The sequence below is a fragment of the Lonchura striata genome, chromosome 3, assembly GCF_046129695.1.
Source record: "Lonchura striata isolate bLonStr1 chromosome 3, bLonStr1.mat, whole genome shotgun sequence".
Lineage (NCBI taxonomy): Eukaryota > Metazoa > Chordata > Aves > Passeriformes > Estrildidae > Lonchura > Lonchura striata.
This window is the reverse complement of record NC_134605.1, coordinates 67,640,509-67,712,597: the sequence shown is the minus strand read 5'-3', so window position 1 is coordinate 67,712,597 and position 72,089 is coordinate 67,640,509.

The window sequence follows — 72,089 nt, the reverse complement described above, 5'->3', positions numbered from 1 at the left end:
GGAGATTACACTTTGACTATACTGTATGTTGACCTCTAATGCACCCGTAAAATGTGATGATCTACAGAGAGCACAGACCTTTATAATAAATATGTAGCTTAATTGCAGTATCAACATTCACTCAAATCTAAGGTATTTTTCTCCAGAATATTTCAATGAGATAAAAGCATGGGAATGAATAGTTTTAGGGGTTTTCTATAGCAAAAACCTATAGATTGGTGAAGATGTAGAGGACTAGACGGACAGATAAACCTTTTTAACTGGACAGTAACTTTAACTAAAGGGTACAGTGACAAAAAAGTAGGGTGTCTCACAAAATTAAATTGAAAGAAGTTATTGCAGCTCCATATATTCAAGTTAGATTAAATTCACATAAGATGTCAAAAAAAAATTAGAGAAAAACAAAAATTTCATATTGAATAATTTTAACTGTAATTTTAACTGTTGTTTGACAGTTGTTCATAAAAAATGTTCATATTTCCACACACACCACAGGTATCTTGTGGTGTGTTTTGTATTTTTGCTAGATTTTGTTTATGTGTGGGGGATTTAAAAAAAATTTTTAAGACTTGAAAACATTTTTTGTATGATCATCTTTATTGTAGAGTAAAATGTGCCTTGACAAAACACACAGCCTTTTGTTTTATTGATTTGTTCATGTTTTGACATCTTCAGACTTTATGGAAGTGGAAAAGGTAAGCTTTGACCCCTTCCATTTTCATGAGTCACTGATTAGCTCTCCTTTTTCAACAGCTGGCCCTCAAAATCCCAGGGGCAGCATCCATAAATATAGAGATAGCTGGGGCTTTTATGTGTATGTATATGACAGATATATTATTTAACTAGATACTAAAAAGATCTGAGTAAAATTTAAAAGTCTAAATAGAGATGAGTGACCATGTTTATTAAAAATACACACAATGAATCCATATCAATCATCTTTTTAGAATGTACTTAGAATTCTGAAGCCTTTGCAGGTGCTCCTTCTTCCAGTGCTTTTCACCTTTTGAGTCATCTTTATCTATCTCAGTGTAGATAGTAACTAGTTCATTTATTGCTTTTCTCTACCTCTGTTAAAAAGGCATGTTTCACATGCTTTACCCATGAAGTAACACAATTTCCTATTCTACATTTTTAGCAACATAGACACATGTCTTATTGAAAAGAACAATCATTTTTATTCTCTTGGGGAATGTGATTAGTTTCAAAGGTAAATGCCAAACCCAGATTTTTTTTCCTCTTTTATCTGGAGAACCACTTTTTTCAGCACAAATCTTCCAACCAGCTGTCACCAGTGCACACAAGAACATTGCCACCTTAGAGTTTGTCAGCTCAATTTTGCATTTATCTTCTTCATTTGCTATCTTATGAAAGTCTCATTACTTTTCCCACTCTTGTAAGTCAGGTCCTAGATCAACACCAGAGAGGAAGTAATACAGCTTCCAGAAGGTAAAACACTTAAACTGTTTTAATTTAGAATTCCATCCAGTGGTGACATAATATCACCAGTCTATAGAAAGCTATTGTATAGGCAGCTTTAAACCAGTAGTTTGTTCCATGGTGTTGCTTAGGAGGGAAAAGTGGCTCTTATTAGTGCTCTTACATTAGCAGTAATGAAGGTGTCACTGTTGGAGACAGTTTGTACTGAAGTTTACAACAAATTAAATAAATCTGCAAATTTTAATGTGTGCCCAATGCTGTAAAAAAAGTTAAAACAATTCATCAAGTTGGTAAAACTGTAAAAGGCCTTTCATGAACGCTTACATTGATAATACTTTAAATGATCTATCAGTGACCAAAAGCATCCTTGAGCTGCCCGCATTACAAAATCAGGTTCTACGTCAATAAGAAGCAAACAAATGGAAAATTGATCTCACAAATTGAGCTAGCTAGTTTGACTACTCAGAGGCAGCATAGAAGAATAACCTTTGTCAAATCTGGTCTTGTCCATGCACCCTTCATAACTCACACAGGTAACAGGGAAATCCTGTTGAAAGATGTTAGCAGTATCTCACATCATGATTGTCTGTAAGCCTTGCACAAACAGTTTTATCTTTAAAAGTGTTGTGTCTTAGTAGAAGACTTTCAATAGTACTTTCAACAGCTGCTGTATCAACAATTGCTAAATGCAAATAATGAAGTAAGATAACTAGCTGAAATGCAGGCAGGTGGCTGGCATCTAAGCTTGTTCTGTAACCCAAATCTTTCAATAGCGGAAAATGTAAATGTGAATACTGATGTATTTTGTGTGGGGCTTAACAGCAGTAACATTGATGGGCTGCACCAAAAAAAAAAAAAAATCACACTTTATTCATAATTTCTTTTTTCAGTTTGCATCAGTCTGTCATTACAAAGCAGCTCTAACAACACACAGGATTTTTTCCAGGCCATTTAAAATTTTAATAGGTAAATTGCAAAGATCATATTGAGTAATTTAGTGCTGTGATAGGAAATACAAAAACACGGCTAGAAATTCACAGTCCTTTTTTTCACATTGCTATCAATGTGTGTCTCAATAAATTAGAGTATGAATTGTGTGGATGGAGCCACACAATTCTTTTATGAGAAAGAGCTCATAAAAATGAAAAATATAAACAGGTGGCTCAGGTATATCCTTTTACTGAAGATCCCAGCAGTAATGGGGAGATGATACTGAATTCCTAGCAGTAATGTTCCCACTAGTTGGTGGAGAACTGGCTTTTCTGTTAATTAAGAAAAATTGTAAAATATGACAGAGAAACATAGCTATGACTGACAAAAACGACAGTATAAGCATAAAGAATCTTCCTAATGATCTGAGAGAGAAATAATCCTTCACTGTCACTGCAGATGAGTTTATCTATCAGCTCTATTAAAGATATAGAATAACATAGAAGCAATAATTGACAGAAAAAGCAGCAGATGCTTAATTGCAAAGAGCCATATACAATGTATGAACTAGCTCTGACAACCAATTCTCCTAAGAAAGGCAAAGTAAAATTACTCTTGACCACAGCTGAGTGAAACTTAAAATTTTTTTGACTGATCTTTTTAATTCTGTATTTATCTTTGAAGTATGATGACTTTATTGACAGAAAGTTCTTGATTGCTTGAAAGTGAATCTATTTTTTTCCACTTATCTTAATGAATTCTCTCTTTCTATGAACCCTGACTTGTATCATGTAGATATATCATCTCATTTGGAGATGTCTCATGGCAGCTCTTAATATACTTCTGCCTTAGCACAGTGAGGTCACCCTGAGTGACTAGCGACAGCTGGATTCAAATATTTGAATGTTCTCATTAGTTTCCACTTTAGCCTAAAAGACAGAAGGTTTTTGTATCCATCTTGCTACATGGCAGACAACATTTCAGAAGGGTTCCCCCACAGACAGAATAGATGTGACTGCTAGAATAGGCACTTCAATACCTCTGGCTGGAATTTCTAAAGAGACATGCAACCATGACAGAATTAGCACCTACTAAATAGAATTGGCAGGATCAGGAAGGTATCTGATAATGCCCCTTCATGAAAATCTATAACTAATAGCTCCTTAAAATTAGTATCTGCAGAAAGTTGGTTTTTACTAAGACAGAATTTTGCTTATGCGAGCCCTTGTAACAGAAGCTTCAAAAAAACATAACAGAGATAAGAAGTTCTATTATGAACTTTCTGTTCTTTGACTGTGGGATAAAAAAAAAGGAGAAAAATCAAAATTATGGTAAGAATGAAAGGTTTAGAGACTTCTGAGAAAGCTAAAAACCTAGCCTCCTCCCATGGTGATAAAAATAATATCAGCATGTATAATCTGTAGCATTCATAATGTATAATATGTGGGCACTCATATAAAGAGATCTTTTAATCTTGACTATATCAAGGTCATTATTAGCAGTAGTGTCAGCTACAGATAGGGCCATCTATACCTTGCGTCAATTTTATAGAGCTGAGGGTCTTACAAGAGCTATTCTGCTGTGATAGGCTCCTGATAAATCCATCCAGCAACAGTCTCTGAGAGAAATAACATATTATCGATTATGCTACGACTTTGTTATGAACGTATTCTTTGTGTTCTAGATTTAGAGATTTGTTTTTCTGTTGTTCCTCAGAAACTAATTCCTTATTCAATGTAAAAATATTTTTTTAAGCAATTAAAATTTTTTCTCTGAAAAGAGAACAAAAAGTTGTCAGCATAGGCATACCTGAATTACTTTCCTTGCATTTGGCCTTCTTGATCTCTCAGCATTTCCTGAAGACAAAGTGAGATCATAACATGATTGAAGGATATAATTTTTTTCCAATTTACATAAAGCACAGAAACAGAGGAGCACTGAGCATCTTTGAACAGACACTGTTACTAGGATAACTGCATCCTAAAAGATGTTCTCACTTGTTAGACTTAAAATCCACTGTAAAAGCAGATGTAGAAAGTATAGGACCAGTTAGATCTAGCAGGACCTTGGCTTGCTCTCTAGATCAGGTAGAACAATCTGTTTAGAGTACCACTCAAAAACAAATTTCACCCATGCAACCTGTCAAATTTGGCTGTCAAAACTTTTGAGAAAGAAAATATAAATGTCCCAACAATTTCTGTGTATTAAACACCCAAGTTTTATATGCAGTTTTGGTTTTCTTAGTCAGAGATTTTTGAAACCATTGCATTAGTGGATCTGTAACTTTCCTTTTCATATCTATGGTAGTCCAGCTGGGAAAAGAGGTTGTGATAGTCCCCTCTAAAAAGGAAATATATTTTCCTCATATTAAAGTCTTGTGAAACTCCAAAGGAAATTGTTATCTTGGCCCTAATATTGAAATCCTAATGCAATGCAATATTGAAAGCCATTTGCAATGTCAAGAAGAAAAATAATCCTTTCTTATGAAGAAATCAGGTAAGATGCCTCATTGCCTATTGCGGCTTCTGGGTCTCTGACTACTCTGCTTGTCAGAGAGCCGAGTCCTCGAAAGCCGGATAGCGTAATGAAATCTTCCTCTATGAAGGCGGGACGGCACACAGGCGGCTTTATTTCCAGGAGCGTTTATTGAGGAACAGCAATTCAGGGAGCGAAGGGAAAACAACCACTCCGGGAGGGAGCTCGCTCTGAGAGCGCCGAACAGGGGGCGGAATCGGGATTATAACTGGGACAAGAGAGGGAGGGTCCAGGCATGAAGCGTTCAGTGAAGGAAGGCTTCGGGGGCAGAGTCAGGGTCGAGTGGCAGGGTTATAACCAATGAGGGTAAGGGGAAAGAGCGGCTTCAGGGAAGGAACCAATGGAGGTATAAAGAACAAAGAATTTTCTAGAACCAAGGGATGACAGACATACTGATTGATAACAGGGGAGGCGGGGAACTACACACCTGTCACCTCCCAGGGTAATTCGGGGGGACAGTTTCCCAAGTCCCCTCCCACATCTCCCCCGTTCTTGTTAATTAAATAAATATTTGCCAAAGTCTTGGTAAGCGTCTTTTTGAAGATGGTTAAGGCAACTGAAATGAGAAGGATAATTATGAAAATTCAAAAGAGTCCTTTTAAAATGGAGGCTGCCCACCCGGGAATGCCCCACTGCATCAATAGTTTGTGGACGGGGTCCACAGCCGAAGTTTCCGTTTTGATGTCCTGTACTTCGGTCCGGATCCGCTGGATGTTGGCTTGGATGGAAGTGCTCCGTGATGTTAAATTGAAGCAACACAATCCTTCAAAGTCCTTGCAGCTGTGGCCATGGGCGAGCAGCAGGAAATCAATAGCCGCTCTGTTTTGTAATGTGGCTTGCCTGGTGGTTTGCTGGTCTGCCAGAAGATCGGAGAGGACGGCAGACGAGGCGTTGGCATGCTTACTTATCCAACACTCCAGGTGAGAAAGCTCACCGAGGGCCTTAGCTGCTGCATACCATGGTAAAAAGATGGATACAGCGACCCTCTTTGTTTTTCCCCAATCGTAAATTTCGGAGTCACAATTTTCGTCGAATTGAGCATATGATCTTTTGGTGCGTGCCAATTGTCTTTCTTTTTTCCAATCTAGAATTTGAGTTCTGTTTGGAGTGAGGGTAGCAAGCTTGCCAAGGCTGCATGGGCCTCCCTGGAGCCGAGATGGAATTCCCGACCATACTCTGTCCCCACAGATAAGAAACATCCCCCTGGGCAATGTCTTGGGATGAGTGGATGAAACCGAAATCACCTGGCTAGTATAATTGCACCAGGTTTGGCTGTTATATTTTTTACTGATAGGTGTTACATCTTTCCGGTATGTGTTTTTGGCCAAGTCAATTCCGTGCCAATTTTGACTTGGCCTCCTATAATAGAATTTGACACAATATCTAGCTGTGGAGGACCCCAGTAAGTCCAATTCTTGGGGTTCCTCTTTGCTGTTGGGCAAAATTTTGGTCCACTCATCCCAAGTATCGACCGGGTTAGGCCTCCTACCCGTGGTTCGGAGCAGGTCGGAATTGGATACCGGCCAATCATCAGCTACCAAGGGGACCCCTACCAGGCAAGTGGACAGGGGATTGTCCACGTTGCCCATGGCCAGACATAGGTTATCCTGCTGCAAGGACTTTGCCAGCGTGATCCAGACATTTTCTTTCGGCTGTGGTACCACCCAGCCATCTGCTACATGCAGCCACAGGAGGATGGAAAGCGTGGCTGCAACCAGCTGGGCGCAGTGGGACATCTTCTGTTGTTCCTTTTGGGTGAATGATGTTCTGGCAGCCATCCTAGTACTAAAATTAAACAAAACAATATTACCAACATACATTTGGTTCCCTCCCCTCCCCCAGCTCCCCCTTTTGGGTTAAAATAAAAATAAATTTCAGGACGGAGGGGTAAAGGGATGACGGGTTAGGTATGAGGGTAGAGGGAACGGCACAGGAGGGGATGGGGTGGCGGAAGTTGTTAAGTCTTGCAGAGGTAGGTATGTCCTTGTGATGAGGACCCGGGAGACGATGTTGGGTGGTCTTCCGGTCCTCTTCTTTTTTCTCCGTCGCCACGCCACTGCATTATCTGGTGGTGATTGTGATGGGGTCGCTGGGTTGCTCCTCGCTGGGGGGTCCGTGGTAGTGCTCTCCAGGTACGGTTTGACGTATTTTCCAGGAATCCATTTGGGACCCTGGGCTGTGGAAACACAAGCGTACCCTCTCCCCCACGTTATCAGAGGGTACGGCCCTGAGATGATTTTTGATTCTGGGTCTCTGATGAGGACTGGCGGACGCTCTTTCAAAACTGCCCTGGTGTTATTGCAAAAGTGTCTGAGTGCAGGGGGATTCGGCTCTCGGTCAGAACAATTTAAGAAATTAAGAACATAAAGTGCCTTGCATAATCTTTCAACTGGTGTCATGGCCAGAGCCGAATCGTGTTGTTGTTCTAGCAGCCTTTTTAACTCTTTGTGGGAGCGTTCCACTATTGCCTGTCCTGTGGGGTTATGGGGAATGCCGGTGGAATGGGCAATTCCCCATTGTTGTAGAAATTGTGCGAATTTTGTCGAGGTGAATCCAGGCCCATTGTCCGTTTTGATGGCTTTTGGGACTCCTAATGTGGCAAATGCCATGAATAGATGTTTGATGATATCTTTTGTTTTCTCACCAGTGTGGAGTGACGCGAACACGGCCCCAGAAAATGTGTCTATGGACACATGCAGGTATTTCAGGCGGCCAAAAGGATTATAGTGAGTGATGTCTGTTTGCCACAGCTTCAATGCTGCCAACCCTCGGGGGTTTATCCCCGTTGGCAGCGGTGGAAGGGCGAAGGACTGACAGCTTGGGCATGTGGCTAGTATGGCTTTGGCTTGTTCTTTTGATATTTTAAATTGTCGGGCAAGGGCAGGTGCATTTTGATGGAAAAACGCATGGCTGAGCTTTGCCTGTGCAAAGATGTCTGGTAAGGTTAATGAAAGTGCAGGTGCAGAGTAATGAGATGTCATTGCAAGGAGGTCGGCCATCCGGTTCCCCTCTGCAATAGCTCCTGGCAGGTCTGTGTGAGCCCGGACGTGCATAATATAATAGAGTTGCTCTCGGTGGGAGATCAGCCAGATTAATTCTGTGAGCAAATCGAATAACTGTTTGTTTTGAACTTCTTTGAGCAGGGCGTGTTCTGCCCGTTCTGCTACCCCGGCAACATAAGCCGAATCTGTTACCAGATTGAAAGGTTGCTGAAATTTTTTGAATGCTCTCACGACCGCAGCAAGTTCTGCGATCTGGGGGGAACCCTCAACCAGTTGGATGTCAGACTCCCACTTCTGACTCTCCGGGTCCTTCCAAGTGATCACCGATTTGTGGGATTTTCCCGACCCATCGGTGAACACCGTGAGAGCACCTTTAATAGGTGTTTTATTTTTGAATGACTTTGGGGCCAAATATAACGTGTCTTTGAATATTTTATGTTTAGGGTAATGAATGGAAATCTGTCCAGGGTAACTGTCTAAAGCAATTTGCAAACTTTCGTTTGTCTGAAGCAGGGATTCCAATTGTTCCAAATTAAGAGGTAAGTAAATGCACGCCGGGTCACACCCTGCGAGGGTCCGGAGGCGTTGTCTGGCCTTTATTATTATCCTAGCCATCAACTCTGCAGGAGTTGAAATAGTTTTCGCTGGCTGGTGCGGGAGAAACAGCCACTCAATGATAAGGAGTGGGTCCTTCCGCCCAGCGTCCCATTGAAAAAGCAGACCATGGAAGTTTGGGCACTTACCCAGTATGGCAAGGGTGACGGGAAGGAGCCGATCCACACGGTGGGCCTGACGGGATCGTATGGCCTCAGCGACTCTCTCCAGGGCTCCTTTGGCGGCAGGTGTTAGCTCGCGAGGGGAAGCTAGGTCGCCATCTCCTCGTAGCAGGTTGAAGAGCGGCGCCAGCTCCTCCGTGGTGAGTCCCAGGAGAGGTCGGATCCACGTGATGGTACCGCAGATCTGCTGGAGATCTCGCAGGGTCCGTGGGTCGTCTTTGACGGTGACAGATTGGGGCGCGACAGTCCTTCCCGTAATGTGAAAGCCCAAATACTTCCATGGCGCTGACAGCTGGATCTTTTCTTCAGCAATTTCAAACCCTGCAGCTTTAATGGCTTTAACAGTTTTGGAAAGTGTGATCTGCAGATAAGCTTGTGTTTCAGCGCAGATCAAGACATCATCCATATAATGCAGGATGATCGCTTCAGGGAACAGCTTTCTGATCGGCGAAAGCACCTGGGCCACAAAAGTTTGGCAGAGCACTGGAGAATTTTTTATTCCCTGGGGCAAAGTGGCCCATTGGTATCTCTTATAAGGCTCCGCCTTATTGATGGAAGGGACAGAGAACGCGAATCTGGGGGCATCTCCGGGATACAATGGGATGTTGAAAAAACAGTCCTTGATGTCAATGACTGCGAGCTGCCAATCCCGGGGAAGCATGGAGGGTGAGGGAAGGCCAGGCTGCAGGGGGCCCATGTCCTCGATTACCTCATTGACCCTGCGCAGGTCTTGGAGCAGGCGCCATTTGTCTTTGCCAGGTTTTTTAATAACAAAGACAGGAGTGTTCCAGGGGCTGGTGGAGGGTATTAAATGCCCCAGGCGGACCTGCTCCTCTACTAATTCATGGAGCGCTTTTAATTTCTCCTCCACAAGGGGCCACTGGTCCACCCACACTGGAACATCGGTCTTCCAATTCAGCGGTGGGGAGGTGCGCTCCGCAGTGGCCCATACTAAAAATCCCATGCAGGGCTAGGGATATCGAGGTGGGCACCCCATTGGGACAAAACGTCCCTGCCTAATAACATGATGTTAGATGAAACAACAAAAGGCCGAATGGTGGCAATCTGTCCCTCAGGGCCCTCCACACTTACCAGGTGTTTGCTGCGCATGGAGTTGACAGCTCCTCCCACTCCGGAGATTGTGCCACAAGGAGGCACCAACTCCCAGTCGCGGGGCCACTTTGACCGGGGTATGATGGTGACGTCTGCCCCGGTGTCTGCCATCAGGTCCAGTTTGATGGACTTTCCCTGAAGCGATAAAACAGTCTCAATCATTGGTCTGGATTTGCAAACATTTTGTGTGAGGAAGACAAAATTGTCTTCCCCGGAGTCATGTCCAGCGAAATAGTCCTGTGCTGGTGGATCGGTGAGGTCGGCCACGTCGAGGAGGTACATGGCAGCGAAGGGGAGCCCCTTGGTGATGGTGCAAGGTGGTTGATGGCAGACGACTGAGACGGTGACCTCGGACCCCGGCTGAAAACACACCACTTCAGGAACGACGGTAACACGGTCTGGTGTGAGCCTGCAATCTCCGAGTATTAATACTGTTACCTCACAATTACGGTAAGGGGGTTCCAGGAACCCAGCGGGAACTCTCACCAGGTCCTCATCCTGGAGAGTCACAGTGATGGAGCTTTTGAGGACCCGGTGAGTGTCTGAATCTAGGTTGCGGATTCTACGGAAGAGGCGGAGCCCGTCGTCGTGGCTCCGCCAACCCTCCGGAACTGTCCGCTGGGCCACCGGTCCTCCCGGATGGTGGGGAGGCCTGGGCGCTGTGAGGGGCCACTTGTTGTCCTTGCGCGGCCCCTCCCCGCGCTCCGCGACCCGTTTCCCGCCTGCTGATGGTAGGGCATCGGGTTCCTGGGTATTGGTCTTGGGGAGGGTGTGTACGAGTAGTGTGGTTGCTCCGGGGGCCAGTATGGGCAGTTGGCTTGTATGTGGCCCATCTGGCCACACCCGAAGCACCGGATGGTGTTCATCGTCAACATCGCCTCCCCAATCCCCTTACTTACTGCAAGGGCGACAGTGGTCTCGGTGGAGGCGGCTTTCGTGCAGGCCTCCACCATCTGTGCGATGGTGGGTTCGGGGTCCTGAGGTAAAGTCCTTAATATCTTCTTTGTCTCGGCTGTCGCGTTGGTCATGGCCATCTTTCTCAGGAGCTCTTCCCTCGCTGCAGGATGGTCTATCTGCCGGTCGATGGCCTCCCTCAGCCGGTCCACGAATTTTATGAAAGATTCCTCTGGGCCCTGGGTAATAGCTGAAAAGTTCTGGAGGGGGGTTTTCCCATCGGGGATTTTTAACAGTGCCGCTCGGCCAGCCTCCTTGATGTCATCTAGGACCTCCGTGGGTAACAGTATTTGGTCCTCTGGCTGGCTGAACTCCCCCTCCCCTGCCAGGGCTTCTATGGCTTCCTCTCCCTCTCCAATTGCCTCTGCTAAATTGTGTTTTTTCAGAAGAGGCTTGAGGAGCTTTCTCCATTGAATGTCCCACAATAAAAGCTCGGTGGGAGTGAGCAGGGACTTGGCAATATATTTAACGTCATGCTGGACCAATGTATGGCCCGAGAAAGCGAGGTCTAATACATTCTTAAAGAAAGGAGAGTCTCGACCATAGTCTTTGGCAGCCTTCCTCAGTTCTTTAATCTCCACATATGGGAGTTGCTCCCAGTGTGGCCGCTGCCCCCTGGTCCTCACCACAGGTGCTGCGAACGGCCCCAGATCTTTTGCGAATTCTAAATCCCCATCCTTAATTGCCTCTGCCCTGATCCGGGCCCACCCACCTCCCGGCCTAGGTGTGGGCCGGGGGCTGTCGCTGTCCTCATCCTCATCGGAGGATGAGGCAGGACGAGCAAGGGCTCGGACCTTCCCCTTGGCCGGTGGGCTTCGGTGGCATGAAGCCCGGCAGGCCAAGATGGCCTGCTTCCGGCCAGGCCGACTTCCGGTTCCGGTGGACTGGGAACCAGAAGAGGCCTGAGGGGAGGCGTGGCCAGGCTCACCCACCGGGGCGTGGCCTTCCGGCAGGGGGTTCCCTCCCACAGGGGCGTGCCCTTCCTGCAGGCCGGTCCCTCCCGCCGGGGCGTGGCCTTCCTGCAGGCCGGTCCCTCCCACCGGGGGCCCACCCAGGGGTGTGGCCATGGGGGCTGGAGGGGCGGGTCCCGACGACGTAACAATCGACGCGGTGGTAGGGGCGGGACCCGACGCAGGGGCGGCACTCGACGGAGGTGGAGCCTGAGGGGGACTGGCAGGGGCCCGAAGGGAGTGAGGAGGTGGAGAGGAGGCGCCATTTTGTCCCTCGGTGGCGGGCTGCTCGGCCATGTGGCCGGCGCCATTTTGTGAGGTGTGGTGACAGAGATCAGGAATCGAATAACATGGTTTTAAACTGGGTACAGGGGTTTGAGGGCTTTGGGGAGAGGAAAGACTCGCACTGGGATGGCCAGTCCCAGGACGAGGAGAGGGCAGAGTGGGGCGGGGAGCAGCAGGGAGACGGTAGCAGCCCTGTGCCTGGTTATGGCAGGGTCTGCTGCCCGACCCACCCTTAGGGGAAACCGAGTTAGGAGTGGGGGGGGCGGAATGAGGGTTAGGAGAACCGGGGACCCAACTCTCACCCTTTTGTTTAAATAAAGTGTAAATAGAATGAAAAAGTGGAAAAAAATGCCCCACAGAAAAATTCCCCTTTACTTGTAATGCGTATAACAGTTTCCCAATATTTCCCCAGAAAATAAGAGAAGAAAAATCATCCCTGGAGGTGTCAGGGAAGTTATCGAAAATAAGATTAACAAAAGCCTTAAGGTCCCTCTTTTTAAAAGAAATGTTACCCAAAACAAGGGAGGATTTAACGTGGAGGTAAAAATCCCGCCGGGCAGGAGACAGGCGATTGCCCATTCTCACTGCAGAAAAAAGGAAATCCCCAAAGAGACAAAGCGAGAAACGAAAAGGAAAAGAGACAGGGTCGGGTGCCAGACAGGGCACCAGGAACTCACCACAAAAAGACCGCTGTCAAAACGAAAAAGCCTCTGAGGGGGAGAGGAAGCGCTGCAGGTCTCGTCCCGTTCGGAGTCTGCTCCCAAACTCGAAGTCGAACCAGGACGAGGTGTCTGCAGCCCGCGAGGTAGGCGATCTTCTTCAACGAAGAGCAGCCGCTCGTGGAACTGGCGGCGAACGGCGCTTTTCGTCCTCGGGCAGCCGGATCACAGAGCCGAGGCAGCCGAGGAGACGCTCTGCGGCTGACTCCTGAGAGGGGCCAGTCTGTTCGGGCGCCAGTTGCGGCTTCTGGGTCTCTGACTACTCTGCTTGTCAGAGAGCCGAGTCCTCGAAAGCCGGATAGCGTAATGAAATCTTCCTCTATGAAGGCGGGACGGCACACAGGCGGCTTTATTTCCAGGAGCGTTTATTGAGGAACAGCAATTCAGGGAGCGAAGGGAAAACAACCACTCCGGGAGGGAGCTCGCTCTGAGAGCGCCGAACAGGGGGCGGAATCGGGATTATAACTGGGACAAGAGAGGGAGGGTCCAGGCATGAAGCGTTCAGTGAAGGAAGGCTTCGGGGGCAGAGTCAGGGTCGAGTGGCAGGGTTATAACCAATGAGGGTAAGGGGAAAGAGCGGCTTCAGGGAAGGAACCAATGGAGGTATAAAGAACAAAGAATTTTCTAGAACCAAGGGATGACAGACATACTGATTGATAACAGGGGAGGCGGGGAACTACACACCTGTCACCTCCCAGGGTAATTCGGGGGGACAGTTTCCCAAGTCCCCTCCCACAGCCTATCATAAAGCATACTTTTTCAACCTCAAACACTTTGGTTTAATGACAAAAAGACCCATGTAATTATATCAAACCTGCAGGTGAGGTCTGGTAATGAGAGATACAGTTATAGCACTTCCAGTGAATGTCATAAATAGCCCGAAGTTTCCCCACAGCCCAATGTTTAACCACAGCATACTTCATGAAAAAAACATTATATGTTTTAAAAGGGAGGTTGAAGAGTTTTATAGAAATGTTATACTATTTATTGGAATACTTTAAAGTGAGGTATGTTAATAGCATGAAGGAAAGAAACAGGACGACGGGTTATGGTCTATATTATAGCAGATGCCATAGAAGATAATTCAGATTATTTTTCTGGCCTTAAAAACCTATCAACCTGTGGGTCATTCTCACATCTGTGCTGTACTTTCATTGGCTACATCATAGGAGATTGACCCTAATTTATTGTCAATCTTAATTTTTCATAAAATGCAGATATGTACTGCCATCTTAATCTTGTCATACAAACTGAAAAGACATTATTTTTTCATTTATTTAGTCTGCTTTTCTGGCCAATTTACTGATAAATGTAAGATTTTCTGGAACTTTTTTTTCCAGAACAAGTGCTTTAGAAATTCAATTAATATTGTATTAATCCATATTAAATACTGCAATCATAGATTCTGTGCATCACCAACCAATATTCAAATGTGAATGTGACAAGTTATCTTTTGATTCTAAGAGATTTAGAAATAAATATTTCAGTGATTTGAATATGAATTCCAGTGTTTGAAAAGCTCATCTTGTGTGATTTTCCTTCTCTTAAATTTTGAAATTAAGATTCAAAACCTTAAAAATGTATCTTGTTGAAAGAAAGGTGTCAGAGCCAACACACATTAGCTTTCAGTGCTATCTGAAACAACTCAAGATCTGAATTATACCTTCCATGTTCTTTTGTAATCAGTGTTTATTGTTTAAAAAAGCTATTACTGTTGCTAAAAAGTTTTTTTTATAATTAAGAAGTCATGGACATATTTCCTTGAAGTCATCTCAACAGTTTCTCATGCATGTTTCCTACTACCTGTAGCTGTCTGATATCCGCTAAAACAAGTGTTTTAAAGCGCAACTTGTTTTTTATGATACTGTAAGTTACAATGATATAACACTTAAAGTCCCAAGTGATATTTTCACCTAATTCAGTATGGATGTGACTCACATTGGAAGCTGAGGCTGAAAGAAAAAAGAAACCAGTCATAGCTAATTATTGGTGTAAAGTATGTAGCAGTTCTGACATTATCTTCATTTGAATTCTAACACGGAAGAGCCCAGCTTAAGTGTGAACATGGACACAGAGATGTGCATAAGACCCAAATATTTATCTTTTATCTGCTCAGGACTCACATGGTTTCACCTTTCAAAAATTACCTCTTATGTTGTTTTGGTTTTTTTTTTTAAGATGTCCAGCTGGAGGTTTTGCTTCTAATAGAAATGCCTCTGATTTCAGTCCCAAAGACTGATAAGGCTAATGCTGACTCTTTAAGATCTCTTTTACCCAACAATTTGGAATTTGATTGTTAAACCAAGAGTGCTGTATTTGAGCTCTGTTCTTGCCTTGTTGGTTCATTTGATGCTGACATTTCAGATTGGTGTGATCCGACTGTGCCTGTTTCCCGATTGTTGTTTTTTTGTTGGAGTGGGTGTTTGGAGCACACCAAACTTTGAGAAGATATCTGGAGATATCTTGTGTTTTGTAAGGTAACACAAAGCTGGCATTCTCTGCTGAGACAACTAGCTATTGTATACTGCAGCAAATGATAAAACATCAAGGTGCCTTACCTTGTACTAACAAAGCAACAGGGCGACTGACTGGATGAAAGCACAAATTAAAAGACAGATAATAGAATCAAATAGGAAAGCTGAGAATTATTGTGCTCTAGCAAATAGGTAGTGCTTCCCTAAGATTCCCTTTCCATGAGGCAAAGATCTATTACTGCCCTTCAGAAAAATAGGTATAGGTCATGGGAAAGTGAGACAGGTCTAAATGAAACCAATGGAGGTGTTGGTCCATGGGGCAATGAGATCAAGAATAGAATTGCATGGGCTTGGGGTGAGAAAATTTTTACTCCCATACCCATGGGACTGAACAGATAAACTCAGAAAAGGTGTTTGCAGCTTTGCCCAGGTGCCATCAAAAATAGTAAGCATGGGGAAATAGCAAACAATAGTAAATGGAGAAAAATGCCAAGAGGTCAAGAAGCTCCAGGAGACATGAGTGAGGCCATACCTCCTCTTGCATTCCTGGAACCCCCTCATCTTTTCCTCAGGAGTAAAATGTCCACATTCCCATCTCAGTTCCTGTTTCCCACTCTTGTTTCTTCTCTTTGGTGTGATAGCCCCCACTAAACACCAGTGTTTCACACTCAAGTGTCCCTATTCTCTTCTTAGGTCCCTAAGAATTGGCAGGTATCTGGAAGACTCCAACTCCCAGTGTGGGGGAATCTCAGGCCCAGGCCAGGGAAAACAGCCAGAAGAGAGTTTCAGAGGAAGAGCTACTGTTGTCAGGAAATAAACATCCTTCATGTTTTTTCCAGTCCTCCCTCTTGTCTTTGGCAGCAGCAACAAAAACCCAGTTGCAAAGATGAGGTGGGGATTTGCTGGATATTCTATGATTCTTTATTTTATGTTTATTTATTTCTGAAATCATGCCTTGTCAGTGGTCTTGAACCCTCAGAGATTTTTGTGTGCCCTGTTATCCATATTATTAGAATGCCTGTGTAGCTTCCATAAATTAAAAAAAGAAAGCAGGATGCCAGGAAACTTTAATTTCCTATAAGCCAGCAGGAAAACACATACACAGAGGAAGAGTGACAAGCCTGCAAGAATTACCTGTGCATACATTTTGTGGACTTATTGACAGATTGACATTTGTTTTTGAAGGTGAAGGATAGAATGGGACTGGAAAGGCAAGATTTTGTTTACTGTAACTAATAAATTTTCAGTGATTCACAACCCTCTGGAAAGCCATGACCTCCTCACTGAAGAGATCCTGGCTTCAAACATGACTTTAGAGACTCAAGGAAATACTCTTACTGGCTTTTAATCGCACAGGGATTTTACTACGAACTAGCTGTGAGTTTTCTATTTTTGATTGATCATCTCTGACTGATCCCGACTTTCTTAATGATAGCATGCTGCTGGAACTATGGTGAAATCCAGACTAAGAATCAATCCCTTGATTACCCTTTCAGACCTTTTCCTTTACTTCTTCATCCTGTCTGCTCAGAATTAGTGTGATTTAATTAAATTTGCTCACATGACAACACCAAAGTGAAAAAAGTATTGTTTTAAAGAGGGTTGTTTAAAATCTGTGACTAAGGTATGAGAATGGCATGGATCAAGAGAATGAGTTTGACTTGATCTTCTTTGAGGGCCTGGACCCCCAGCTGTACTGAAGGTGGAGATAGTGTGTACTTCGACTAAGCTGTGGATATTTCCATGATGACTGAGATTGGAAGCTGGTGACTTATACTGGGGGAGGATGGCTCCTGCACATCCTGCAGGTTGTCTGAAGTAACCATGGTTTGTCATACACAAAATTTGATTCATTAAACACATTTTAATTTGATCAAAATCATCAGGTCGATCATTATCTCCACAACTGAGCCCAAAGGCTAATTCAGAGGTAATCTGAAATGATCACAAGGATACCCCTAGAAGAGAAATTCAGAGAGAGAACAATGACATATTTAAGATTTGGATGAGGATATGATATGAAAATGCTTCTTGCTGTTCTAGTTCGTGATTTCTACATTGGAACATGAACATGACATTTTCCTCATGTCTACTCATTTATTCCCATTTACTGTTTAAGATTCTGCTTTCAGCTTTCTGCACTCAATGCCTCTCTCTTTTCTTTTTTCTTAAAAAATGTACATTTCTGAATAAATTTTTTCATCTTCTCTGACTCAAAGGTCAGACTGTCTTTGACTTCTGCATTTTCTGCTCTCAGTTATTTTTCCCTTGCAAAGATTGCAAAGTTGTTACTTCAAACCCCTCTTTTCTTGAAATGAATTTTAGGCTGACTTGTTTTCAGCTGCTGTCCTTCTTGCTAAATTATACGAAAAAAACCACAGTATAATAATGTATATATATAACTAGGTATGAACATACCATTATATTTATTAGATCAAATGGCTTTCATTATTTACATCTTAAAAATGAGATTACTTATGTAGGCAAGGATTATACAGCTTTCTAGAGCTTACCATTTATGATATAAACCATTTGCTATTACAATCTCTTCACTTTCTAACCAGTTATCCAAAATTTTCACCTTTGCCACTAAAAGTTTCAACATCTATACCTTTTGAAGAGTAAATTATTTTTTTAGGAAAATTTAAGCACAATCTCCTTGGTTATTTTTAAGTTTTGTCATATGGCTTTACCCTTCTTTTAGTTTAACATGGATTTTCAGGACCAACTATGTTTTGTTTTGATGGCAGATGTGGGGCAGAGGAACAAAGTAAATAAACATGTAGGACCTGCATCATTTACTGAGACAGTGTGGATTGTGTTTGTGACCATGCTTGTAAGTTACCTTAGCATAACCATAGTAGGGTTTGGTGGAATCCTGTCACTTTTTTACTGCTCACTGACAGTCACCAAGCCTGGACAAAGCAGGTATTCCTAAAAAGTCTCCTCAAAACTTTTCTGGGATTTTGAACATCTAATTAAATATATATATGTCCTTGAAATATTCTGAATATATCCACTCTGCAAAGAGTGGATAAAAAGTACCTATAAGTACTGAAATGCACAAGGCCCCTGGACCTCTAAATTTCTATCACTGAGAGTCACCGAGGAGCCTGGCAGATCTTTGTACAGATGTTGTTGATACAGACACAGGCTGATGTTGTGATTGACGAACAACAACAATTGCTATTTCTATGTGATATCACATATATGACTGCTAGTCCTGTGCTGGTTCAAGAAAGCATTAAAAAAAATGTAAGAAAAATGAATAATAATAAAAAGAAAGTATAGATCCTGGTTTTAGATATTCAACAAATTTAGTTGAAATGGTGTTACAAAAATTAAAAATCTAATGAAGAAAAATAAATTATATTTCTAATGTCTTCTATTAAATAATTGTCTGAAGATTTTCCAGCACTTCTTTTAAATCCTAGGAAATTTAATCTGATTTTATTTGTTTGTATTCAAAGAAAAAGTGAAGGCTTCTGAAGACAAAAAAAAGGTCATAATTCACATATCCATTCTTGCAGTAAGCTGACTTGGAAATTTAGGCTTCTACAACAAGGATCAAGGGTTTTTTTAATTGTCACTTTGTCTCTGTTTTACAAGTGTCTGCAGCCCTGAAATTTTGTTTTGTCTTGGCATCAGATTTCCTGATGACGTATAGTTCCATATCTAAGAATCATAGAACTGGCCAGAGTACTAAAGATGTTTTAAAGGCATTTTCTCATCCATCTTCTTTAGACATGTTTGAAAATCTTAGTTACCCCTAATGACTGAAATGAAGTCCAGCATAATTTAAGTTTCTGACAGTAATTTTTTAAAAAGAGATTTATCCTTTCTTACAAATAACTTACTGCAACATCTGGGAAACACAACAAAACAAAAAAAAAAAATATAAAACAAACTAAAAGTAAAACAAGAAAGAAGAAGCTGTAATTATTTTCTTGTTAGAAAACAAGTCAAAATTGATTTTGGAATTATTCTACAAAATAACAATGAGGAATATTTAAAGTGTATTTTTCAGAAGGTGTAGCCCTTTGTTTTTCTTTTTTCCTTAACAAATTTATTTGTTAATAAGAAGCTTTTAAGCAAACTTTTGAAATGCATTTTATTTATTCTTTTTAATAACTGAGTTCTAAGAGGTCTCCCTTCATCTTTTCCTTTTCCCACCTTCTTTTCCAGGTGGGTTGATTGTTGCTGTGGCACGGCAACAGAGAACTGATACCACCTTTCTTGTGCCTGAAGCCTGTCAAAGCAGCAGTGAGAAGTTCAGCCACAGCCTCACACCAGGCAGTCCCACCAGCAGCAGGGATTCTGACACTGCCAAGCAAACTCAGTGCTCAGGAGATGTGACTGGCATTTTGAGGGGACACATTTTCAAAAATACTGAAAAGTACTTTCAAAAATGTGCTAATCACTTCTAAGCTTAAGTCTCATCTAAGCAATTTTTGCCACTTTTTGAAAAGAAAAATTGGTTATATTTCTATCTTAGTAAGATTTCTTAAAAGGTCCCACTCTAGCACACACATATGTATGTTTAACTTCCTGAATACTTGGTTCAGCTCAATTCAGATGGACACTGACTCTGGCATGCCTTAGGCCCTAATATTTGCAGGGGGCAGAGCTCCTTTTTGAATTTGTAGAATAAGCATGAATGAAAGAGTAAAGAGAAGGATAAAAGTTAAGGGAATTTCTTGCTTAAAGGTTTAGTCCAACACAAATATTTTTATCCTGCCACAATTTCCAATATTTTTTTATTTATATATTCAATCAAAGTTTAAATCAAAATACCTGACTGCAGTATTTATTATCTGTACAGATTTGTTTTGAAATGTTTCACTAAGATATTTCCCATTAAAAATGAAAATTATGAAATGAAAAAAATGCATTTCTCATACAGAAAGATATTTCTTTGAATTAGACTTCATTCGACATCGCAGTAGTAAGTGGTTTGGTGTTGCAGCTTTTATAAGTCATATCTTATTTACTCATCTAACCAGAGAAGTAAAAGTTATGTATACAAGATAAAGAAATGAGATAGAGAATAGCCATGGGCATGGCAGAGGAGAAAGAAAACACCTTCAAATAAATTGTTATCATTTTTCAGACAATTGGATGGTTGGACCAATGAATCAGAACAAAGACTCCTACTGCCTCTGGTGTACTACTTTTCTACTCATTTTTTACTGGCCCCACAATCCAAACTTTTACTAAGGACACATCTGAGGCCCTGACTTATGTTCAAATAAAGAGGGAAAGGTCTATCTTGTCAAAGCAATTGAAAGAATTTTCTTCTATCTGAGAAGCATTGCAGCTGTGTATCTGTAGAACATTCAGTTAATTTAAAACACAGAACATGGTTGTTACATTGAGTCTTAAAGGACAAGAATATTGGCAAGCTGCTCTTGGTGTTGCAGTTGTTATAAAACTATTACCCATGGGTCAGGCAGACTTCAAAGGGAAATCACCTCATTAAGGTGATTGCTGGAAACACATCTCTCTCTAGGTGCTAGTAGTGTTTCATTCTTTCCAGTTGTTAACTCAACTGGTTTATTTGCTGAAACAGTTCATACTGTCTCTGCAAAGGAAAGGAATTAATCTTTAAAAGAAATATCAAAAAGATAAAGGCAAAACATTACAAAATATCTGAAAATGTGAGTGTTTACACATATTATTGACTTGTGCCAGCAGATTGAGAGTAAGAAAAATATCTTATTGTATAGTTATTTTTGTTAAAGAGATTGCACAAACAAGATTAAAAAAAAATATTTAACTTTCTTCCCAGTTAATCATGTCATAATTCCATTAAAATAGCTATTTTATAACTTGTTACAAATTTTCTTTTTACAACATATCTGTGACATAGTTTCTGCTATGACTTTTTTAATTCTGAGCACTACAGAGATCCACAAGCTACAGTACAAAGTACTTGCAACCAGCCACTTAGGCAGAAGTGATTAATACCATCCAACCTGTAAGTCTGCCATGGACAGAGCACACTTCACTATCACCTATCACAGCCAAAAAACTCCAACAAGATGTCTGGTTCTCATTGCTGTGGTTTATGATACATCAGAAAGCCCTGATGTATCTGTTCTTAACAGCATATTCCTTGGATCCTTTCCTAGGAGTCGGTGGGTCAGACGCAGACCAGCTCCCAACCTCTAAGCCTTCCCAAAGCCGTAGTTCGGGCTGTCAGAGGAAGCCATCAATCACCCAGGCTGAAACTGAGAGGATAGATCTTCACAGCTGTGCAATCTTCCTACCTCTTCACATGGAAATAGTTGCAGACTAAGTATCCAAATGATTCTTACTTCAACATTTTCCTATCTAAGGATAATTCCAGCTCTTTGTTTCCTCTGTAAAGATGATCAGGACTTGGCTGGTACTCTGTGCTCAACCATATCTCAAAGCAAATATTAATCTTTTAACAATATTGTATGAAGCCTCTTATGAAGCTAGTATTTCCTTTATAAATTATGACATTAAGGCTTTTTGCACACTTTTGTCTTTTTTTGAGATAATTTTAGTTATCTGGTGAAATCTCACTATGAACACATGCATGATAAGAATTAAAAAAAAATGTTACAGATGCTTCCTTGGACTTAGATGGTTCAGTGAGAAGTTTCTTGATTCCTTCAAACAGTTAGCTTCGGAAAATAACAAAATCAGTCAGCTAATATCACAAAATTTGCTTGTCCCATAGAATTCTAGAATTTTACTTTTTCTGATTGGTTTTTTTTTCCTGATTTCTTATCCTAGAGAATATCACTGAGAAGATATTAATGGATCTCCAATTTTTTAAGACTTAGCTTTGCTTAAGTTGCATGCTGCACTAAAACAACTTCTTTTTTTTCATGGAAGCAATTTTATTTTAATCTTAAATCTCTTTGTTATATAACAGATTAGCCAAGCAGGAAAAAACATGAAGGACCTTGTTCTGAGTTGAAGTTCTATTTATGACTGTAATTTGTGGGCAAAAGAGTCAACATAAGCTAAATCTAACTGTTCCAAAATTTTGAAAGGGGGCATTTTCTGCATGGATTTCAATGTCAAATCTGACCTTACAATGGCAATACTAAATATTCCAATCCAGAGTGTAGTTATCTGGCTGTTTTGTGAAAATCCTACATATCCATTCTCATTATTTAGTTAACAAACTCTTATCACTCTGGAAGAGAACTCCAGCATTATTTCCCATGTTTCCTGGAAAGACTCATGGCATAAGACAATACTGATTTTAAAATGTCTAAATAATATGAATTGTTTCAAGTTTGAGATGTCAATATTCAAGGCCTGTGTTCCAGAAATACAAATCCTGAGAATAAAACTTCAAGGATCTGAGACATGAGCAGAATGAAATGTGAGAGTGACATAAAAAGGTAGAGCTGCACTTTCCTTAATTCAAAAAAAGTATTACTTCCTTCCCCCCTTCATGGCTGTGCTAGTCCCTGTCATTATAGGGTGGTTTCTGCCAAACAGGGAGTTCCCCAACAAGTACTAATTCCATCAAAACTACTCTCAAATGAAGACAACTGGGAAGGTTATCAAAGGTAATTTCACTGCAGCATTTCCCTTTTCAGATAATATTGGTGTTTCTACATTATAGAAAGGCAAATAGAAAAGAACAAGCCTTCAAAGACACCAAGTGAATTAGGGCTCCTCCCACACGGCAGCACAGGCAGCTGATGCTGTGAAATCAGTCTCTTTCCTGTATGGACAAATTGCTTTTATTTTACTGCATATATGTAGATGTGTTTCTGTGATTATTTGATATGTTTTTGGTACATCAGGGACTTAATACTGCATTAAGTATTAATAGAATAGTATAATATGGTATAACACAATTAATACATTAAAATGCACCATGGGAGTGATGGTGAAAAAAAATTATTTCATATAAATGAGCAAGAATTCATTCCTGAATATGCAGGAAACAAGAAAACAAAGCTAGGAAAATTAATAAGGAAGTGTATTTGAAGGATATTGGAAGAGCAGTTTCTAGAACTGATTTTCCAAAGATAAGAGTCTCACCTCTTCTTTGTCATCTTGGTCATTCACTCTGAAGTAATAGCATGAAAGAAATAAGAGACTGGGGGCTTTTGTTACTATTATTTGTAAGCATTTGGTTCTTGTACAGGTGCACAGAGACTGCAGTATTAAACTAAATATAATTGTTTAGAAAACTGAATTTTGCAAAGGCACTGATATCTAATCTACCTGTACCTGCAGGTAACACTTCACTAGAGCAGAAATTTGGCTACTTTGCAATCAGCTAGAAAAACAATATGTGACACTGTGTCTGTAAACAGGGAGATAAATCTCGTCCACCTTATATGACAATGGAAACATCCATACTGGTGTCTTAGTTAGAACAAATCTCCCAGTTGTCCAGAATTTTCTGAACATCCATTCATATCACAGAGCAGCCCCAGAACACACAAATGGACTTCCTCAACTAAAGTAAAACATTATTCCAAGAATGCACCTGATGTACTACACCTGCTAATGATAGACATGCCAATGTACATTCCTGACAATGAAACTAGGACCAAGGATGTAAAATCCCCCAGACACAGATGACATATCAATTCCTCAGCATCAAGTCTTTACTCCACAAATCTTCTCCTACTGTTCCATATTACTTTCTAACATACTGCAGTATACATATACTACATATCCCTGCATCTGTGGAAATTATCTCAGATTTTCTCTATAGGCAGTGGAAAGAGAAAGAAACACAATTCTGGGGCATAATTGAAATTTCTAGTCAATCAGCTTATTTTCTTTTTATTTTGAGCCTTTTCTGGAAATGATGACTAGCGTGATCTCTACTTTACCTGGGCTAATTATTATAGAAGTAAATTATATGTTGGCATAATGAGTTTCTCTAATCTCCACAACCCCTGTTGGCTGAGATCTTGGGGTCTGGATCAGTTCTACTTTTACATTTCTCAGTAATGACATCTCAACCTCTCCAAATCAGATGCATCATGCTGCAGATTGCTGTGATTTTGTGTCTGTAAACAGCAAGAGTGGGTACTCCTGGAGCAGGGCAGGGACAGTGATTACTCTGGGGCACTGTGTCCAAGAAAGATCAAGGTGCTGAATCCACCAGGTGCCCAGGTTTGAGCCTAAATGCTGCCCTTGTGGGAGTCCAGACAAGATGGATTGAGCAGGTCCACTTACTCCAATCAACAATTTTTATATTTGCAGGATAATTTCTTTTTGCAGCTGTTGTAAAATTAGTCACAGTGGAATATGCTGGAGGAATAGGAAAACTCAAAACTGTCACAGCTCTTAATACACCAGTATGTGCTGGCCTCAGCCTGAAGATCCCTATTGGGTTCTGCACATTGATCTGTGGTCTCTGTTTTGGTTCAGGCTGGGCACCTCTGCCTTGCCCAAGATATGTTTCAGCGTACTTGTGCTTGATCCTGCGTCTGCTGGCTGGACTCACTGGCTGCTCTGCTGGAGCTGGTCCTAGACCTGATGTGGGAACCCTTGACTCCAATCCTACTTTCAGGAATCTCCTTTAATTCTTTCCTGAGATTCCTGTCTGGGACCAGGCTTGTCTATCATCCTTCTTGGGATTCCCAGCTATGCCTATGGTTTCCCTGGCCTTGCTCCAGTGGAGAGAACACAGCCTTCCTCGGGGCCACAAATGTCTCCCTCTCACCTCAGCAGCATGACAACAGGGACTGAATACATGCATGAGCCTGTAGTTAGGCAGAGATTAGCAATACCTTATTCATGCAAATATGACCTATTTATACAGATACAAATTTGGCAAGGAAGTTCTAGAGCAACTCAAAAGACTCAAATCTAAATTGGAAGAATTTGTTTGGTTCTACTTTATGTAGGGACATCAGATACACAAATCAAGCATTTTTGAATTTGACATTTTTCAGTTTTGATACAATTTTCTCTTTCCTTGTTTGGATTAGTTGCTGCCATTGCTTCTGTATGTATACTCATCCACAAATACCCATTTTAATCAGAAATATCATTCCTAGATGGTCTGTGTCTAGAGAGAACATGGCTCCAGGGCTCAGATCATGCTTTGGCTTATATATTATGTTAACAGAACATGGCTAGTTATCACATTGTTTTTCTAGCAATGGCCAATCATTTATTAGCAACCACAATTTTATTCAGTAATCTGAAGTGTTCCAGTGATCCACAGTGAGTTTGTGGATATTGTTTAACTTTCTTTCTTATGCAGGTGATATTTCTAAGAGCTTCTGGTTTTTTGTTAGCCATTGACTCTTTGAAATTTGCCTTTGAAACAAAGCTTAAGCAAAACTTCTGCTGGTTGATGGATGGGATTTTGCTGCCTAAAACCAGATGCTTTTCAGATTACCTGGTTTTATGGTTTTAAGTTTGCAGCCACTCCTTGTTCATAATTTATTTTCTATAGGACCCTCTTCTGCAGCTTGACACAATAGTATAGACCACTCCAAGGTCTGAGGAGAATTTCCACGTGATCTACCACAAGTCTGTTATCTGTAAAGTGCATTTATTTTACCTTGGCACGTGTGACAGTCTTATCTGCTCTGTTTCTTGCTGGCATGGTGTATCAGCCACATAACCTACAATGCTCTATCAAGGGTCTTGAAAATTCATGATGGAGTGCTAGATCTGTCATTGATAAGGTCTTTGATAAATGTATTTAAGACAGTGAGCTGTTCAGATACTCCTACAACTGGGACTACATGGAAGATGGTTATTTGTTTCATATTTCCTATTATCTTTACTCAAGCATACCACTATGAACCAAGACAGACCTATGAGTCTCAAAGCAGAGCAAACAGGATCAAAGCAGTGTCTTCCAAAGCCATATACAAATCTAATGAGTGTACAAATAAATGTTTCAAAATAAATCAACTCGTGTTAGAAAATACCAAATGTTAATATTGGTGGAAAATCTAATTACTTCTTAGCAGCATTTTTATCTGTTTACTTTCACTGCATGCCATACCTGGTTCAAGATTTGAGTCCTCTATTTTGAGGATGAGCTCCTCCAGCTGATGTACTATAACACGTTCCTCTCACCTTATTCCCTCTCAACATAACACCCGGGCTCCCAGATGCTCTCCATGAGCAATTTCCTACACTCTTTGTGTTTCACAGGAGTCTGGTCGCATCTAAAAAGATAGGCATCTCCTCATGTCAAATAATTGAAACTCTTGCTGTAGGAAAATTAAGCAGTTTTGTTTCACTTATTAAATTATAGTAATGCTACAGCAGAAGCAGTATTGCTCATTTACTGTGATATTTTCTCTTCTGATTAGTGATTTGTTTTCATCTTTCCTTTGTAAAATGACCTAATGCTCCATACCCTTCTCTGAGTGCAAAGCAGAACTTATCTGCTTCAGCTGATTGATTTTGTTTGTTTGCACTGAACACTTTGCTCCTTTTTTAATTGCATAAGTATGTTTATTTTAGAAAGAATTGGATGAGAGAAGTGATGTGGTGTTACTACTTTGTGAGATAGCACAGAATGGCTTTGGATTTTAATTTTATTTGTTTATTTTTCTGAACCATTACTAAAATGACAAACATATTTAGGACAGCAAATCCAAGGAGCAGTTACCATGATTCAGTTGCTGACTTTTAAAACTCTAAGTAAATGTTTGTCTCCAGAGAACCTCAGAAAGCAGTAATGAAAGTAGGGTATCTCCAGCTATGGATTAATTTTCATACCCTTCAAACTACATATGCTCAAACACATAAGCATCCCACATAAAACACTAGAACAATTATGGCTTCCCACACATTTTCAGTCAGGATGTCTTGAAAACCACTCCATTTTCCAGAGATAGTAATATGAGATACAATAGCATTTGCCTTTGAGGACTAATATTTATCCAGCCATTCCCAGCTGAATTTGGTCCTGGAATAAAAGACTTGAGGCCCTAATATGGAAAGGTGCTCAACGTGCTGGTGAGAACAGACCTTTGAACAGCCTCCTGAAGATGCCTGCATATAAAGGCACTGCAATGGAGCCTTTAGGAGAATGTGAAAATCACTGGTTATGATTGCCATCTTTGAATGGCAGCTAAGTAACAGCTGGGAGTGCTTGCTTACAAAAAGCCAATAGGGACTAAAAGTCATGTGGAAGTGAACCTCTAACCTCCAGGGTTATTTGGAGCTGGAAGGAATAAAGGGAGGAAGGAGAGTTTACAAAAAAATATTTTGTGAGGGGGAAAGATAAATCCAAAGATCTATCCTTCCCTGTAAAATGGTTAAGAGACCACAGCTCCCAAGCAGTAACTGTTGCTGTCAGATGCCACATGGACATTCTTAAGGAAGTATATTAAATATGAGCAGTGGGGCAATAAAGAAATACCAACTGTGTCTTTTAAAAGAATAAAGTTTGAAGAGGTTTTTGAAGTAAGAGCTTCACTACAGACTGCCTAGCACCAGGACTGCAATAGGTCAGCTAGTGTAGTAGAGGTGCCCTTGAAAAATTCAGTTTTAGGAGCTCAGAACTCCTGGGCAACAACTGGGATTTTTTTCTCATCTTGAATGACCACAGTGAAACACAGGAAGTTCCAGCTGAACATGAGGAAGAATTTTACTGTGAGAACGAGAGAGAAGTGACAGAAGAGTGGATCATCTCACCCAGAGTAGTTGTAAAGTTCTCCTTCTCTGGAGATATTCAAAAGCCATAAATCCTCACCAGCATGCTCTAGGGTACCCTGCCTTAGCAGAGAGGATGAGACCAGATCAGAATTATTCTTTCAGACCTTTCCTTGCCTATATGTGTGTGTGAGTGCATGCTAACTTGTTGTGAAAGTTCATACCTTCCTCACAGAAATTGGAACTAATCTAAACTAATCCACACGGACATGTGTGGCTTTATTTAATATCTGTATTGTAGATTAAAGAGCAACAGGGATATTTAGGTTCAGATTTAAGTAAAAACTCTTTTTAGTATAATTTTGTAGAGTCCACAATCTTAGGTGCACTAAATACTATTCCTGATTTATTTTGGGTATTCTAAGCAATGAAATTTCAATGTAGATGGCCCCTTGTTTATAACATGGCTCATTGGTTTTGTTGTTCCAACATTTTAGAATTCCAAAATTGTTTCCAAAGTAAAGAGTAAATCTCTATTCACTCCTTGACATGGTTGCTTGTTTCCCAGTCTGTGGCTCAGACAATAGTATTTATAAGACAGAATTAAAAAAAAAAATAAAAGTGAGTACTAAGAAGTCCTATTCTTGTAATTGCATCTACATTCTTCTAAATTAAGATTTTAACCCTCCTAGCAATGTTATAAGGAGGACATATACAGATAATCTGAACATTAATAGATGGACAATCCAGGCAGCAACTTGGCTTTTCATGTCTGGCTGGGGTTAGATTTTGTTCTTTGCATCCCAAAGGTTGTCTTTTCTCACAAATACCTGCATTCAACATGAGAAGTCACTAACAACTGCTAAATATTTTTAATTATAAAGTAACCATTATCTGTGAAATATTTTATAACCTAAATATTCCACTTATAAATACTTGTGTTATGAATTGTTTTGCAATTAATTTGTTAAACAAAATGTTATTAATTATTCTGCATTTTGCCACAAAACACACAAGAGAAATTGTTCCCATTTGGAAGTTAGAGGAAAGCCATATTTATGACAGCTGAGTTAGCACACTGATTCTGTTTTCAAGAATGAGCTATTGGTTTTTTGAAAAACTCATCAAACTTATAAGATGCCATATACAGGGCAAAGTCATTTCTAACAAGGGCTTACCAAGGTGAGAAACAAACCCTGGGAAAATATAAATTTTGGTCAGTGTTGTATGTGTTTCTTGATCCAGTTTGCAAGAGGCATTATTACTCCGTAAACTTTGAAAGATTTTAGAAAAACTTCAGGTTTTGCCCCCACAGGAAACCTGAATTATTTCAAGATTTTTAGCAGAAGTATAAACTATATATGTGAGATATGTTTTGTATGTTGTACATATATTTCAATGGAAGCTGGTTTTAGGCCCAGCTATTCTATGGAGGTGATATTTTCCTTTCCTTTCCAAGGAAGCAAGGAGGTCTCATGAGTTTTCCTATAGCCTTTGGAATGCAAAGAGCAATAAAATGCCAAGTCAGAGCCCAGAAGTGAGGAACTTAAAACCACATTTCTTCCTTAGGATCTTTTTCCAGAAACTGTCTTGCTTTTAATTTATTCATGAGTTTACTGATTGCTTGGCTTAGAACCATGTGAAGTCGCCTCATTACATTTATTACAGGACACAGGTAATGTCTACCGAATTTGCACTGCTGCCTAGTGAACTGCAGTTCCACTAAAAAAAACACATTTCTTATGAGGCTAAGTTCAAACAAAGTATCATACTTCAAACACAGTGGTGAAATTAGTTATATAACATAAAAAATAGGTACTCATACAATCTAATAAGAACTCATTCATCACACTTAGTGAACTTTAGAAGATTTGTTTTATTTGGATACCCACCTGTAGACCTCTTTCATCTGGAAATTGAAATTTCCATAGGGTGCAAAGCTTCTTGATTATTTTTTATTATTATTTGATATTTTGCTTCTCAGAACAGAAATGCCACAGTCACAGTCTATTTCAGAATACATTTTGATCTTTATTTATTTTCCCTCCTTCTTTTCATAATATTTGAGTGTTTTTCCTAAAGACAGCAGAAAATGCAAAGCCTTACAAAGTGAAAAGCAATCAAAGAACATTTTATGAGATTTCAAGTCTTTACTGCCTGCTCAGAACACAGTAAGCCAAGATTTCTTTGCTTTATAAGAACATAACCTACCCCATGGCTGTTAGTTACCTTGTTGTTGCTCTGCCTCTCTATGTTGACAGTAAACATTATAAGACAATAAACACACAACTGAAAAATTTTCCATGCCATTTATGAATTATCTTTTTGTTACAGGATTTTCCTATGGTGCCTCATGGTCCATCTTCTACAGGCAGATCTATTCTCTAGTAGTGAGGCCCTGAAGCATGACTTTGCCTTGACTGACATTAAACAATCTAAAATTTTTGCCATCAAATTCATTTCAATACTTATCACCAAACTGAATAATTAAAATTATTTCAAATAATCTTCAGAATGGAAAGAGAATACAAGTTTTGTATAAGTTTAAGATCTACAAAGTCAATTGAGGTATTAGTGTAATTCACCATCTTTATAAGTCTATCACACCTTCTCTTTTTCTGAAACCTTGGCTAATATTTTTCTACTGGACATTTGTGATAACAAAGTACTTGCATAAAAGCAATATTTTCTATTGGCTAAGGTAATTTACATTCTGTTTTCTTCAACTGATCCTTACACACGTTTGCAAAGTACATATAGTTTAAAGCAAGACAGTGCAAAGCTCAGCCAGTTTAAAAATCTTGTGCAACAAACAAAAAATTTTATCTGGATTCACCATTAGACATCATTAGACAATGAAGTTAGGTTTTTTCAGGCTGAAAATTGCCATTGTGTATAAGAAACTGTACCAGTGGAATGTGGCATGAAAAAAACAAACCCAGCAATCACTTTTACTTTTTTGAAATCAGTAGAACACAAATATCAAAGTGAGCTTTGTAGCAAGAAATGCATTTTACCTAAAGGAATCTTTTTATGAACCATTCTGATTTAACACAGGAGTGTTTAAGCAACTTCTTTAATAGCAATAAGAGTTTGACTTCTAAGGCAAAAAAATCCCAACACACCCACCTCTAGAAAATTTAAAGTCCTCTTTACTACTGTACCCCATCCCAATATTACAATTCCAGGCCCTGTTCAATTTAATTTCCTCTAACAAATTTATAAGTCCTCCTACTGTCCACCCTCTTTAAATGCTGATGGGTCTTTGCTGAAACATATATATTGCAGAGTCTTTTGCATTGTCTGCTTACACATTCTATCAAAGAGTAATCCACATCTCTCAAAGAACTTTTAGAACATTATGTTCCTAAAAATGGGAACATGTGTGTGACACACAGTGGTGTGGGTAATTTTGTTTGGATGGCATGTACTTCTGTAAGCATGGGTTGGGTGTATAGAGCTCTGGGGGTTAATTGCAGAAAGGTTTTTAGAAATGTGTAGCTGTTTATTAACATTTTCTGAGCATCTAATACTGGGGTTTTCTTGTGTTACTGCTATTGAATTTTGAATGTATAGTTTACTGGTTGGTAGAATATATGTAATTAATAAACTAAAAGCCTCTTCACTCTTGATTTGGTAAAATGTGAGAATTGAATATTTGTTCTTTCATTGTGATTAACCTCTGTACCTGGAAAAAAATGTTTAGGAAACTATGACAGTACTGTTTAGGGCTCATTTCATTCATGATAGGAGAAAAAGTTTAAAAGTTGTTCAAATCTGCTCAGATTATGATGGTCTGAGTATCTTGAAGTCACTAAAGCATTGCAGGATTACCTAGCTTCATTGGAGTTTCTTTGACAATTCCTTTTTCACTTCAGATTGTTTTGTGCTGAAGCAACAGGGTGCTAGGACTGAGATTCATAAATTAAGTGAAAAGCATAAAACTGGGACAGAAGGTAAGTAGGCATTAATACCTGACACCACTGAAGCAAGAATGAATATTGTCTCTGGGTATTTACACCTCAGAGTAGTTTTGTGGCTAGCACCCTGTTACAAGCTTTGCCACTGATTAGGACCTGATGTTGTGCTTGGCTTGGTTCCCTGTTTGGGGCTTGCTGTTAGAAGTGCTCATGAAGAAGGCAGAGAAAGTCACTTTCAGGTGAGGCAGATGTCACAGGGTTCCAAATTCCTGTCTGTTGTCCCTTAGCCATAAAGTGTTTCTATGCCATGTTCCACTACTGGTACCACTTTCATTTATATTTCTGCACAGTTATGATCATACTAGGATATTGCAAAGGAAGATCTCCTGCAAGCTTGATGACTTAAGTATTATTGTGAATCATATTAACACAATCTTTTTCTGCTTTTAGTCACAAAGTTTTACACAACAGACTTGCAAAGGTACCATGTACTGAAACAGTCTCCTTAACATATGTTGTACTTGGTTCCCTTTAACTTGCACACATGAGAAATAATTTTCAAAATGTTACAACTTCATATGTTTTCATTCTTTTTCCTTTTCTGTATCACCATGTCTGCACCTCATCACCAAAATTTCTCAAAACTTGCAGCATTAAGCAAAGGCTTTTTGTTTAAAAAAACATACTTATTTCAAAAATTCAGAGTGTAAAATATGGCAATATGATGAATGGAGAGCTGTTTAGTTGGCTTAATGCAGGTGTTTGAGGTAGAGCTCAGTGGATTTACTGGCTTCCCCCACTAGACTGAGTAGATCTCTATGACCAGGCAAGGACCTTTGATGCTCAGTAACACAGGTAGACCTGCATTTTATACACTTAATGTAAAATGTACATATCTATGAATCTGGAGCAGAATCCCCATCCCACACTCTCAGTAAGCACTTCCTAGGAAGGACACAGTTTATTCCCACAAATGAAGTGCAGGGACTCCCATCCAGCATTTCTTTAATTGCATTGATAGTGAACATTATGTACATGAATGCAGTGTTTGGTGAACTGAAGCAAGCAGAGCCTACAAGAAACTTTTGTTTCCCAGAATCTATTTTGCACAAAGGAGCTGATGTGTCCTCTAGACTTTCATCGTTATCTAATTAGGATTTTTGTTTGTTTTTTTCTTTTTTCCAAGAGGCCACGTGGCCCCTTTTTGGGGTAAATAAAACAGCATTGACAGGATTGCTTTGCTGCTGTTTTCTAAAGCAGTTAAAAGGCAAGTGATCACCAGTCAAACACACTCAGCAGAAGATCTGAGAGCAGTGCCTGCCCCTCAGTGACACTGCTACTTCAGAGAATCTGCCAGGAGAGAAAACTGATGCAAATTGGAGCTTGTGTTAATGTGTTTTCCTCCTTGTGAAGCTTATTGTTCAGAAGTGTCCCAGAAAGTTAAAGACAGTATTTTGGGCTGCTTGATCTTTTGGGGAATGTAGGTCAGCCTAAAGCAGCAGCAGGATTTGTGATTTTCCACACTGGCCTGCAGGAATTTTTGGATCACAGCAGATAAACAGAGCCCAAGAAAAATGACAGAGTCAGGAGTGACAGAAAGATTTCAGACATTTATCTGCTTGACAGAAAAATATGTATGATTTCTGGCACATGCTGACTCATATTTTCTTTTTTGAGGATGACTGAGATATACATGCTTGCCATGAAGCTAACTTGTAAGATTTTTACAGCAACTTGTAAATTATTGTTCTTCAAACACTCAGGAGAATTTTGAAATTATGAGAGAGGTACTTTGCAAAGACCAAGAACCGGAGAATAATCTCACATGAATGCTGACCGAATTTTCAGGCTTGCCGGACATGTTTTTTGATGGCCTCCTGTTATTTCTGATAATCTGTGGAAGTGCAACAATAGCTGAAAGTGTTTAGAAAAAAAAAAAGCCTTTTATTGTGAAGCAATTCCAGAGAGCTACGGCTGCATGCTCATGAGTGACATCCCCAGAAATGCTGTCTAGTGATACTGATCCATCCCACTCAAACCTGACTTGGTGTGAAAGCAGAGGAAGGGGATAGAGAAGAGAGGAGGATTTATCTATTCAGATTATGAAGAGACATGATGGACATCTATTAAGCAGAAATACTATAAAGAAAGTCTGCCCTGTAAGAGGATTTTTGCTTGCAAATTATTCCAATAAATAGCAGAACTAGGAGGATGTGTAAACAATGCTACTAGTTGATACTTGCAATGTTCCTCAGAAGGATCATGATATTCAAGCCTTTTGCTTTCACTACTTTATCAGATGACTCCAGAGGCTGAGGATAAACAGTTTCTGCTCTTCTGACTCATGGTTTAAGATTCTTATGAATTTTAAAAACACTGTGGGAACTGTCAGAACTACCTTATCTGCACTGACAATTTCTAGCTGCTCTCAGTGTTGTGTACTCACACAAATGATGGAGTCAGAAGTGCTAGAAGGAAAGAAGCTTCCTGTTAGAGATGAACTCCTTAAAATTTTATCTTTTTCACAGCACCTCGATTAAAATATTTTTGCTGTCTTAATGGTGTTTGGGCAAATAGAGTATGGCATGAAGTGTACATGCTCTCCTGACTTTCTGGGGGGAAGCTAAGCATGCATCAGGGTCTACAGTGATTAATGACATGGACTAAAATTACCCAGGTATATTATTAATTTATATGTTAATCACAGTAGTCTACATGAAAGAGGCAAAAAAAAAAAGGTTTGCTCTATCTCACATTCTTGTCAGCTTTTCCAAGCATTATTTTGATGACTCATAATTTTAGTAAGTACTCAGTACTACTCAGAACAGTAACCCATTTAACTAATTAATGTTTGTCCTTGTGTGGCCAATAATTGGTCTCTTTGAATTTGCTGTCCTCACATATGAAAATGCTACTACCACTTCACAGCATCTTATCTGATTATTACATATTTATATGTTCATCCCTAGAACTGAATTTTAATGAGTATGTGAGTTATTCCTTTCTGACAACTACAAGCAATGGGTCAGTACATGGTGAGTTTTATTTGGGTATGTTTTTCATCTTGGTTTGTGTTTATAAATTAGAAAAATAAACATATATTATAGTTGATTTTATGATTCTTTTGACAGTTAATTGAAAGAGATGAGCTTCAATTGGTCCTTCATTTCACAGTATCTTCTTTTTAAATAACTATGTGCCACTGCTGAAAGGATGCTGGTCCATTCTGGTAATAGGATGAATGCATCTGACTACTGAAATACATTAAAGCTCTTCTCTCTTTTTTTTTTTTTTTTTTTTTTTTTGACCTAAGTAGCTCTTATTTGGCTAAATAGCAATTTTTTTCTCATGTATATAAATCTAAACACACACACACACACACACACACACACACACACACACACACACACAAATATCTATACACCCTGCCATATCAAAACATATCCCTTTTTCTGTGAGAGATTTCAGTCTATAACAAATTGTTGACCTAATTTTCATTTTACTTTAAATTAATTTTATTAGCTGATCCTATATTTATTCAGTGTAAATGTATCCAAGTATCTTAGACTGTGCAGAAATTGTTGAATTAATCCCAATATTTCAACTAGCTAGCATCAGAGAATCTTGCAAATTCAACACCCTTTGGAGTTCAAGAGAAAGTTGGAAAAACTATAGTTTTACACAGCTTACTTGCAAAGTTACCTAGAGACAATAAAATAAATGTTTGAACACAGAGGGAAATTTGTCTTTTCAATTTGCCTCACACCTAATTATTCTGCAAGACAAAATAAAACTATTTACAGTTCTGTGAACTAAGTTAATTTTTTAATGTATAAATGTGTTAAGCTACCAGAGTCAGGCTAAAACAGCATGATAAAAATAGTAGCATTGTGTTTTGGTGAATTAAAATAACTTATTAGCAAAGGCTGAATTGAGTCTCATTGAGTTTCAGGTATCTGAAGGCATCCGAGTGAGACTCCCAAGTAAGATTTCCTCTTCTCTTCCCTTTGGCTATTTCCAGGGAAGCAACCTGGCTATGCCAGCCTCTCTGTAAAGTCACTGCTGAGATAGACACTTCTAGATGGCCATTTAGTATATTAAAGACAGATAAAGATAGACGTTTGAGATACATAAAAAAATAAATATCCTTTGGAGGTATTCCTCTCGTTTCACTATTAAAGACGAAGCCTGGATGATTTTAATTGTTAGTTCAACCTTTTCCCAGGAAATTGCTCTAATTGTCTTCTTGCAGTGGAATAGCTTATTCAGTTCCATCCAGAAAAAAAAAAACCAAACAAACCAACAAAAAAAAAACAAAACAAACAAACAAAAAAAACCAACCCAAAAAAACCCCACAACACTGTAGTTACAAAACACAGTGATAAAATGATTCATTTTCCCACTAATTTAAATTTAGGCACTAATTCCTTAACATTTTACACTGACTATTTCCAAGACTTGCATCTGAAGCTCCTGGAATACAAGTCTACTATGACTTAAAATGGGAGTATTAGACTATGCAACCTGAAATGATTAGGGATTTCAAGAGTCTTGCTGCATCCTTTAGGTCGCTATTAAAATTTTTTTTACATATTACTTGACTCTCAGATTTCATGTTTATTATTACCATAGGCATTACCTTATATTCCAAGGCAAATCTTTATTAATGTTACTATAATTGCTATTGTTCATTCATTATTTGCATATATATATAAAGACAAAATTTAAATACCTTATTTCTTTTACATTTCTAAATATATTGCTATTAATAACAGTATCAGCAAATTAGGGCTTTGTGGTCAAAGCTTCTGTTGTTTTAATTATATGGTTTGAAAAGCATAAATTTCTCCAGAGAAAAAAAAATCATCACCTGTGAATGATGTAGATAATAAATTATTCAGTCTTGCTTATTAAGGTAATTGTAGGTATATTCCCCTCTGTAAAAATTGTAGGTAATCCTACCTTAAAATTGCCCCAAGATGCATTTTTTTTTCCTTCCTATCTTAGTCTCCAACATTGCTTTTTCTTCAAGTTCATTATCAGAGTTAGCCCTTTGAACCCACTTTTAGTAGTACCATATGTTGATGGTATGTTTGGATATTTTGCGAAAAAGCAAATTCCACTGTGATAAATCATGTATCTTGTTTTGTACTTCCAAAGGCAAAAAGAAAGAGATAAAAGAAAAAGAAAAGAAAATAGAATTAATTTAGATTGCTGAATTTAAAGAGAGTGTGATAATATATTAGAATACCAAACTATGCTAATCCCACTTCTAATGTTATAGATATAAATTGATTCAGCCTCTCAGAGCAAAGCAAGCTGACATATTCAAGTAATGGGTGGATGCACTGATGGGATGTTCAGGAGCACTAATACTTTTCATCTGTGCATTACAATCTCTTGTTTCAGATGCACATTTACTTAGAGCTATCTGCTACTCTATCCAAATGTAGATAATTTTATAGTGGTTTCAGTCCATTTTGTGTAGGAATGATGCATTTCTTTATTAAATATAATCTTGACTGACTACTAGTAATGGCTGAGGTATTAATTTTAATAAAAAATCCCTATATAGATTGAAGTCTGCAAATATTTCCTCCAATGTTGAAACAGATGCTAATTTTTTTTTCAGTGACACTTTGCATGATCAGCTTTAGAGCAGTTTTATAGGAAGGTCTTGAACTTTGAGATTAATTTTTAACTCTTATCTGACAAGGCCTTAATATATATGCTCTTGATGTTGTCTGAGATATCACACTGCTGGAAGCTAGGCACAGGACCTAGAGGAGTGGTATCTCCTTCTGAAATGGCAGCTAGAGCCCAGGCAGGCTTTCCTAAATTGCCTAAAATTCCACTGGACATCTGTGTGTACTACCCCAGATGTCTCCCTGTCATAGCTCTCTATCTCTTCAGTCTAAAGGGTTATTCCCATAAAGCTGGTTTGAATTTTGTGATGGGGCAAAAGGAGGAAAAGGGGTTATAACTTGAGAAGCTGCAAAGGTAACTAGTTTTCATAAGATGGTTTAAGTATTTCAGCACATGCTTCCAACTTGTAGCACACATCCTTTTTTTAAGTTAGATGTAAAAGCACAAAAAAGAAATAGTGAAAAAAATACACCTGAATAAAAAAATTAATTTTTTTTATAATCAATGGCTTTAGAGGGACTGCACAGATTGGTTATAAAAAGTCTAAACCCAAAATAGGCTGTTTACCTACGCACATGTGTTTTTTCATGTGTATTTATTTTTTGCTTGATTTACTGTAAATCTCATTTTTCCTTAATAAGCACTTTCCACAAAAAAGTTTCCAGATGATTTGCTATTTTTTTCTTATTGATTCCCAGATGTGCATAAAGCAATGAGTAGTGTTATGGGCCTGAATTTGTAGAATTAGTTAGTTATGAATTATAATTTTGTAGTTTTATTGTATATTTTTCCTGGACCAAATTCTCAGCCAATGTCAGTCATGTAGCTTCCTTATTTCACTGATGCCATTTGACAGACTAGACCATTTGAAGAGGTTTCAATTTGATGATCTAATTTTCTGTAAATGTCATCAACTACAAATTGCTATAGAAAGTAGTTATGTATATTCCAAACTGAATTAAGGTGCTGATGCAACAAGACAGTTATAGACATATTCAAATTTTATGAGGCTTTAAATGTGGTCGTGTAGGTAATGCTACTTAGCATTGAATAGGTGCTTTAGTGTTCTGCAGAGCATGAACTAAATGCATTTGTTTAGAAGCTTGTAAACTCTCCTAGTACCCTTTAACTGGGCAGTAAATACAAATAGTATGTAAAGTACAAGTACTACCATAAACAGAGAAGGTACTATTAAAAATAAAGGTCTGCTTTAAAGAAGGAATTGAAAGTATGCTTTCCTGTCCAGAAAATTCCCTGCTACAAATGAAATAGTTGAGTGCTGAGTGACTAGAATAACATCTAAACCCCAAGGGAATATCTTACTTAAACAGCTTGTGGAAAATCCCAACACAATAGTGAGGTTTGTAATGAATCTTTTGGAAGTGAAATAACTCAAAAAGTGACATAGGGAAGGTCAGTGGTTCTCCAGACTTTCATATCATCCTTAAAAGTGAAGTTGATACATAATTATCAATGTTTTGATAATTTTGTTTTGCTCTTCCACTGATCTAATAATTGTAGAACATGTAGGTTTTGAAAAAAGAGGCCTAAAATCCAAAAAAGAGAACACTGGGCATATACTGGAATCTGAATGAAATATGCAAGACCTTGCAGTAACACCAAGCAGAAATATCACCTGGATAGCAAGTTCTTAATGTTCTCTTTGTTCCCTGTATTCCCAAAATTTTGTTTAAGGCTCTGAACTCCATTAAAATACAAAACTTACAAAGGGAAGGAAAAAGAGCTGTTATCTAAAAGTATCCCATGAAAAAAAGTAATCAGTATTTCTGAGTAACTCCTGAGGTGATTTTGTTTAATCATTTGGTCATTGCAAGCATTTTGAATTCTAATTACTCCAGCAGTTGTTACATGAGGCCAAATAAAGATTTTATTGTATTTATAAAAACATTCTCTTCAAAACAGATAAATCAGAAGTAGTGAAATAAGGATTAATCTGGGTCCCATCTAGTACTTGTGGCTCCTAATTATAGAGTGATATTCATTCAAGTTTTACTGCTCACCTTGCAAATATTCGTCTGTAACAGAGGCTGTTTACTTTTATCATTTCTCATAAAGTTTATAAGGTCTTTAAATTTTTAAAAGAGATAATTCTTGCAGAATTTTTTTTCAGCAAATGTTCAGGAATAATAAATTAGGTTTAAAAGAAGGATCAGTGATATGGAAGGTGTGACACTTTCTATGTTACTTAGCCATGAACTGTACCCCTACCCACTTTCATATATTTGTTCCCATTTGTGAAAGTTCATTAACTACAGTCATATTTATTAAAATTGAACTTGTTTGTTTCCTGGGACAATTTTATTACTCAACCCCATTTTAGCAGATATGACTAAATATTTACATTTGTTATCTATATACATTAATTTATTGTTAAGAAGATTTTCTAGAACACGAACAGAACTAGACCAGCAAACAAGCTGTCTCTCATCAATATGTTAAATTATAGATAACATGTTTCATGTGAAATGGACACAAATAGCACATAATTTTAATGACATTATCATCAGTGTACTAAGATGAAAAATTCAGACTAAAAATATACAATTTTGAGCCTTGAGACTAGGTTTTAAAGTTGAAGAAAAAACCTTAGACAAGCTGGATTCAAGCTGGATAAATGCTTCCAAAAAGTTGTAAAATGCCCACATTGACTAAAAAAACCCAACCAATGAACCAACAAAAACACCCAGCCAAGAGAAAGCATGAAATCAACATTTTTCTTTTCTTTTCTTTTCTTTTCTTTTCTTTTCTTTTCTTTTCTTTTCTTTTCTTTTCTTTTCTTTTCTTTTCTTTTCTTTTCTTTTCTTTTCTTTTCTTTTCTTTTCTTTTCTTTTCTTTTCTTTTCTTTTCTCTTCTTTTCTCTTCTTTTCTCTTCTTTTCTTTTCTTTTCTTTTCTTTTCTTTTCTTTTCTTTTCTTTTCTTTTCTTTTCTTTTCTTTTCTTTTCTTTTCTTTTCTTTTCTTTTCTTTTCTTTTCTTTTCTTTTCTTTTCTTTTCTTTTCTTTTCTTTTCTTTTCTTTTCTTTTCTTTTCTTTTCTTTTCTTTTCTTTTCTTTTCTTTTCTTTTCTTTTCTTTTCTTTTCTTTTCTTTTCTTTTCTTTTCTTTTCTTTTCTTTTCTTTTCTTTTCTTTTCTTTTCTTTTCTTTTCTTTTCTTTTCTTTTCTTTTCTTTTCTTTTCTTTTCTTTTCTTTTCTTTTCTTTTCTTTTCTTTTCTTTTCTTTTCTTTTCTTTTCTTTTCTTTTCTTTTCTTTTCTTTTCTTTTCTTTTCTTTTCTTTTCTTTTCTTTTCTTTTCTTTTCTTTTCTTTTCTTTTCTTTTCTTTTCTTTTCTTTTCTTTTCTTTTCTTTTCTTTTCTTTTCTTTTCTTTTCTTTTCTTTTCTTTTCTTTTCTTTTTTTTAAGTATAGGCTGGTCTATTTAGCAGAACATTGCATCTTTTTACCTGGAAACAGGATACAGCAAATAAAGCAAAAGACAAAAAGGGCCTACTTTCCACAATATGAAAGATTTTATATTTGTTCTATGACAGAACCTATTCCTAGAAATTGTTTTCATATCTTCAGGAGGAAGTGTTATTTTATCTGTGATTTACTTTTGTCTCACTAGAATGCAGTGTGAAGTAAAATGACATCTCTTTCAACAATTATTTTTATACCAGGTGGTTTAGTTTTTTACTTATCATAAACATGCATTTCTCCATAGAGAGAAAGTATACCAACAGGGTATATGTTTGAGAGGAAGATAAGTGGAAGATGGAAAAGACTGAGCTAGTTAACATTTGTATAAATTTTAGCATCAAAATTGTTCAACAACTCATCTTATTTGATAACCTATCTCCCAGGAAGTGTTCACTGACTCCTGAAATGCAGCTTTCAGCTTTATTATGCACACAACATAGAATGAGAGAATTCTCATCCTTACAGTGGTAACTGGTGAGGTTGAAGTTGTGGAGTCTAATGAAGATTTTGTCTGTGCCAGAGTACCCCTATATTCAGGAACTGAACACACCTAAAGCATTTGACAGATCTATCCACAGGTCAACTTTTCTCTTTACCTTGACATGATCTGGTTTTGAATGTCTTACAATAGTAGCAATTCATATTCCATTAAGAACTTGCATTTTTGTATTTATATCTTTTAAGGATAATATATATGATACTTTTACCACCTCAGACAAGACGAAAAGATTTCTATAGGGATACAAACACTGTGTAAATGTCCCGTAGGGCTGTCCTAAAGAGATCATGATTAATGCTTTCTGGATAGCTTCAGACATGAGACTTATGGTGCCATGGTCCGAGAGGAACAAACCCTCAATTTAATTTTTTTTTCCTAATTAAAAAGCCAAAATTGGGTCAGATTTTGGTTTTAAACCATTGACTGATAGGACTGAATCCCTTTTTATTCTGAATTATACATTTTTTTTCAACTAACTTTAACAGACAAGTTAAATCAATGTTATTTTAAAAGAGAGATAACCTGACTTTGACGTCTCATCTGACATCTTGGTTAAAGTTACTAACTTTTTCACTGAAAAGTACTTTCTTCTGCTAAGTTCATGGAATATTTTATCAAGTTAACATTGTATTGCACAAGGGATGAAAATATTTTTGATAAACACATAAATAATTTTTTCTCACCCTGACAAAAATGCAGAACAGACAGGTCAAGAAATTACATGAAATTAAAACTCTTTCTTGTGTGTTACATTTACACATCCTCCTGAAAACTTTAGTTTCCAGGATTAAGACAGTAAGAACAAATCTTGCAGCTTTTAAGTCTGAGAGTGTCAGAGAAGAGAAATATGAAGTGGCTTGGCTATGGGATAACCTCATCAAACTGAAAGAATATCCCAACACTTGTGTAATGAAGTTTTATTGCTTATCAGATGTCAGCCACCAGCAGGGCAGCATACCCTTGACTAAATCACAGTCCCCTTAACAGACTATTATTTCATTCTCTGTTGAACTTCAAAGCGAATGTTTCACAGATGATTCTATGAAGGCTGCCATTTGACAGCTTAGGTTGCTTCTTTTTAAATGAATTTGTTTTGATTTTGTTTTCTTAGATTCTAATTATTTTTTATATCTAGCATCCTCTCTAAAAATAGAAATTTCTTTGACAGTCATAGCCTAAAATCCCTTTAGTGATCTTATATGAACACACACAAAAGGATAAAATAAAAATAAAGCAGCAAGAAGCTAAAATGATGCACAAAATTCTCTCCTTTGTGTTTCACATATGCACAACTCACATCTCCAGTTATCAACACTGCCTTAGAAATACAAGTAGCTGAAGAAAAGCAGTGGATGGCCTGCCTTATCACCTAACCTCTCCAGCCAGAGATTGGGAATGGGGGGGCTGAGAGGTTGTCAAAAGATGTGAAAATATCATGAGCAAGGAGACTCCACAATAAGGTAACTTTTCTTCTTGTATTACCTGAACTGTACTGCTCAGTTACATGTCTCCCTACATATAAATTCATGCTTCATATACAATTCCTATAGATAATACATAAGGCCCATAATACACTACACCTATAGATGCAAAAAAAAACCCCAAAAAACCCCATATATATATTTATATATATATATATATATAAAATACGTATTTACTAATAATTATAGGCTTAATATATATTCAAAAATATATTTTTCATGCTGCTATTCAGGTCATTAATTTACATTTTGTCTAAGAAATAGTGTTCAATATAAAAATGTCTGTCCATTTTATTTAGTCACAAAAGTTTGCTGGGTAGACATTTCATCTAATTTTATAAGACTTGAAACAAAGAGGAAAAAAAATATTTTCAATTTTATTTCTTAAGATAATTAAAGGATTGTCTAGAGTGATCTCATCTAAGAAAACATCCCTGTTCAGCAATTTGTGCAGTTACATTTTAAAACTGGTTATCATATTCTCTTACTGCTGTCTTTGTAAAGCCATTATTAGAGCTTTACCCTCTAATGCTTATGAGAATTTCACCAATTTCCCACTTTAGTTATTCACAGACAACTTAAGATTCTTTGATTCCCTATTGATTTTCTCCCACTTTGTTCTCATGTTGTATATTTGAAGAATGAAATGATACATGCAATGAATTGGTAGAAATGCTGTGACAGCCAAGACTCCTCAAGAGCATGATATCTTTGGCTCTAGAAGATGGAAAACCCAGAATCTCTTTACTGAGTTATGCCCAAACAATACCAAAATATTGGCATCAGTTTACACCTTATGAAGTATTAAATCCATATTCAAATAAAAAGGGTCAGTTGACCTTTTCTGTGTTTGTTTAGGCAATGCTTCTAAAATTTTTTTATCAATCGCACTAATTGTAAATTCATTAATGCATTTTTCCCAGCCTTCACCTCTGACTATTATTTCTTTATCTTTACACAATAGATAATGTACTTGTTGATTGCTCTTTGGAAGTATTGCCTTATCTAAGCTTGGACTCTTTTTTTCAGTGATGTCAGATTTTTAGATTAAGATAAGCTTGTCAGAGCCACATATGGTCTCAGGAAGGCCTGAAGAATGGTCTGATATTGCAAAGAGAGGGAGTGACAGCTCTGCCTTCTTAGCCAATATAACCTTTTAATTCTCAGCACACTAAAATCTCTGAAACAAGCCCTTGATCAGGGATCTTTACTATGTCAGACATTTTCATCTCAAAAACTTTGCCTCTGTGTAACAGATTGGGGCATGAGAGCTGTGTGAGTGTGATGTTTGAATAAAAATAATTAAATAGGTTTCCACCAGAGTACAGACTTTTCTTTAGAAGTATTGCTTCTGTGCTTCATGGATGTTACAGATTTGTTGGACTTCAGGATGGAAGATAGTCCTGAACATTCCCAGCACTGTATTCCAGAGAGAAAAGCCAAAATTCTTTCTCTAGGGGAAAATAGAAACACAGAGAAATGACACAGCTGAATCATATTTTTTAAGACTTGTAGCTATTTGTATTTATAGAGATACTTCTCTATATAATATTTCAGCTGTAATCAATTATATTGCCACTTTCAAAATAATATCTGGTTTTACTATTATTTTAGGCATTTTTTATTTTGATAACAGCAGCATAGCAGCTGCAGAAGGAAAGCCAGTTTGGGTAAGGGGAAAGAAAAATACAATTATATTAAAAAGCAAATTTTGTGTCAAAGTGTTCTTCTGAATACATTTAAACAATCTAGGTGAGATGATGACACAACCAGGTGCCTTTTTCTTGTTTGGAATCTCTGTTCTTGACTAAAATTCACTAAAAACCTCTATTTCTGTTCTACTCTGTACTTGACCCTGACCCAAAAATAAGAGGAAAGCTCTTGACTGATATTATTTAAAACTCTCCTCCACATATCTTTTCATGACAATCAATAAACTTCTATAACAAAAGTATACAAATTCTTTTGATACCAACATATCCTCTTGAAGGTCTAAAAAGGTGGTTCACAAGGACTTACACTACAGTATCTGAACAGGTAAACAACATAATTCTTAGTTATCATTTTTACAGAGAAATGCAGAGTTTAGATTGTTGTTATTAGTAGAAATAATTGCATGTGCTATTAAAATGAATTAGCATTTACCTAACTTCAGAAACATTTGTAAATCCTCAGTTCCATGTAGTTCACACAGTTTATTAGTAATTTATATAGAAGTAAAAGCTTATAGAAACTCAGAAATCTATAAAAATGGCATCTGGAAAAATGACACAAAAAGAATGACCATAAAATATTAGAGTCAATAAAGGCTGGGAGCCCTTGTTTGTAAGATCTCACTAACAGGAAAATATCTGCAATCCAGAAGACTCAGCATCTAATTAGAGCCACACACATCACCTATTAAAGGTGCTGCTGTATCTGTTTTTTTAATTACAGATTTTTAAATACAGATCACTGCTGTATCTGTTTTTTGATTCTTCCCTCATGTAATTAGGAATTGAGAAAGAACACGATGAACTTTGTTTATCCAGCATTGTGATTCTGTCATGTTAAATCCAACACTGAAAAAAGAATGCTTAGCCTGAATATTGTCCATAAAGATATTGAATGAGAACAATAGAACTGGTGCATGAATAGTCTGACACCTAAAATAATGACAGTATTTCTGAGTAGATATTTGCAAAAAATGAATCAGTAAATTACAGTGTCTTTATTTCTGAATAATAACCAAGTGCCACAAAAAGATGTTTTGAGAGCTGATCTGCAATGCTGATCAATACATGTCTGAAATCTGTATGGTTATGGAATAAAAGTTCTTGAAAGGATTCTTCTAGTTTGAGCTAATATTGTGCATAACTTATAAGAGAGGGGTAGGGCCAAAAAGATATTTTAGTCTTTCTTTGATATTTCTGCCATGTCTCATAGAAGATTCAAGGGTCCATCTCATTCCACCAGAAAAAAAACAACCCCCCACGGCTGGTAGATAATTTCCCTGCTTCCCATTTTAGTTACCTAATATCAAATCTTTTGATTGTAACTGTTGTCCACCATGTAAAAGATACAATTTCTTTTTGTAAAGCACACCCTTGGAAACAGGCATTTTTGTGAAATAATCAGGACATAATGGTGCAAACAATAATCTGTGGAAGTCACACACATAGAATTTCCCATGGGCTTGTTTGTTGTCTTACATAAAAAAAAAAATAAAAATACTTACTGTCAAAATGACAGTCCATGACTGGGTAGTGAAACACTTACAAGTATTAGGAGATAAAATCTGTGGAATCTGCTCTTAAAAATTTATTTTTCAGAACAAGACATTGCTACAGAGTAAATATTTTGTGATGTATGACATTATAATCTGTTTCAGAACTGGTGTATATCAATAGCATAATTATATTTAAGATAGATTTCATTTCAGCATTGCCAATTTGCTCTTCATTTTTCATTCCATCTGCAAAAGCCATGTATGTACCTCATACAGCTCAGCAGAGAGGCAGAATCCTTTTACTTGAATCAACATTTTTACTGTCTGGTGAGGGTTTGATAAATTGATTTTAGACTTTTGTAGTCATATATTTTACTAAGTCTGTTCCAAATTTTTTTGTTTTCTATATTTGGATGCTCATTAATAAGCTTAAATGTAGTGTTGCAGTAAACAAATTGATCTGATTTTTGCCCGGTAGCACTTCAAAAATAATGCTACCCTTAAATTCCTTACTGTCTTCTCTGAAATTCATTTCAATTAAAATTGTAAAGAATTTTTAAGACTTTAAACCATATGATTTCCACTGTAGAACAACATAAGTAAGTAGGATGTTTTTTCCCCTACTTCTGTATCAACACAAGTATATATATGAATATATATGAATACCACATTTTCTGTTTTACTGTGCATTACCAGTCTATAATCCAAGCATTGCTTACTCACATTCTTTTTGTAGCATCTTACAAAGTCCCTTTCTTACACCAGTACAAGCTTCCCAGACAATTGATGAACAATCAAACTGACAGGGTGGAAAAGCAAATGCCCAGTAGTTTTTTTCACACAGACACTGCTACAAGTTTTTTTAACTGATAATTTCCCTTCTGCCTTGACTTTCTGCAAAATTAATGATTTTATGTCTTAAAATATTAAAATCTCCCACCAGCCTTGTGCATTTGAAATGCCCTTGCCATAATCTGCCATCATGTCAGGACAAAGGGTAAGCTAAGAATACGACATTCTTAAATTATAGTTGTCTTCATGTTGTTATTCAATTTACACAGATTGCATTTTTTAATTTTTTTTTAAATAGCTGAAAGGAAAAAATACATTTACTGTGCTTCTGAAAAGTGAGCCTGATCTGACCTTATGCATGGGAAGACATTTTGGGCAAGAGATTTCCTGATCAGATACAGTTTGCTCTTCTTTATAGAACTTTGTAATAGCCTTATCCAGAAAATGTAATTTTGAGTTTAATTAGTTCTGGCGTGGTGATTACATCAACAGACAACATGGCTCTGTACAAGCTGTGCAAGGCACTGCTTTGTCATGTCCGACAGAGTTCATAAACTGTGCCTTACTATTATTTGGCAAACAGAAGGACAAAACCACTGTTAGTTGATATCTTTTTTTAGTTTCATTAATGTAGCATTAAATTTCATTGTAAAGTGATGGCATTATTGCTACCTCATCAGACAGTTGGCCTAGTTGTAAAGATGGAGCTACAGCACAAGTGCAGCATGGACAGACCAGGCTTGTGCACTACTGAATCTACTTTGCTGGCCACAAAACAATCCCAGAGCCAGAAAGAAAATGTCTAAGGGAGAAATAGAAAATGAGCTCCAGAACATGAAATTGTACTAAAATGTGCTATCAGATCTTACACCCATTATGCAAGAGTAAAAATAAATTTGCTTTTGAGCAATAGTGTCCAAAAGAGGATGAGCCACTCTTTCTTCAAGACACCTAGTCTCATTTTTCTTCTTTATAGTCCATTTATTCTTAGTGTAAATTGACACACATTGTCGGTATCAAGCATGATTAATCATGAAAGAGCAGGCTTGAACAATTGTTTTTTGTTTGGATTGTTTTTTTTGGTTTTTTTTGTTTTTTTTTTGTTTTATTGGTTTTTTTTCCTGGGCCCAAAGATAAAACATAGTCCCCTTAAAGGAAAATGTCAGTGTTTGTTATTTATATTCTTAGGACTTCCATCCTGGAATCTCAACACATTTAAGTGTTTCCCCAGCCTCACAGTGAAAAAAAAGTTCAAAAAAAAATCAGGAAATGGGAAAGGAAATCGAGAATAGGAAAAATAATAAGAAATTATGAAGCACATAATTTTGTCCTTTTTAGAAAGTAGTATTTAAGTTTTTCTTCTCAAAAATATTTTTTTGTGTATTTAGCCTGCTTACTCATTCTGGTCCACACTAGAGCTCATGGGCACAGCCACAACAGTAGGCTAATTTCTTCACTGCTACAGTGTATTCTCACACATTTCTGATGTGAGTGATGCAGAAATCTTAACTCTGTTTCTAGCTCCATGTGGAGAAAGGTCTGTGAGAAAATCACAAAAATGAAAATAAAAAGCAAACCCCTACAAAACAGTTTTAAATATATGGATAGTGGCCAATACTGTCTTCTAGTGCATATCATCCCATCATATTGGTAGAAATACATAGAAATCTGATCAATTAAATGAGCTATATGCTAACTCCCAAAGATGTAATGAAAGGTTTACCAGAGATCTTAGTGAAATGAGGAAAATGATGAATGTTTATTGATAATATAATAATTAGTGTGGAACTGGACTAAATTACAACATTGGAAACAGGTAAAAAAATTGATATAGGGAACTAAACCAGGACTTACACATGTTTTGAGACAAGTACTAAAACTGTTGTCTCCAAGACCTCAATGTATATCCAGTCTCAATAGATTAGGCATTTATTTTCTCCAATCTAACAGTGTGCTCCATTCTGTCTACATGGATAAGAAGTCTTGAACTCAGGCGAATAGATACCTGAAGTTTGGTCACTGTCTGAGCTTTGTCAGGATGCTTCAAAACCACTACAGTTGTGTCTGAGGAGGTCAAAAGGGAGATGTGCTACCCATGGATCCCACATGCATGGTATGATGATGAATTCTAGGTGGTTCTTAACATTTGGGCATTTAAATAGCATCATGCAGTTTTTTCCATTGTATTTTATCAAGTGACTGATTTATTGCCTAGAAAAAGATGGATTAATGTAGGTATATGAATACATGGCAAAAATGATACTACTTTATTTAACGCAGTTATAACTGTTCACTTTGCATACGTCTGCCTGACTTGTATATAAATGATGCATGATCAGTACTGCCCTTTTTGACTTGGAGAGCAAGTTTCATACAAACAAAGGAGTCCCAAAAGGTTTGCACACCTTTCTGTTCAGGTAAAGAGAAAAATGAATTCATTAAAAAGGAACCAGGAAAACAATAACATAAGTGTATGTCAATGAGGAATTCAATCCACACAAGGTGAGCTGGAAATATTTACAATGTTGGTGACACATTTTATAGGCATTTAAAATTGATCTAAAAGATTAAAAATGGCTGACAATATTTTTTCCTCAAAAAATAATTTTTACAAAATAGTTTTCATCATAGACCAGTTCTAAGTGAACTAAGTGTGGATTTTGAACCAAATGGATTTTTTAACTTGGGATCTGATTCAATACTGAAATACATAAACAATAGTAGTAAAGTCAGCACAACTGCCTCCATAAATTTGTCATCTGCTAAACTCCTTGAAAGGAGGAAGACAGAACAGTTGTTCTGAAAATACTTAATATCTCAGTCCTGCAATATGAAAATAGTTAAATACACAGTACAATGATTTTTCTGCTTGGCTAAAACAATGGCTGTAAAGCTGAGACATTGTATGAAATGCAATCAGGTTGAAAACTCCTGGAGGGTTAGGTCTGTATATAGAACACCAGCATGAGCACTAATAAAGATGAGGATTTTTTTTGATATTTCATATATGAGATACATATAAAATCTGAGTACCATTCTTAATATTATCGTAAGTGAAATTTTTTTTACTATGAACTGATTCTTTACTCCCCTCTGTCAGTGTTTGTGTCATCAATGCCTCTTGCAGACAGAAGGAGTATGTAATAGCTTCTCAATCCTTGCACCCACTCAGTTTCCATGACAGGATTGGGTTCTCAGAATTTTAAGAGTTCATATGACTGTCATCCAGCATTCCAGAAATCTGTCAAAGCTCAAAGGCAGGAGAGTTTAATAGCAGATAGTTATGAATTGCTGTTGCAGCAGAGTTTAAATTTCAGATTGATTAAAAAAATCCTCTCCTCTCCTCTCCTCTCCTCTCCTCTCCTCTCCTCTCCTCTCCTCTCCTCTCCTCTCCTCTCCTCTCCTCTCCTCTCCTCTCCTCTCCTCTCCTCTCCTCTCCTCTCCTCTCCTCTCCTCTCCTCTCCTCTCCTCTCCTCTCCTCTCCTCTCCTCTCCTCTCCTCTCCTCTCCTCTCCTCTCCTCTCCTCTCCTCTCCTCTCCTCTCCTCTCCTCTCCTCTCCTCTCCTCTCCTCTCCTCTCCTCTCCTCTCCTCTCCTCTCCTCTCCCTCCCTCTTTTTTTTTATAATAGCAGTGAGAGAATTAGCTTCTACACTCAATCTTCATATAGGAAACTGTGCTCCTATAAGATGATTAGGATCAAATGTTCATATCTGAAAGCTTAATAAATAACATGATGTTGCATCCCTGAAATGCTTTAATGATTTAATTATTTATAAGCATAAGAATAGTAACAAATCTACTGGATTTAGGCAATCAGATCAAGGCTTTAGACCTTGATCATCAAGTCTTTAGGTAGCTATCATACTTACTCTCTATTCATATTTGAATAAAGTATTTATTAATTGCCTCCTAATAGCAAATCAATTAATAAAAATGCCCTTCTTATACTGAAACGCTACCAAAATATAAAGGAATATAATTACTTACTGCTATAAATAACTAGGTTCTTTCTTGTTTTGTTTATTAAATGGTTAGGAAATATTAGTAAGAGGCAGAGAACTTCATGTCCTAAGTCCCATTCTTCAGTTGCAATTATTGGAATATTATCATTAAATATACACCATACCTTAGCTGCTGTTGCAAGATCTGAATATTTATAATGTAGAATCTGAAGACTTTTTTTATGAAAAGAGCAGGAAGTTGGATTTAGTGCTGCAATACTTTGAAATATAACAGTAGGCCTCCCTTTCTTACTGTTCTTCATCATTCTTTTCCAAGTTATTCAGCTAATCACAATAAATTGTTCTATTACACCTCCCTAGGCTGCAAAAAGACATGTAAAAATCTGTTTCAATAAACCCTGGCTCTGTCTTTTTAGTGTTTTCCAAGGTCACTGCCTTCCTCATTCCATCCCCCACAGAACATAGCCATTAAGGAATCAGCACAGCAGAGAAAACAGTCACAAGCAATGAGCACTAACTTGCTCTTGCACTGATTTCAGCCCAAGAAGTGGCTGGTAACAAGATCATAAGTTAATGCAAACAGGCCTTGAGAGCTAAGAGCTCTGGGGAATATCTCCCTGCATCTGTGGTTCCATCAAAAGAAATCAGGTTGTGCTCTAGGAGTAAGTGCAAGATCAAAAAAAATGCCAGACTAGGGACTAAGAAATGATGGTGCCAAGGAAAAAATGTATATATATGCAAAGAGATCCACATAATACAATTTTTTAAAAATCAAAACCTCTCAGTAGCATCTATCTATTTTGAATCACAGATAATGATGTCAGCAAGAAGTGTGAATGGTTAAAATAATGACTAACTAAACCATTGAGACTAATCTGAGATATAGCTCAAGTTTAAATGGATATTGGTCACCAACAATACAAAAAAAAAAAAAATAAAGTACTAATAAAGTACTAATGCCAGAGAGCAAGAAGAAAATTCCAGCCTATTAAGGAAAATGCATGAGGTAAGCACACTAAATAACACAAAAACATCCAGAGTGTGCTGTATTGTTTCCATGAATCCTTATCTAAGTATCTTAAAAGTGGTACTGCACTTTGGTGTTGGAATACATGAGAATGCAATGGAAAGCCTAACAAGAGCATGATGCCTTGATTTTGCTGCTGTGGCATTATCAGTGAAACTGAGGTGTGTGATCTGAACTTTTTCTTCCTGTTCTCAAGAAAAAAGTTTAATTAGTTTTTAGAAGTTGGTAGACCAGTCATCCAAAAATGTAGGAGAGCAGCTGAGTCCTCATGGTCTAGTCTAGACAGGGATTATTTCTCAACCTTTTGTTTTGCAGAACAAAATTTGATGCTAATTGGGTTATCAGTAGAAAAACATAAGTAAGCCTTGCTCTGTAGTCTGAGGGGTATTAATAAAAGGTTCAGTTTCCTTTACTCACACTGGCTTTACATTTTGTGTTAAAGACTCATCAGATAAGGTAATGAATTCAACGGCCCTTTCTGCATTTACAAATTCATTTCAGAAGTCCCAGTTACTGGAATAATCAAGAACTTTTAGCTGCTTTAAAAGTAGGTGTTGCTGCAAAGTTGTATGTTTTCCTTCTGCTTTTTGTTTTATTGGCATCAACACTTTTTATGTTTGCATTTGACTAAATTTATGGAGATATGGGGATTTTCCTTTTGGTGTAATATGCAAGAACACAAGACAGGAGAAAAGGGAGGAAGATAAAAAGCCCAGTATAAACAAGGTAATTTCTAAATAAGTTCCACAAATATCTATGCAGGAAAGCATTAATTGTGGAATCCAATTGTATTGAGAAGTGCATAAATGGGCAGTAATATTTTTTAAAAACTCGTCATTCATTGGTCAAAATGTATGCTTGTTACTACACTTGTTTTAAGATGATTTCAAGGAAAACACTTTGTTTTTTAAAGAGCATTTTACAGAAAGATTAGCAATTACCATAAATAAACATATTTTTACTATTTAATTTTATTTTAATATTTTTTAGATAAATTTAAAATATTAACTGCTATTTTACTGGAGATATTGATTTAGTAACAGATCTGAATTTTTGTTAGTTCTGATTTTCATTTGTCTTTTCAGCTTGTCACTTTACGCTGCTGTTCAATAAATTGTGAACAGAAGTAACATTCTAATAAATTACTAATTGTGAATTTAAAGTTCAAAATGAGCAGTTAAAATTTGTTAGGATACAAAATGGATACAACTTGCAAATAAATTCTGGTAGGGAATACTTAAGAGAACCTTGTAATCTGCTTTTGAATATTTCATGCAGAAAAAAAAAAAAAAGAAAAAAAAAAAAAGGCAGCAAAATCCAGTACATAAATTATTAATTTTGAATTATTCACTCATCTGTATCCTGGTAAAAGCTTAAATATAGTCTCACCATGTTGGACCATGATGTGATGACATCTAGTGTTGCAATATTGAAATAATCTATTCTATCAGAATATGAAAAAAAAAAAACAGCAATTTGGTGTTTGGGATGAAGTCTCCCTTCTGACTCATTTAATATCTAAGTCTGACACCAATTTGGTATGTTTTTTAACTCTTCTTAATGTTACAAAATACAAAAGTATAGATGAATTCTTCCAGAGGTTAAAAACAAAGAATAAAAAAAAAAAGGAGAAAAAAAAAAAAGAAAAGAAAAAAAAAAAAAAAGAAACATGATTAAATCTGGTGGAAATGTTTCGTAGTCTGCTCAATTCAGTTTTCAGAAATATTTTATATAGAAGAAATAAAACTGCACCAAGTTTTCTGAAAGGATAAAAGCAGCACTATGTGTTAGCAAAAATTATGTGGTACTATACGAGTCCAGAGCAGGTCACAAAGATAATCAGAAAGCTGGAGCACCTCTCTCATGAATATTGGGCTGAAAATTGGGGTTGTTCAGCCTGGACATGAAAAGGCTCCTGGGAGACCCTACAGCACCTTCCAGTACCTAAAGGTGGGGTGCAAGAAATCTGAAGAGGGACTTTTTACAAGGGTCTGTAATGATAGGATAAAACAGACTCCCTTTCTTTAAACTGAAAGTGAGTGGATTTAGATGAGATGTTGGGAAGAAATTCTTTACTGTGAGGGTGGTGAGGCGCTGGAACAAGCTGCCCAGAGAAGTTGTCTACGCTCCATCACTGGAAGTGCTCAAGGCCAGACTGGATTCATCATTTGGACAATTCTCTCAGGCACAAGGCATAATTCTGGGAGTGTCCTGTGCAGGGGCAGGAGTTGAACTCAATGATCTTGATGGGTCCCTTCAAACTCAGAATATTCTATGAGTATACGATTCTGTGATTTGAGCTCTCTGGTCTAGGAGAAGGTGTTTTTCCCAATGCCAGGGAAGAAGGAGATAGATGACCCTTAAGGTCCCCTCCAACCAAAAAATTCCATGATTCTATAGAATCATAGACTGTCTTGAGCAGTCAATGACACAGATCTATAGAAATAAAACTGGTTGTACAAGAGGTGACAAAAAATTTAAATATTTTTAAATGAATGTTCATCCTCTTAACTGGCAGCAGGGAAACTTTCCACTGATATGGCTGGATTCTAACATATTCCAAGTATATTGATTTTAAAAATGCTGAGAATTCATGATTCCTTGTCAGTAAATAGATTTTCTGTTCTCAGTAATGCTTCAACAGATTTTGTTTCTGACATCTGTGTTGCATAAACTCAATGTACAACTCCAATGTTAAAATCTGAAAATATTTTGTGCTTTTCCCTAAGGCTGGTCAGTATAATGGAGATTTAAACCAGTCCAGAATGCAAATAAAGAAGTCCATAATATTTTAAGAAAATAATTTCTAAAAACTACTTTCAGATGTACCAGTGAAACCTAGTTTTACAATGACCAAATTCTTCTATGATTCTGCTGAATTGAAGCTTGATCATGGAAAATTTGGAACCATTCAGCAAAGATAAGCAGAAAACAATTTAAGTTTTAAAGATTCATACACTACTTTTAATACCATGAATGGCTCTACCCCAGTGCTTACTGCTAAGTGAACACTTAGGTCCTTTGTTAAATTGAGCTTTAGCTAGCAAAGAAATTAACACCTACTCACACAGTCAAACAATCAGAAATGTGTAAAAATAAATACTGAAACTTAGGTAAAATCAGTACAACTATAGAAACACCTATCCATGTATTCAGAAAGAGTCAAATGACTTCCAGATCCTTAAATATACCTGACAATATATTGTCTTTTTCTTTCAACCAGCTTTAGTTTTGTTTTGCTTTGTAATGGCTCTCTTGAACTCCTGGTCACTTGTCCATGTTTTAAAAATAGAAATTAAAAAAAAAAAGAATAAATGAAAACCGATTTTGCCTCAGAAAGCCTTGAGTTGTAGAGGATGGAAAAACATTAAACACAAAGAAAAAAAACCACTGTAAATATGAGGTTGCATTTGAAATAAATATGCTTTTCCAAAGCAGACTAGGTCTCACATGATATGGCTTGACATGACAGACAGCACCGTTTGTCACCATTTGCAAGTATAACAGGTTCTTAGTGCAGATAGCAAGTGGTGCTCTGGTTGTTGACACCTTGCATAATACAGACCTACTGAGTCAGGCTCATCATCCTTATCATCTCTAAAAATCTCTCACAATGTTTTTCAAAACCTAGTCCTACTTGCCCACAGACCTTTGGCTTAGACCGAAAGTTCTTTAAATGTTTGGAGACAAAAAAATATATGTATATATCCCCCTTGTAACTTAGATTTTGTGCTTGGTCCTGTAGAATTCACAAAGGGATGCATTTGTCCAGATCCTCAAAATGTCAGTCAGTACAATGAGACACCTCAGACTGTCTCTGTAATTCACAGAGCAGAGCAAGGCTATGTGAATAGAACTTCTCCATGGGCCACTTAATGCCCAGCATATGAAAAGAGGTAAGCCAAAGCTGGCCAAGAAGCACGTTTTGGATTGCTTCCTCAGACTAAAGCACCAGCTTGTGGCTTTGTCACTCCTAAGAGCTGGAATTGATAGACAGAAATTCCTTTATGTGTTTAAGAGCTTGGAGAAAAGCCACATGATTGTCATCACAGCCTGATGATAGAAAGTGTTGACTGCGGTCTTTGGTCCTAGTTTTCTGGGCAATAATACCTCCCAGAAGTAGATGCACAGTGAGTTGCATCACTGAGTTGCATTTTCTTTCTATTCCTCCTTCTAAAGAATAGACAGATTTTAGGGCAAAAAGTCTTGCATTTGGGTTCTGGAAATGAGTATACTCCTGGAATGACAAGTCCTGGATTCAGTTCCTCCTGTCAATGCAGTCTTTGCCAAAGACTTTTTAATTCCAAAAATATAAACATCTCCCAGAGTAAAGAGCATGGAGCATGACTCTGGTACAATCCAATTGTTTTGTCCTTACCACTCTGTGGAGACTGTGCAAAGATTTTTCTTGGTATTTTCTATTTTGGCTGCATAGTGAAATAGTTGGAAAAAAAATCTCGGTCTAGTTAGAACTTCTTGTTTTTTTCATGGTGATAGAAAAAACATTCATTTCTTACCTTTGTAACATTTCCCCTAATGCTATTAGGAAAGAACATAAATCAGAGCATTTTTTATGTCAAAACTGATCAAGATGCTTTTGTTTTTAATTCCATATTAATTTCAGCTTCTCTTCCTAAAGTCAGCATTTACAACATGAATCAATCATATATGCAGACAAGCCCTGATTGAAAAATTGGTCCAGGAATTTAAGTTAAGGTCTTTAAGTTCAGGGCGCAAAGTTCACAGCTTCTTTTCTATAAATGTCTTCAGTGAAAATGCTACAATTATCAGCAATAAAAAAGAGTAAGTTTTGAGAACTTATGTACAATCTCAAGGACAAGACTTTTATGATTATAAAAGCTAAGCAAAGCACTTAAGATTTTATTTTGCCAAGTTATGATATATATCAGCACATAAGTAACATCTTAATTTTTTAAAAATAAAATACCAAAACACTTACTTATACACACCATTCAAAGTATTAGGCTTATATTTGTATGGCTTCAGTAGTTTGAGATATAACATGATAATTAATGTTGTGTAAAATTAAATAAATCATTAACACTTCAAATGTATTGCATAAATTTACTTTTATCATAACAGTTCACTCACAAACTGATATAGAAATTGTGTTTTGCATTATCTGGAGAAGCACAATAGCATTTGAAAGGACTTGCTTGTGCTGTACATGTGCAAGAAGATGTGGTAATGCTGAGGATACTACTGCTCAAATAGTATCCTACTTTGAGCAGAAAGTGTCTTTTGGACACACTTTGTGCTCTAAGTTGCTGGTGATACTTGTTCAATAAAGCAAGCTTTTTTGGTTTGTTGAGGTTTTGTGTTTTTTTGGGGGGGCTTGTATTTTATTTTTGCTATTTAATTTTTATTTTGGTGTGCTTTGTTTCTTGAAGATCTACCCCAGGTATCTGAGTCTGGCAATCACTTCAAAAGCTCAGTTTGCCAAAAAAGTTTAATACTGATTAGCTAGTACCTGCCTCCTTCAAGGAATCATTTGCTATGCAAGTGATGAAACATTATCTTACTGACTGAGTCAAGCCCAGCTCATTTCACTCTGATTTTTGTCTTGATAATAGTGTATAGAAATGTAAGTTAAACCCTTCAGGGGGTTAACCAGCTTGATAGTCCAGACAGTAACACTCTGACAGTTATTTCCTTATTCTCTTATTTCTATATTTTTTTCTGCTTTTAATGACAGGCAGATCTCTTGACCTTGAAAAATAGGAATGAAGGATGAACAGTCATACATGATGAAACTGAATATGCTTAAACTTGCTTAAACAGCAAGATGCTTTTAAAAAATCTTTCAAATTTTGCAAATGTGCATACTTTTGGATATATTTTCTTTAGTGTTTCTATGGCATTAACATTCATGTGATGAGGATGGGAAAGGAACACTATCATTTGCAGCATTTATTTTCTATATAATCTTTATTTTTACCAGCAAAAGAAATTCTCAAAAAGGTAAAAAAAAAAAAAAAAAGCGGCAAAAAAATAAAGCAATGAAACAGGGCTATCCCCTCCCCTCTAGTGCACTACAAAGCGGGTACTGGTTCATTCTCAGAGTCTTACTTGGCAAGGATTGAAATTTCAAACTGTATAACTGTAGTCTAAGAGTTTGAAAGTAGATATGAGAAAAGCTTTTCATGACCTGGTTTGCTATACAGACGCTTTCACTACAAGTTAGATCAAATTATGTCAAATTTTCCTAAAGCTGGAATTACACAACTGCCATCAAATGGTGGAAGTTGCAGGATTCCTAAGAGTGTCATACCAGGGGAATTTTTGGAGAAAAAGTCCAACATTTTTCTCATGTGATGTGTTGACCCTGGCCAGTAACTCAGCAGTTGAGTTACCTGAGCACCAATCAGTCAGTTGCTCATCCCCATAGCAGGATGCAGGAGAGAACTGGAATAGGAAAAGTGAGAAAAACGCATTGGTCAAGATAAGGACACTTGAATACATGAAAGAAAAACTAAGTAAAAAAATCCAAGTGATTCAAAGGCAAGCATTCAACGCCTCCCACTAGCAGACTGATGCCCAGCCAGTCTCCGAGCAACTGCTTGTTTGGAAGGACTAGAGAGAGATAAAATCTGCACCTACAGTCTTAAGTGAAAAATAAGGTTTCAGTGAAGATGCAGATAGAACCTTCTGAAAGGAAGACAAGCAGATTGGGTTTGATAAGGAAGAAGGGTTAGCAACAGAGGAATATACAGAGATATGTTACATGATCATTGCAGAAAATTTCTTTTATTGCAGTATTCAGAATAGATCTGACATCATAATATGCAGCAGGGAGAAGAAAAGATGCAAGATGGTTTGAATTTTAAGGAGTTTCATTCTTTAGTCGCACGCTTTGGTTTAATTTAGTTTAAATGGGAATGTTCTTAAGCATATTTTTCTTACAGAGACTAACATTTGGGCAAAGCCTAAGCAGAGAGATCTACAGGAGATTCTGAGTTAGCATGGACTAGCAAGATACGGATCAGAAAAAATAAGCAGTGGAAATATTGCCAAACAAAGTTGTGGGGAGGGAGACGATGAAACTACTTTAGCTTTCTCCTTGAGTGACTCTTGGTCTAGAGAGAAGCAGATCAGTCTAGAATGCACGTCTGGGAGTCAGTAAGAAAAGAATTGTATTCGGTTTTGTGATGAGGTTGCAGAGAAATTAATCACAAGGGAGGATAAACAGAGAAGCTGGTCAAAGATTCAGCAGTACTGGTTCTGAGATTGGCCAACAGCCATTAATGGCTGCAATAAGAGCAGCTTTATTTTGTGTAAAAGATAAAAGCAGATTTGGGAGGGATGTAGAGCATGTCTAACAGAAAGACTGTCAGCAATTATAAACAACATGTTGAGTTGACTTAGAGAGGCAAATAATAAAAGAAGAAAGAGAAATAGCTGAAGTATTAGCAGATGATGAGATCTGGAAATGTGTATCAAGTACAAAAGTTTCACAATAAACTGTTAATCAGATAATGACAATTTCTAGTTTTCTCAAACTTATTTAAGCCTTGTAGTACTCTGAAAAATTCTTCAGGCTGTATATCCTTCACAACCTATGTCCCTCTGCATCTTTCAACTCTTCAAGCTCTTGAGTGCTTTCAGATCTTGCCAACACTTTTTACAATGAACCTGTGCAAAAGTAAAATTTTTAGTATATCCATTGAACATATTCATGCATGGAGCTTTTTCATTATTATTTCACTATGTCTCACAGCTCTAATACCACTCTTTTAATTATGAAAACATTAATTTCATAGTTAGAAAATTGAGTTACTCATGGAGAAGGTTTCTGCTCTCACAGTGAAATCTGAACTTTGTGAAAGATGTTTGTCACTAAAAATGAATAAAAGGTCTTTTTTTTTACAAATTAAGAAAAAAATAAATTATTAGTAAGTATCCCCTGTAATCACTTAATCAACCACTAATATGCCCATTCATTTTGTACTGGTTTCCAGAATAATATGGAAAATGGTGATATTTCAAAATTTGTAATTACTTTAGACTTTTGGGATTTCTTTTTAAAATACTTCTATTGTTCCTCATAGATAAAGTATTTAGACACAATTTTTTTTTTTTTGTTGTTAAACATTTAAAGCATTATTATTCCTAGCTATAGTTTTAGTCATAAAAAGATATCACAAAACTGCTGCTGTGAAGATATATAGTTGTTACTGGCCTGGTATGAGAGAGGTTTAAACAACAGTTCTTCACAACCTTTCCCTATTTTTTCTTTTTACATTTGATAGTGATCAAGTCGCAGGAATGATTTTTCCTGTGGATTTCTTTATTGTGGTGCCAGTACATACGCCTCTGAATTTGAGCCAAATGGAACAACTCTGCAGCACATCCTCTGTGCTGGGTGAATCTGGGACAATCATTGTCAGTGGTTTTTCTATACCACAGTCCTCCTGAAATAATCTGGAGAAGGAGATGAATGACAAACAAGCCTTAGAAACCTCAAAACCATTCACAAAAATTAAGTTACCACCGCCAAAAAACAAGTTCACATTGAGCCAGTCAACAAAACTTCTTGTATGCTTTTTTGAGAAAAAAAAAATTACATCTATCAGCACATCCTTGGCTCTGTCTTTTGTGGTACCTTCTTTAGATATAGGAAGTTATCAGGCCACAACCATTCATCTTATGAACACAGAAGTTTGAGGATATGCTACTCTAATTCTGGCCAAAAGCATATGTATCTCCATGCCTGTCCCCTTTCTAGTAAGCAAGGAACAATAAATTAGGTGTGGTTTGATTTGTTTTCCAACAAACAGATTTATGCTAACCAGCTGCAGTCCCTACTTCTCCTGGGGCAGACGTGGAAGGTGTCAATGAAGCTTTGCTTAAGTTAGCATTCTGGAGTTATCTGGATTGAGAGCCTCCTAGAAAACCATCTGCATAAAGAATACATTTTTATTTAAAAAAGAATATGAAATTGTTATGAACCTAAAAATAGGATTAGGTCACCACCCGAGTAATTCCAAATCTGAAGGGGAAACAGTTGAAAATTAGAGGGTGGGTGAATAAAATCATAGTTCTGCAGAAGTACACACCTCTGTCTACTCCAGACAAAATATTTTTTGCAAACAGAGATGTCTTTTCTCCATCACATCTTGGTAAATATATGGGTACAACCTTTCATTATCATGAAAGATTCTGAATATAGCAAATCATGAGGCCCTGCCAGTTTATTTGCATTAATTACAAGAGGAAGTTGGTACTGGAAGGAAGAAATAAACCCATTTCTGAGGTCTCATTCAGCAAATAAATTACAGAAACCTTCTTCTAAAGCAATGCAGTTGAACTGCAATTTATGTTACATGCTTTGAACAAATTGCATGCTAGAATAATTTCACAAAATTTCAATGTACATTTAACTGTGAAGGAATTTAAAATTATAACAATAGAAGAGAAATTAGGAGGTACTATTAAAACTTTCAATAAAAAAATCTTAACTGGAATACACTGAATTAAAAACCACAATTGATGAGGATTCTTCCAGGAAGCTTATTTAAACCAAATATATCTAACAGACAAATCTTCAATAGCTGCTGGTGCTATTGGGCAGTTATACTCTTAAATGGGATTCTTTGGATTCATTTAGCAGCAATCCAAATGTATCTTCATTATCATACAGGATATATCTTCCTCTTAACCCAAGTCCTATTGTCCTGAAGTTGCAAAATGTGTGAAATATTTTACTAATGCTTAAATTACAGAGTGAATTGGATATTATACCAGGGAGTTTATGACAAAGTGTCTGAAAGTGCTTGTCAAGGTGCAGGTTGAATCACCAAATGCTTCCTTCCAGCCCTGCATGGATGACTGGCTTACAGAATATCTCCCTGACTGAGGGTTGTCCTCAGTGCAACAGCTCTTAGCATAACAAAAGGAGTTGTGTAGCAGCCAACACGGATTTGTCAAGAACAGATTTCATCAAACTAACCCAGTTCTATTCCATGACAGGATAACAGGACAGAGCAGCAGAGAAGAAGTAGTATCATACATCCTTACTTTAATGGGGATTTTTATACTCTCTCAGGTGTCATTCTCTCAGCTATGCCAGTGAGCAATGGTCTTGGTGAAACTCCTGTTGGATACAATTCTTCTGGGTAAGTGTATCCAAAGAGTATGTGGGAATGACTCTTTGCCGGGATGGAGGGATGTAACAGGTAGAATTCACTAAGGTTTTCCTTGGGCCACAGACCAGGCCTGTTAGATGCATTAAGTGATATAACAAGGACCAAGTGTATTAAATATACAGACTATGAAGCTGAAACTGCTTTGGAAAACACAAAATATCACCAAGATGCCAACAGCGCTCTGGAGACAACCATACATTTTTCCAGTTTATCACAGCAGTCTTTGTGTACTTGCTTAAATTGCATTGGTCTCCAAATGTAGTCTGTTGTCCCTTGATGTTCTTTAGCAGAAGAAAAATGTAGAAATGAAATTATCTGTTTTCGTGTCTATAGCTGTTGGACAGGAAACAGTAATCTTAAATTGGAGATAGATGTCAAGAAAACACTCTAAGATTAGAGACATTAAAGATCTGGAGGATCTAGAGCTTGCATGTTCTTCATTGATTTCAGGTGGCTGAATCTGTCAGGGTGGAGGTCCCAGCTAATCCCTCCTGCTCTGGCCCCACAGAGGTAAGGATGCTCCAAGTCCCTTCCCTGATCCCAGCCATCCAACTGGCTGGTGAGTGTTCCTGGTAGGTGCACACACACATGTACGTGCAGAGTACAAACATGCCTGTCCACATGGATGCACTGCAGTCAGAGCATGCTGCTGGTACCAGTGCCTGTAAAAGGCTCAGATGGTACCATCCTGCTCCTTCTCTCCTTCCTGGAAAGGACTGAAACTTGCAACATATAGACAAAAAATACATGTCTCTTTAGCAACTAACCCTCAATGCCCAGTCTATCTGATTTCTGGCCCATGGAGCTATGAGCTCTTAAGAGCCCAGTCCAGCCACTGGAACTCAGATCTCTTGTCAATGTAGTTTGCTAACATTCTCATGCGCAGTACAGAGACAGTACATCCACATGAAAAATAAGGAAAATCTGATAAATGTCAAGAGTGACATCATAATTGTCAGTTGCAGTAATAATAATTGTCAGTACAGGAGCACTAGACATTATCCTGGAGTCCACTTAAGGTGTCTTTACAGGCAATGTTATCAAACAACTTTACTAGGCAAGAAAATAAAATTTTATCTTATCGCTAAGTCGTGTTTTTCTTTTCAAACTTTATAAAGAAAGCGATACATTATTAAAACCCAGTCAATGTGTTTGGTTTTTTTTTTGTTATCTTTGTACGTGTGTTTACTTGTTTGTTAGCATTTTCCCCTGGTGAAAAGTGTTCCCTAAACTAAGAATAGAGACAAGTGATAGATCTGTGACAGTAATATCCTGATTCCCACATGCTGAATACATATATGGCAGGCTGAACTAATGAAAAGTGTCCCTGCCCACAGCAGGGTGTTTGAACTAGATGATCTCTAAGGCCCCTTCCAAAACAGTCTATGAGTCTATAAAAGGTTTAAGGGCTCTTGTCATTGCAGAGATTTTGTCTTTTGTGTCCTAAGAGTTACAAAAAGTGAGAGCAGAATGAAAACTTACAGCAGGAATCTGCAACTTAATGCCTCAATATTTGGTTTTGTTCCTTAAAATGTCAGTGAAAAAAACTTTTACAGTGAATGAAATAATCAGAACTGACTTGGTGAAATAAATAAAGGAAAAGCAAACCCCTCCTAAGTTTCAGACATTTACCCTCAGACATAGCTTTTCCAAGTTAAAGGAAAAGCAATTTTTTAAGCACTTTTTTTCCACATTTTGGAGTTATGCTTTTCAACCAGTGTCATGGTCTTCTATTATTTTATTTACTAGACACTTTACCTTTCCTTGCTGACATCCTACCACAGAGAAACAAAGGATTTATTTGCTTTTTCCATTTTCTAAGAATATGTGTTTACATACATTGCAGTCCCTTCACCCAGAATTTACTTGCTCGTTCTGGGTGTGGAGAATTTCAGGACAGACACATTTTGCTGAAAGGACAGTGGCAAATGGCTGAATTAATACTTCTGTGGCCATATTCCCCTCTGCAGTATTTGGGTGAGATGGACAGAATTCAGCTAGCTAGGCTGGTTACTAGCACAAAGTGTGTGACAACTTGCACAAAGCTCAGTGGAGTTAGATCAGAGTTAATCTGAAAGCTTCCACAAAGTTTTTTGCTCAATATTTAAAAGTGACCTTTAAAAGGGAATTTCAAACATGTGTGGTTTAGTTCAGGAATACTATAATAAGCACTATACTTAATTTCTGGAAATCCCAACCAACAGTAGTACTTAAACACCCTATTTTAATTTCCACAGAAATAATTTCTATGCTCCTAAGTTACTACTTGCTGCAGACAGGAATGGTTTTCCAGTGAAACCTGGCAGGATGTCAGAATCCTTCTCATTTTGTGTCACCTTTCAGACACTGCTGGGTTACAGACTCAGGGGCAGTGACAGCTCAGGCTGCCCAGCATGAATATGCTCTGAGCACCTCTTACACTGATGTGGTCTTTATTCAGAAAAGGCTTTGGGAAAAGCAACCATAGCGATTACCTGTGTTCAAAAGCCAAGCTGAGGCCCTGCAAAGGAATGTTAGGTACTTGAGCAAGTAATTGCAACATGCCAGTGGGGGCATGTGTTACCCCCACCTGCCTTATTTCCACCCAGGGTGCCCATGGAGCTACTGGTAGTTCAACTTCTGACTCTTTAAGCAATCTAAATACCAACCTGCACATGAGTAGCTTTTAATTTTTCCTCAAAGAATAGAAAATCAAAGTGTTGTCTAAAACCCTGATCCTGCAGTTCAGGACATGATCTTTGATAATAAATATGCAACATAAATATGACTTTCACCTCCCTTCAAACAGTAGTTCATGGACCACCTACCACACAGCCAATGCCCTGGATAAATGAGATTCCTTCATCATTCCATATTGCAATGTGAGCTCTACTGGGAGAGCAGCTGAAAGAGCTTCTTGCTCTCTTGCTCCCACCCCTCCTCCACATCTATCAAACAGTCATATGGTCCCTGGTAGAAACCCAAAAGGAAATAAAGTCATATTTTTGATCAGAGCCAAAACATTGTTTTAGAATAACAGCTGTCAAAACCTGGCCAAAAATCTTGACTTTAACGGTGTATAAAATTTCAGTCTTCAGTGTGTACAATGATTTGTAAAAGGGTCAGTGGCATTGTCTAGGATTATAAGGAAGCACTGCTGAAAGCATTTAAAAGATCAGGGGGGGAAAAGTTCCTTGTCAATCAGCTTCTCAAACATTCAACAATTTTTTCTCCTTTCAGTAGTAAACTGCACTCAGCACAAAAGTCTTTAGTCTACATGCAATTAAGGACAGGGCAAAACTAGGGAAACATGCTGTGCATCAGGCCTGAACTGGAAAGAAAAAAGATTTCAAGCTATGAGTTTTACTAAGGTATGTTCCAGAATTGTTTTTGTTAAAAGACAATAAGGGCATTGTCTCCTCCTCCTCCCCCTCTGCAGGTATTCTACCTTATTCTCTTCTACTTTGTTCAAAAACATTACCAATCCACAGCATATTAAAGGAATCATTGTTAGGTTGTGGACTCTTAATTCTCTTTCCAGACTGATTTTCCCAACCATCACATGTGCCTGGCATTTTTTTCCTGATGTGATCTATATGAGTCCTTCCAAGGCTCCTAGCCAAATGGCCAGCCTTCACTGGGGAGAGGCCACAGCTGCCTGGCCCTCACTGCAAAGACGTGCGCTGGAGCATGCCTGGCACAGCTGTGCTGAGTTTATTCACTGGCAGACATTGAAAGGAACCTTTCTGGCTGCAAAAGGGGCAGGAAGGGTCTATCAATGGATAGAGGTTAACAGACAGAGAAAACTAGGATTACCTCCATGTTTTGATTAGAGTCAGTGGCTTTTCATTTGTTACTTAAAGACTGGAAGAAGCTGGGGAATATATGTACCCCAGCTTTGACAAGGACAAGGTTTGAACCATTGTTTTCATAGTCTGCACCTACAAGGTCTTCAGACTTATGAGTAAGTTTTATACTGACTCACTTGGGATGCGTATGGCACACTATCAAAATTTTTTCACTGTCCAAAGAAAAAGGTTTGCATTTTTATTATTATTATTATGCAATTATTTTGGCTCGGGTGGGGTTAATCTTCTTCACAGGGCTGTGTTTTGGATCTGTGCTGAGTACAGTATAGATAATATAGAGATGTTTCTGTTATTACTGAGCAGGGCTTACACAGCGCCAAGGTCTTCCTGCTGCTCGTACTGCCATGTTGGCGGGGAGGCTGGGGATGCATGGGAGGTTGGGAGGGGACACATCTGGAACAAGTGACCCCAACTGGCCACAGGGATATTCCAGACCATGAACTATCATGCTCAGTGTATAAAGTGAGAAGAAGAAGGAGGAAGTGAGGGATACTTGGGGCCATGTGTTTTGCCTTCTCAAGACTCTACTACGTGTGATAGGACCCTGCTCTCCTTGGAGATAGCTGAACACCTGCCTGCCTATGGAAACAGTGAATTAATTCCTTATTTTGCTTTGCTTTCTGTGCAGCTTTTGCTTTCCCTGTTAAAGTGTCTTTATCTCACCCACAAGTTTTCCCTTCTGATTCTCCCCTTGATCTTTCTGGTGAAAAAGAGAGTGAGTGGCTGTGTGAAGGCTGGTTGCTGGCTAGGGTTAAACCACAGCATAGTATCAGAAAGCTATATGAACCACCCATGAAAGACCTGTCTTTGTTAAGTTCTTGTGTGTCATCTATATCACTGTAGATTTTCTGCGGTTATTCTTGGCAAAAAACTGCAAAGGGCTTGTTTTGTGATAGCAGTGTTGAGGCATTTTCATAAATTGACTCAGTCATATTATGAAACAAACTGTATTTGCAGTATGATTTTTTTCTTTAAAAAAGTGTTTTCAGTGTAATTTGGTTCACAAATGCAAGTTAAAATTTCTACTGGCAACATTTTACAATGCAGACCTGTCTGTGGCCATTTCTCTCAAAAGGGACAAACTGCAAGTTAATGTAGAAACTGCTAGTGCTGCAATCTCAGATTTGAGAACTTGAAAGTGAGGTTGAACTCATGTTTTCTAGTGCTTAATCATCCACTTAGAATTGGAAGAAAAAAACTCCAAACAAAAACCACTTCATCTCTCCAACACTAAAGTAAATGTGGTTGTCTTAAGTGGACTTTCTCAGCACGTAATTGCTCAAAATTTGTAAACAAGCCAGTTGTTGCCATACAAGATGGAAGAGGCTACAGCTCTGTTAAATTCTTTCTGTTGTGATAAAAGGTTTTAACAAGGCAGTAAATTTGTTTCTGTCAGCTAATAATCCTAACCAGATACAATTTTTAATACACAGTTTTATTATATGTAAAGGACAGACCTCTTAAATTAGAAGGTGCCACTTTTACAGCCAATTATTAAAGGCAGTGTGATGTCTTTATTTCTTTGGAAGAGAGTGATCGGCTGTATTAACTGATAACATGTTTTTTATATTTCTCATCTTTTATATAAGTTTAGAAAGTCAAACTTTCTCAGGCAGCAACATGCAACAAAATGAATTATGATTAGAAGTTATCACAGAAGACCTAGCTGGACAGAAAAGCATTTCTTTTCCCCAGTAAAATAATGGGATTAAAAATCCCCTCAATTTTTCCACCCCAATTTTCCATCCTAGTTCTTCATTAAAGGTGATCTCTTGTCCTTTGAAGAAACAAATTCTTCAGAAGCGATGCAAATTGTACAGATGTATTCATATCTGGTAAAAAAAAAAAAAAAAAAGCTTTTTTTAAAAATTCAGTCTAAATTAAAAAAAAAACCAACATGGGTGTACATAAGTAATTTGGTGGATAAACTCTTTTTGACAGATCTGGTTTAAATAAAGAATATGAGTCCCTGTAAATTAATCTACAACCACCTTTTTTTTGTTTGTTTGTTTGTTTTTCTTTCACTTTGATGGACTTTGCTTAAACAATCATGTTTAAAGAGTGGAGTAATCTTTTTGGCATAGTGAATAATTTCAACAGTCTGCTTGCAAATTGCCTGAGTGAACTAAATCCAAGTTCACAGAAATAAAACATTATGATAAAAGTTTGCCAATAACTTTATTACCCAAAGGCTGGTTGTACACAGGCTGTTATGGAGCAAATGCTCCACTGAAGATTCAGGTGTGATTCCAACATCTGTGGCCAAACTCCTATGGGGTAGACAGGACAGATGGGGAATTCATGAAAACTCTTGGATTTCTCTCTGTTGTGGTCAGTGATTAATTGAGTGACACCATCAGCGTCAAAGTCCTGGAACTGGGAAGAGGGCTGAGAGGTGAGCAGAGCATTGTAGGCTCTTAATATCTACATGGAGTGAAACACTCCCTATCTGTCCAACTACATGCTATTTTTCAGTCTACTTTTCACCTAATATTCTACCTTCTAGAGAGAGAGAGAGAAGACACTATTCCAGCATAAAAACATAACAGCAAATGTTAGAAGGTCAGGGGTACAATATCTTCAGATGGGTTTGGTGACATAAAATTCTACATGGAACTACAATTCTGAGCTCTGCTCCCATGATTTAAACCATTTTAGTGGCAATGCAGCCTTAAGGACTCCACTCCTCAATTTGATTTCCCATAGTTCTATAGTAAGTATTAAGAATAAGTTGAAGGGGGAAAAAAACCTCTTTTTAGCTCATAAAATTTCACTGAATTGGTGATGCTGAAAAAGAAGCAAAAATAAGGATAGGAAACAAAAGAGGGAGAAAAGCTGAAAATCAAGAGAAAATTAAATACAACCTTCACACCAGATTCCAGCATTTTGTTGCCACTCACAGCATGCATGAATTTCATTATTAGAGACTTTGCTACAAGTAGTATAGTTTTGATAGTCCTAATGGAGTTGCTTACATTTTCTAGTATGTTGTAGTAAAGTGCTGATTCTTATTAGAATCATAGGATAAAATAATTTGGAAAACACTTGTCCTAGGGTGACTTTATGATGCCTGTATCCCCAGTCATCTGTTCTGCTTATGTTGGATATTGATTTCTGTGCTTTTAAAACTAGACCTGAGAGCAAAGGAGGGGGAGAAGGAGAAGTGGTGGAATGTCTGAGGCTGCTGTATTTAAAAACACAGAGATAAGAGCTTCAGCTTTCCATCTTGTGGACTGTGTTTTCTGCAGCATGGACAGACAGTGGGAGAAAGCTGTCCTTTGCTTTTACTTAGTTTTTTAGCTAGCTGAGGCAGAGAAGTTGCCCATACTGTGGCTTTTCTTCCTCTTGGAACTGATCAGCCTTTCTCTGGATGAAAAACCAAGAACACCAGGACCTCATGCCTGTGGCCCATTGGGGCACGGAACGTGGCGATTTCCACAATAGGAGGGACTGAAAAGAGACTGAACTGAACCACACTCCACGAAAAGGACTCCCTCTGAATTTGCCATATCTTCAGAACAGTGAGAGGTTCCATTGTTTAATATTATTCATTTTCTCATGTTTGTGAATACTTTGCTTGTTAAATAAATAGTTTTTTCCACTTTTCTGGAAGGAAATTTTTCCCAAACTGGCTGGGAATTTGGTTTCTAGAAGGGACCCCTTCAGAGATTTCCTCCCTAAATTCACCCTAAACTAAGACAACACCTTAATGACCATCAAGTCTAACCATTAACCAAACACCACCAAGTCCAACACTAAGCTATGTCCCTAAGAACCACATCTACATGTCTTTTAAATACCTACAGGGATAATGACTCCAGCACTTCCTGGGCAACCTGTTTCAGTGCTTGACAAACATGTTGGTGAATTATAGGACAATAGCCAACAGCTGTAGAATTCAGGCTCTGGTTTCACAGAACTTTTTTGTACATTATGAATTTTCAAGATTGAAAGAAAAGATTACCTCTATACCAAGTAAACAGGCTTCCTCTGTGCTCTAGGTCAAATTTCAGCTAAGGTACTGATGATTTCCAAGGCAGATGATCACAATGGAATAGTAGCCATGGAATATACCCACTTACTGGAAAATATCAAATGCTAGAGAGCCCACTCCTCTTTTGTGAGGTTCCAGCCTTCACCCAGAAGCAAGATGAGTATCAGCATCACTTCTTCCTGATAAAGGCTGGTCTAGGCTCAAAAGATGTACAAGCATTCTCTTCAATTGCTCTAGGTGATCATGTTCCAAGGAATCCAGATCAATTCAAGGGAAATAAAGAAGACTGAAGAATAGAGTTATGCAGAAGTAAAATATAAAGAGGTAATCTGATTAAAAGAACAAATCAAAATCCTATATCCTCTAAGAAAATTGCATAAATAGTGAATTGGTGTTCATTATTTGTGACAAAGACCATGCATCAGATCAAGGTCATGTTTTGCTTTGTACACAGTGAAATGGAGAGGACAGAATATGAGAGACGTGGAGAGGACGTATATATAATAATGGAGAGGACGTGGGAAGATGTGGGGAATTCTGCAGTGAGTGCAGGCAAAGAACAAGGAGTGTCCTGGCAGAGAAGATTATTGTTTGTTTCCTTGTCTGCTAAAACTGAGCTTCTGAAAAAAAAAACATAAGCTGTCTGAAAACATGATCTAAGTAGAATATCAAATTGAGGAGAGGTGGAGAAAAAGTCTTATGAGATAACATGCTTCAAGCACTTAAGAACTTTTCTTTTTAGTTTGGAATTTGGCTTTAAGTTCCATAGAAGAGTGCAAAGTAAAACACGTTTCTGAAATGCATTGTATTTCCCTTTGATTCATACAGAAGGCCATTGTCTATGGGTTTCTGGTCTCCTAAGGAATGGGGACAAATCTCACTTTAGGGGGAATTTCTAATTCCAAGAAATAGAATAATTAAAAACTTTGCCTGGCTACTCAAGCCCTTTAAGAGTAGACTAGACAGACTGTTGATTTTACAGCTTCAGTTTCAGATCAGATGCCTGGGTTTGAGCAGGGTCATTAAAAAGCCACACCACACCATTTGCAGAATCTAAAAGGAATGACTCCCAAAAGCAAAACCTAAAGGGCCACATGGGGCAAGGCTAGTACAGGCTGGTTTGGGAACCTGGTAGGTGCCTGTACTCCAGCTTCATCCCACATTCTGACTGCATATTTCAACACTTAAATTTCACAGAATATGAAAAAAGTTGAGTTGAAAGGGACATTTTTAAAGTTATCTAGTCTTCCCTGCAATGAGTGTGGCTTATGCTTTTTATCCAAAGATTGCTTAATAAAAAATCCATGGGAACAGGGATGAGGATACAGTCCCAAGAGAGTGCCTTTCATACTAGAGAGTGAGAAACAGGCCCCTGCTCACTTTGCTAGCTCATTCTGTATCCCCATGAATCTTACATTTCTGATTGCAAAATGGTCTAGATTTTTTTTTTTTTTTTTTTTTGTAACATCCCGTGTAGGTTTCCAGCGTGATCTTACTCTTAAATGTCCTGTGGCTTTCTTGTCTACTATCTGGAGTACAACTAAGCCAATTTTTTGCTACCCAAAGCTAAAGATTGTATTTTTTTTCTCTCAGCTGTACTTTATTTCCAGCTCCAATCATCACATAGTACACATTCAGAACAAATTTAACTGATGCCCTGCATGTACACAGTATCTTCCTCTGAGATGTTGTTGAAGTTGAGCTTTTATCTGTCAGTTTTCATCTATTATTTGGTAGTTAAGAGAGATACATACAGGATTTCTTGTATAAATTATTGAATTTGTATTGGGTGAGTCTTAGAACTTTAGGTTGGAGATGTTAAATAGGCTAGAGTTATCACTGCTGGCTTTCCTCAGCAGATGTGCAGTCTCGCAACAGTTATATTTAGATTTTGACAGACAGCTTCAGCAAAATTTGTTGCTCTTTTTGGGGGTTTAACAACTATTATGTGGTTTGCAAAATTATGCGAAGCTCCCATAGTGTGTTGAAGTTGGGGGCCCTTCTCTCTGAAATTAAGCAACCATAAAATCTAAAATCAGAGAGATTTTTGGGTCTGGAAATGAACCGATATTTTATCAAGCCTTTTTACAAGAACAGGAAAAGAAAACTCTTGCTTTTCAATTTTCCTTTCTATCCCAAACCCTCATTAGCTGCAGAGCAATACTGCTTAAGCTTCTGAGCTCAGAGTTTCCAGTTTGGTTTTGGCAGATCTGGCCTAAAATACTCTGTATCTTACTCCCTGATCATGCATGGAAAGGGTAGGTGGATACTTTGTAAACTGAGAAGCCAGAAAGCTGATATAACAGAATCC